General features: G+C 36.7%; 2 protein-coding genes, 2 long non-coding RNA genes and 3 pseudogenes across 4 annotated transcripts; 4 read left to right on the top strand and 3 right to left on the bottom strand.

The window, feature by feature from the left end:
• Positions 1–15,243: 15,243 nt before the first annotated feature.
• On the bottom strand, positions 15,244–16,200 carry LOC147477210 (uncharacterized). The gene has a single exon (XM_086585937.1). It carries the CDS (start codon positions 16,198–16,200, stop codon positions 15,244–15,246), a length of 957 nt encoding a protein of 318 aa, XP_086442063.1.
• Positions 16,201–22,102: 5,902 nt separating this feature from the next.
• LOC147477211 (uncharacterized) lies at positions 22,103–22,811 on the top strand. The gene is made up of 3 exons (XR_015209452.1): positions 22,103–22,295; positions 22,376–22,681; positions 22,752–22,811. It is a non-coding gene; the product is annotated as an uncharacterized LOC147477211 (long non-coding RNA).
• Positions 22,812–26,953: 4,142 nt separating this feature from the next.
• On the top strand, positions 26,954–27,959 carry LOC147477212 (uncharacterized; annotated as a pseudogene).
• A 3,421-nt stretch (positions 27,960–31,380) lies between these two features.
• On the top strand, positions 31,381–32,930 carry LOC147477213 (uncharacterized). The gene is made up of 2 exons (XR_015207726.1): positions 31,381–31,432; positions 31,586–32,930. It is a non-coding gene; the product is annotated as an uncharacterized LOC147477213 (long non-coding RNA).
• A 5,093-nt stretch (positions 32,931–38,023) lies between these two features.
• Positions 38,024–39,706, top strand: LOC147477214 (putative cyclin-D6-1). Its single transcript, XM_086582985.1, is given in 7 exon segments — positions 38,024–38,311; positions 38,389–38,475; positions 38,567–38,618; positions 38,621–38,661; positions 38,734–38,935; positions 39,016–39,146; positions 39,245–39,706. Coding segments are annotated over 7 exon segments (918 nt in total). The 5' UTR covers positions 38,024–38,161; the 3' UTR covers positions 39,500–39,706.
• Positions 39,707–64,679: 24,973 nt separating this feature from the next.
• LOC147477215 (uncharacterized) lies at positions 64,680–64,854 on the bottom strand (annotated as a pseudogene).
• On the bottom strand, positions 64,831–66,713 carry LOC147477216 (tubulin alpha-5 chain pseudogene; annotated as a pseudogene).
• Between the last annotated feature and the right edge of the window lie 5,376 nt (positions 66,714–72,089).

The following is a 72,089-nucleotide window of genomic DNA, read 5'->3' on the forward strand; positions in this document are numbered from 1 at the left end:
ACGTTAGATACTTCAAAACAAGGAAGTCAAGAATATAACTACTTCACGCAATGCAATAAATTTCATATAGACTACTATGGGGAATATTTAACCATACTAATGAAACAAATAGATAAACAAAACGACAATATATCATGCATAACTTTGAGTAGACTTTTATCTCTTGGATCTAAACAAACTAACTTAAACCATTAACTAACTAATAAAATCAGTTGGTAATCCATGAAGATTTACAAAGATTTATTTTAGACTACTCACCGATACAGAACTTATTTGCTCCTCCTATTGTCAGCAAGAAACTTCTCTCTTTCTTCTCTGTGAAACTCTCTTTTTTGTAAAATTCTCTATGTTTTACAAACCCTATCTTTTTCTTCTCTGTTTTAAAAACCCCCGAAATAGAGAAAAGGGTTTATCCTATAAACCTATGTCTCATATTTCCACTAACACTTATCCTATTTTATTTTATCTATTATCTATTATTAATTAGTAGTATTATTATACTAGGAAAAATAAAATAAAAGACGGGGTGTTATATATAGATTTTGATGAAACTTTCTACCTAGTGGCAAAACCAACAAATATCAGACTCCTTATTTCTCTTGCAGTTCATTTCAACTGGGATATTCGACAATTAGATGTGTCTAATGCTTTCATGCATGGTAACTTGAAGGAAGATGTATATATGAATAAACTAAGAGGATTTGTTGATCCTATGAAACCTACTTATGTTTATAAATTGTTCAAGTCTTTATATGGTCTTAAACAAGCTCCCTGTGCCTAGTATGAGGAATTGTTTCAAGCCTTATTAGGCATTGGTTTTCATACTTCTGAGGCAGATCATTCATTATTCATTCACAAGGAAGACTCCGTTATCACATATATCCTTGTATATGTGGATGATATCTTAATTACAGGAAGTTCTATTAAGAAGATTCATCACACAATCAGTCAACTCAATTCATGTTTTGCAATGAAAGACTTGGGTTCAATTCATTACTTTCTGGGATTAGAAGTACAAAGGAACTCAACTGGGATTTTTCTCTCTCAAACAAAGTATATCTATGATCTTCTACAAAAGTCAAATATGGTCAATGCCAAGCCTTCTCCAACTCCAATCTCCACCACTTGCAAATTAGATAATCATACAGGTGAACTTCTAGCTGATCATACTTCTTACAGATCACTGGTAGGAGCTTTACAATACCTTACTTGGACTAGACCGGATATTTCCTTTGCGGTTAATATGGTCTGCCAATTCATGCATTCTCCAAGGGCTACACATTTATCAGAAGTCAAGAGAATATTAAGATACTTAAAAGGTACAATTGATTATGGCATCTGGTTCAAGAAAGGAGATCTACATATTCAAACTTTTGAGATCGACCGGGTTTGGTTGTCAATGGATAGAAGATCCATAATTGGATTTTGTGTATTTTTAGGCAATAATTTGATCTCCTGGACAGCAAAGAAACAACACACAGTTGCCAGATCTTCTACGGAGGCTGAGTATAGGTCTTTGGCACATACTGCTGCTGAAGTTTATTGGATTCGTGTACTCTTCTGGGATATGCATATACCTTTGTTGAAAGTACCTCTCATTCATTGTGATAATATCAGTGCTATTTCCTTGGCCATGAATCCTGTTTTTCATGCTCGTACCAAACATGTTGAAATCGATTATTATTATGTCAGAGAGCTAATCATCAACAAAACAGTTGAACTTCAGTACTTATGCACCAAGGATCAAATTGCAAATTTGTTTACTAAAGGTCTGTTTTCACAACGGTTTCAATACTTGATATCCAAGCTTTCAGTCTACTCTTCTCCCTTCAGCTTGAAAGGGGGAAATAAGATATCAGAAGATTCAAAAGTCAAAGATACGTCAACAATGATGACTCAGCAGAAGAATAACTAACTTCAGTTTTCTGTTATAACCAATCATGTGCAAATCATGTTCTGTAACATACATTAGTATAAATAGATAATGATTGTACAATGATCAATCAATGAATGTAATAATGATTTACTTCTTTTTGTAGTTTTATCTCAATGTTGTATTGTGGGCATATTGCTAAAAAGAAAAAAAATTAAAGTATTGATGTGTTTAGTCTTGCCAAAAACCTGCATTTGTGTATTGGACCACCAATCAACAATAAATAAGATCTCATTGATCTGTTGATTGTGTGGCTGACTATTAACAAGCTGGTTGATAAGAGCCAAAAACTGTAGTTTTAACCCTGTAACAGTCATACTTTTAGACCAATTATGTGAGTAATAATTAAGAGTTAATACTGATTACGTGTTTTTATGCTTTTCAAGCTTCAAAGTCCATTATGTGCAGAAATGTGCCACTTTAGCGAGATAAAGGAGCAAAGGTCGGTTGCTAAGGAGTTCTGTAATTAAAGGCCAATTTTCAAGAAGACAAAGCCTCTGTAAAGCCTGGTTAAAAGATGAAAAGTCAAAATCCACGCGGGCAGAAACAATGCACAAAGTCAACAGAACTTCCGAAGACCATAGCTTTGGACTCAGACCTCGGAATTGGGCCTACCTTACGTCAAACCGACCGGCTCGGAAAGAGCTTTCCAATGGTCTAAGCCTTGACCCAATCAGAGGATTAGAAGTGGACGAAAAGTCTGTTGAAGACAACTGCAGCTGAAGAGGCCTTTTTGGACTGAAAGAATTGGGTTTTGGTCCTGATTCTCTGGCCCAAAACATGGCTCCAAGCCCATGCACGATTTTTGGATCTGAAAGTATAAAAACAAAAGCTTAGCTCTTTGTTAATGGTAGATAGTTAGACCTAGATTAGAATTAGATTAGTTAGCCTCCATTAATGAGTTTTAGAACTTAGTTTTAGAATTTCATTTCTTGTTTAGATTAATTTCTTGAATCATTGAATATCATTCATTAGATAAATAAAATAGTTATTATTCTTGTCATTTCGATTTTTGTTATTTCAATCTATTAGATCTAGTTTTAATTCTTGTTGATTATCATTTCTTAGTTGTTAATTAGATTTTAATTATTGTTTAATTTAGATTAGTAAATTTCGAATCTTGATGTTATGTTTAGTTTAGATTCATATGGAAATGATTTGAATGATTCTCGGCTAAACCTCCATTAGAGGGGTTGAGAAGCCTTGATGAAAGCTTGATTCGATTATCGTAGAGTCGCCGTAATTTCTATTCTATTCTGAAAACGATTAATTCGCCATGAGAATGGGTTTAATCGTTCACATGCTAGTTATGAATTTGTAGAAATGTCATGTGTAATTAGGGATTAGGAAGAACCAATTGTTCTCGCATAGCGGTTCAATTCGGATTACTGACGATTAGATGCCGTTAGTGAGTTAAGTTGAGTTAAGGTGGAATCAATCCCCCCTAATTCCTTATTATAGAATCAACATAGTATTTCCGTAGTTGAATCAATTATAGTTTGTATCTTGTGGGTAGTTGCATCGTAGTATAATTCCCCCTCGTAAAACTCTCATTAGACTTAAGACCGACTAATTAGACTAGAAAACATTCCATGCTAGAGCACTAGGAGTGGAACGAATTTGTTACTCCACTTTATTTCGATAGACCTGAGAGTAGAAACTTTGATAAACATAGACTCATAAGAAAGTTTTAGTTTACTTACGTTTTGAGTTCATTGTTCATTTCGTAGGTAAACTATTCAAATTTATGTTTTATCAAATGGCGCCGCTGCCATCTTAGTTTCACTTTAGCATTGTTTTCATAGTATAATTAGTCATTTTTAAGTCCCATTTCACCCACCTACCCTTGTTTGATTCATCGTCGTGGTTGTTCGTTTTCAGCATTGAAAAGTTCCGCGAAAAATGACGAGCGGCGACCCAAAGCGGCACCTGCACCAAACACTGGAACATAGAAGCGACTTCGCCCCGTACAGCGACCGGCTAAGTTATCGAACACGGAGCGATCAAGACTCAAAAAGCGACCAGCCTCTAAAATTTGAAATTTGCGGATTTCCACCGGGTTTGTTTCGAATTTCGATTTTTCAAGTTTTTGGTGTTTTAACTTGTTATATACACCGAACACGCCGTAAACAAGACGCTATTCATAAGCGAAGCAAGGGCCAATCGGTATTCCTTTCTTCCACACCTCGCGATCTCGGTTAGAGGTTTCTACTAGTATATCGAATTGTTTGGAGTGTTGCATGTTTAGTTAAGTTCGACTTAGTCTTGCATGAGATTAAGGTCCGGTCAAAGAAAAACAACTAACGTAATTACACCGCAACAGCGTCAACAAACAAGCCTATCTAGTTTCCCACCCACTACACCTCTAGCTACTATTTCACACACACCACCGATATTATGGTGAAGAAAGAGAGACTCCTCTCTCGACTTTTTTATAAAGCCTCGAGCGATAGCCCTAAATCTTGCATCGTTCTAGTAGACCCATTGGGGATTTCCGCGATCCCCCAAATATATTTAATTTGTTACCCGTTTTTCATGGTTTAGACCATGAAAAACCTTATCGGATATATCGTGGGATTGAACAAGTCCTTACAACATTCCACCATCCTACGGTTGGTGCGGAACAAATTAAATTGAGGGTATTCCCTTTCACCTTAGCTGATAAGGCGGCGTCTTGGTTAACTGCCCAAGCACCTAATTCTGTGGACTCGTGGGCCAAACTTGTTCAGCTGTTTATGGAACATTTTTACCCACCCCTAAAGACGGATGAAATGCTTTCCAAGATTCACTTCTTTAAATGTAATCCTCATGAATCATTTTTAGAGGCTTGGAATCGTTTCACCGATCTCCTTATAGAGTGTCCACACCATCACCTAGCAAAAGACACGTTAGTTCGTGCCTTTTTCAAAGGACTTCTACACCACCATAAAGAAGTCCTAGACATAATGAATGGGGGTAGTTTCCTAAGTAAAGGAGCCTCAGAGGCATATAAATTTTTGGAAGATCAGACTAAGCGTAATAATAATTGGGGGGGTAGTGACGATTACTCCCGCTCCGCTAGTTCTTCTTCAACAGTTAAGGCTACCAGTATGTTTGAGGTTAAATCAGATCCTGAGCTTAAAACTCTAATTGAATCCCTCACAAAAAAGGTAGAGGTCATTTCTATACAACAAAAGCCTATCCCCGTCATGAATGTAAATTCAAATCCATGTAGTTTCGTTGAGTCCCGAAAGCATCCCGACTTAATCGCCCTATAGCCTATGAACATTCTTGTTCCATTAATAGTGAACCTAACGCCCTTGGAGACAAAATCCCAACTTCGGTTGGAGAAATAACCAACAAGTCACACCTACTGGTACAATAATCAATATGTTAGGCCAACGACAGTTATAACCAAGCTCCACCACAACAAGGACGGGATCGGGGGTAATTATAATAATTATAACAACCAAAGCTTAACCTCGACAAAGTCAAGCACAAAGGTCAATGTAGTTATAATAATTATAATGCTAATAGAGGTATCGTTAGGTAAATAATAACTATCACAATCCGCCCATAAATAATCAACGCGAGATAGTTCAGTCCACACCACCGTGACTACTACACCCACACAACCGGATCGTCTTGACACCTTCATACAAGTGAGCCAACAACTTTTCCAAACCATGGCTCAATCTAACCAACACATTCTACAATCCGTTAATAATTTAAACCAACAGTTAGCCCAAGAGAAAGCCCAACCAAAAGGCGTGTTTCGGGCAAGCGATACCCAACCCTAGAACATCAAAGATGCCTTTGAGGTAAGCGGTAATACTAGTACGGAAACTACATCCGTAGGTCATTTAAATGCCATCACCACTCTCCCGCTCGGAAGAGTGGTTGATAACAAAGTAACTATGCCTATAGTTACCCCATCGAGTCCCTACACCGGATATCGAACTAGATACGAAATAGAAACTAAAGAACCTACCACCGTAGAGGTACCGGTTAAACCACAACCTAAGAAACAGAAAAGCCAAGGTTACACATCAAGTCGAGCCATACGCTAAATATAGAGCGAAACCACCGTTCCCTCGAAATTAGCCATGCTAACCGGGGATACTAACTTTGAGGAGATTAGAACGCGTTTCAAAAATCTAATGATAAACCTTCCTTTTCTCGAAGCTATAAAAAGCTACCTAACCACGCTAAGTTTTTAAGGAGTTGTGCACTACTAGGCGTAAGACCAACATACCTAAAGGCGCCTTTCTAACTGAGCAGTTCCCAACTTTATCCGAAAATAATGGAATTGTTAAGTACAAGGACCACCGGGTCCGCCCCATTGCACAATGCACCTTAGGAGATTCTCACACGACGACCGCACTACTAGACACGGGGGCTAGTGTTAACTTACTCTTGTTTTATTTGTATAAACAAATAGGTCTAGAGGAGATGCAACCTACTAAAATGACATTGCAATTAGTCGATCGGCCTATTAAGTATCCTAAGGGTGTGGTTGAAAAGCGTCTTTGGTTAAAGTCCAAAATTTTTACTACCCGCCGACTTTGTTATCCTCGATAACGGAAGTCACTAACGACTCTGTACCTATCATTTAGGGCGTCCCTTTAGCTCGCCAACGCGGCTCATAAACCGCTGATGGTTCGATGTTCTTGTCCTTTGGCCATCTTTACGTTGAGGTAAATGTTTTCAAAACGAGGACCACGGTATCCCGATTCATCTATAAGTGGCGAGGTTAGCATGATCGAGAGCTTAGCTCAAGATTACTTCAAAAACATGTTTCCGGAGAAACAAATTAACAAATTCCTTTCCTTCGGAAATTCCAACTTTAACAATGACTCCCTGGTAGTAGACGAAATCGAAGAAGAATTCCTGCAACTCTTTTGCACCGCTTCTTTACCACTTCTCGAGTCCCCCCTTGCCAACAACCATTCATCCCTTGATGCTATGACGGAAGATGAATTTTTCAATCTCTATCCCAGTGATCCTTTTGACCCACCTATTGAGGAATGTCTTGCATATATCAAGATTTATGATGATATGGACTTGAGAGCTCTAGCTGAGAATCATTCACCTTCCATCACCAATATTCCCACCCTCCACCTTTTCAAAGGAACCTCGAGTTTGCACTTTCGATCTTTTAGTTTCTCCCGGCTTCATGATTTTTTAAATCCACCTAGTAAACAAATACTTCCCAAGGATAAACCACTTGACACCTTCATTTTCAGACTTGAGGCAAGGTCCCTAACTACACCATGAATGAGTTTTGTGCTAAACCCACATCCTCACTTTTTTTCCATGCTTTTCTCTAAAACTTATCCCAATCCACCATATCTTCCACAACCATTCACTTTTCCACACTTATTCACTAGGACACCCTCTCGTTCAAAGATGAAACATAAGGTGCATGCTCGGTTATGTTATAGGTCTATCCGACTTCGCTTTCATTCCACTAGCTGCGTCAGAGGGAAATCTTGGTGCTTGATTGTGTTTGGATATGTTTTTGTGATATTTATTTATGGAGCGATCCACAACTATTTCGGTTGTTGATATATGATAAACTGCATATTCATACATATATTTAGATAAAGTCTCGAGTATCTGACTATAAACGACTCAATTTTTGTGTTTGGTGCATTTCCTTTCATTTCCATATATTGGTGAATGCACCATTCAGGTAACCGGGCCCTCCCTATGGAGTGTGTGGTTGTAAGTACCGGATCCTAAGTCCACGGTTCACATAATTCATGTTTTCTACTCTTGCATGTTTTCTTGGTTTTTGAGTCATGTTTCTCTATGGTGTGAATTATATCTTTAATGCTTATTGTTTTCCTTTATATTAAACCTAATTCATAAAAAGTAAAAAAGTTTAAAGCTATAAAAATAGTAATCTAGCAAGTCTCGGGAATCGACCTTAAAAGACCCGTTTTAAAACAAATTTTTACAAACTGTTTTCAAAAATTTGTTTGGGAATGGGTGTTGGTTTTTCCATTCTTGATCACTCAAATTCCTATTCTTACCCCACCTCGCTCCCTTGTCAAACAAAAAAAAACCCGACGAGGGCACGTTTACGACTTAAATAGACCCGAAAATTTCCGGTTTTAGCGGGTTGTTTCAGTCATTTTTTTGTTTCGGGCGTAGTTTCAAGATGACATCTCTTACAATAATACCGGAACAGTCTTTCGAAGATTTGTTCCCAAGCACTACTTATGGTGCTTGGACTCGCGAGGTGATCACACACGTAGGCTGGGAACCGCTTATGGTTCTTGCTAGCATTTGTTCTTGGACTTGCCATGCCCATTTGAAATACAAGACCCATGGTGCTATTGGGTAGATAATATGCATGTCTGGGAGATAAGGTAAGTTTTTAATTCCATTTAGTGTCTGCTTATGTCCCAAGCAATTTAAGTCTGTTAACCCCATAATGGGTGGAACTCTTATAGAGTTGCGTCAGTTTTTATATTAGTATGTTTTAACCTTGTTTTGCAGATGTTTTAGAATTTCACGCGGTTCCATGGTACTTTTCTACCCTCTTTATTTAAATGCTTTGAGGACAAAGCATGCTTCTTGTTTGGGGGTGGGCATAGAAACACGTATAATTAAGGCATCTGTTAGGATATAGATATGTATAATATGCACTTGTTTTCTAGTTAAAATTTCATAAATTCAAAAATATAAATAAATAAGTTATGCTATACACTTAGGAATATTGGTATTGTTTTCTTTCTCTATGCTCTTAACAATCTAGAAGTCTCATGTAGCTTTTGCATTAGAATAATTTTTAGAAACTTAGGTTAATATGTAGGTAATAATCTTTGCATCTATCTATAAATATATTACATGAGTATCTATGATTGTTAGCAGTAAGTTTCTGAAATCTAGGCTAGAGTACTTATTCTACAAATCCCGTGAGAATATAGCTTAAAGCCTTACAAGAGTGAAACATTTGAGAAATGACACAAGGGAGAAGTAAAATCGGATAGAGAAATCACACGTCCACTTGCTTGATCACTAAACCATATCCAAAAAGCGAGAATTTAGGCCCCTCTTTGGATCGATATATTTAAATTCAAGCGTATGAATTATTTTCAGCTAATTAAGCCCCTCGAGCCTTTCTTTAGCCTTTCATAAACCACAAATACTTTAAAAAAAAACAAAAAAAAAAAAAAAAAAAAAAAAAAAAAAAATCAACCTACCCAATTTAGAATAAGTCCGAGAATAGAATGAGGAAGAAAGAAGAAGAGAAAACCACAGTGTAAACAAAAATTAGTTAGTTGCTTCAAAAAAAAATAAAGAAAAGAAGTTTCCATCCAAAGAAAAGAAAAATAAAAATAGAAATAAAATAAAAACTCCAAAAAATAGAATAAAAGGAGTCAAAAGCCAAAGAAAAAGTAAAAAAAAAAATATGACTAAGGATGGAAACAAAGTGTAGAAGCAAAAGTAAATAACAAGGTTTTCTCTAGTTACATAATATGAAGACTCTATTATCTCAGAGTTGTCCTTTTTGAATATCCATTTCCTTCCTTCTTAAACCATCTCCTAATCCCCGAAACACCTAATAAAGACCTCTAGCTCAATTAGGAATAGGTTAGTGTGATAGTAAGTGGCAGATGTGTTTGATTGACTCCGGCTTCCTTGTGTGTCATTGAGATTGTAAGGTAAAGTGTGCCCACCGCTGCACTAGAATGTAAACTTGAGTGGAAAAATCGAGTGTTGTATCTTGACTATTATGGTGAGAACCTACTTAAGGACGCTTATTCGAAGTTTGAAACGGACTGCTATTGCATTTCATAGTATTACTCATTGTATATGTGTTTATTGTAGATGATTGATTATTATACATATATTAGCTTAGGTTTTTGACTTGGTTATTCTTGTTCATAGCTAGTGAGATGTATAGATAATTTGGAGCATGAATAAGGAAACAATAGTTTTCTTTCTTAGTCGTTGTAGTATAGATGAAGTTTGTGAGTACCTTCACTGGAAAACTCTCACGAGGCTATAATTCATCTACTAGGGAATTCCTAGTGGTTTAAGGCCTTGTTGCATATGGTCAATGCAATTGCACTCAGCGAAACGAGAGTAGATAAAACTCCATTTTTGGTCACTTATTTTAATTTCTCATCTTTGCTTGAGGACAAGCAAAATGCTGTTTGGGGGTGGTTTGATAAGAGCCCAAAATTGTAGCTTTAACCCTGTAACAGTCATACTTTTAGACCAATTATGTGAGTAATAATTATGAGTTAATACTGATTACGTGTTTTTATGCTTTTCAGGCTTCAAAGTCCATTATGTGCAGAAATGTGCCACTTTAGCGAGATAAAGGAGCAAAGGTCGGTTGCTAAGGAGTTCTGTGATTAAAGGCCAATTTTCAAGAAGACAAAGCCTCTGTAAAGCCCGGTCAAAAGATGAAAAGTCAAAATCCACGTGGGCAGAAACAGTGCACAAAGTCAACAGAACTTCCGAAGACCATAGCTTTGGACTCAGACCTCGGAATTGGGCCTACCTTACGTCAAAACGACCGGCCCGGAAAGAGCTTTCCAATGGTCTAAACCTTGACCCAATCAGAAGAGCAGAAGTGGACGAAAAGTCTGTTGAAGACAACTGCAGCTGAAGAGGCCTTTTTGGACTGAAAGAATTGGGTTTTGGGCCTGATTCTCTGGCCCAAAACATGGCTCCAAGCCCATGCACGATTTTTGGATCTGAAAGTATAAAAACAAAAGCTTAGCTCTTTGTTAATGGTAGATAGTTAGACCTAGATTAGAATTAGATTAGTTAGCCTCCATTAATGAGTTTTAGAACTTAGTTTTAGAATTTCATTTCTTGTTTAGATTAATTTCTTGAATCATTGAATATCATTCATTAGATAAATAAAATAGTTATTATTCTTGTTATTTCGATTTTTGTTATTTCAATCTATTAGATCTAGTTTTAATTCTTGTTGATTATCATTTCTTAGTTGTTAATTAGATTTTAATTATTGTTTAATTTAGATTAGTAAATTTCGAATCTTGATATTATGTTTAGTTTAGATTCATATGGAAATGATTGCGGAATGATTCTCGGCTAAACCTCCATTAGAGGGGGTTGAGAAGCCTTGATGAAAGCTTGATTTCGATTATCGTAGAGTCGTCGTAATTTCTATTCCACTCTAGAAACGATTAATTCGCCATGAGAATGGGTTTAATCATTCACATGCTAGTTATGAATTGGTAGAAATGTCATGTGTAATTAGGGATTAGGAAGAACCAATTGTTCCCCTGGGCGATTCAATTCGGATTCTGACGATTTGTCGTTAGTGAGTTAAGTTGAGTTAAGGTGGAATCAATCCCCCCTAATTCCTTATTATAGAATCAACGTAGTATTTCCGTAGTTGAATCAATTATAGTTTGTATCTTGTGGGTAGTTGCATCGTAAGTATAATCCCCTCAGTAAAACTCTCATTAGACTTAAGACCGACTAATTAGACTAGAAAACATTCCATGCTAGAGCACTAGGAGTGGAACGAATTTGTTACTCCACTTTATTTCGATAGACCTGAGAGTAGAAACTTTGATAAACATAGACTCATAAGAAAGTTTTAGTTTACTTACGTTTTGAGTTCATCGTTCATTTCGTAGGTAAACTATTAATTTTATCTTTTATCACTGGTCATGAAATCAAGTTGTGGTGCATTAAAAAACAAAACCAACAAAAAGAAAAAGTAAGGTCTCAGTCTTAGGCACCTCGCTCCTCTTCTATTGGTGAACCACCTCCCTCATCAACAGTACTCTGTATTTTAGTTAGTGAGGCATTATTGTGTAATTTTCATGAAGTTTGCAATAAGTGGTTGCATAGAACTAGTAATCAGGCCGTTATAGTAATCCGTAACATGACAAATTTTTCTCCACCGATGTACTGGAGAGCGACATTACATTTTTAATTAGGGCACTTCTAAATCTCTAATTGATTACATATAAAAGTTAATCATTATCCAACAAAAAGATAGAAAAAAGAAAAGAACAATACTCCTATGCTCCACTCCCAATCAGGTTAACAATAATTTAGCAAAAATCATCTCTTTAAATCCCGACAACATCTGATCTCAGCCCCAGTCTTAATTAGAGAAAAATAGTGTTTACATCTAATTAAACAGAAAAAATCATTTGCTAATCAAAGAATTAAACTTCTCAAATAAAAAGGAAATTGAAATTCTTTTACGAGTATTTATTTCATCATGTGGTGCTATAATATGAATTGGAAGTTTACATTGAGATTTTTTTTTTTTGATGGTGAAGACCCATGAGGAATTCATGGGCTCCATAATTCATTCATTATTTAGAAATTGGTCTAAAAAGCTATTATAGACTTCCAAGTTCAGTAGGAAACTCCCTATGCCATGCCCACTTTGCAAGTTTATGAGTAGAAACATTACAAGTTTTGGGAGTAAATCTAAACAAAAGAGAATTGAAACTACTTGAAACAGAAGAAATATATAGCAGAGCTTGGTTCCAGGTCCAGGAGGATGCTTCCGCTATGTCTCCACAAGCTTAGACTACAGTTTTGGCATCACCTTCCAAAATGGCTTCTTTCCATTGCTTCTGCATTGCAAACTTTACTGCTAACTCTGATGCAAAAACTTCTGCTTCACTAGGAGAAGTTTCTTTGACTTTTCTGACCATTCTTCCCAAAAGAAAACTTCACTATTCCTGCAAACCATAACTAAATAAGCATGAGAACTCTCTCTATTAAAGCTAGCATCAAAGTTTAGTTTCACCCATCTAGGGGGTGGCTTTATCTAACTCAAATCAGAAGTAGTAGGATTAGTATCATCTTCCATGATATATGGTATATCATCTTCTTAAGAAAATGAAAGCTAGATTCCAATCCTGATAAGTAGAATAAGCTTGATGCAAAACTGAATGTTGACTAGGCATATCTCCTTGAAATCTCTTCTTGTTTTTGGCTTGCCATATAGCATCTAAGATGGCACAGAAAAGCACAGAAAGATTAAAGAAACCTATATCAGTGCGTTTCTTTAAATTCATGCAGAAGGATAACCAGTTTATCACATAAAAATCTTCCACTTTAGTTCTAAGACCAAAGCTAGATAAAAACCATATTCCTTTAAACCATGAACACAAGAAGAAAAGGTGGTATAAATCCCTTAAGTATTGTTACAAAAACAACACATGAGATCAATATTTAAGTGGTGAGCCACAATGACTTCACCTGTAGGAAGGATGTTATGAGAAGCCTTCCATTTAAAATTCTGAATTCTCAAAAGGGACTTTGAGCTTTCAAATCTAAGTATATATCTTGGGATACTGGAAGAGGCATTTGATGCCTTATTCCTGATGGTGAGGGCAGTTTGATAGGCTGACTTCATTATAAAATTGCCCTTTTTAGTGAATTGCCATATAAGGTTATCGGGGAGACTTGGTTTTGCTTTAATGGATATGATGGCACTCTTTATAGGTGGAGGCAGACTCTTGAGAAGAGCTATATTCCAATTTCCATCAGGGAGAAGGGCATCCCGAACAGTCGCAATTAAATAATTAATCCTCTTTATCCAATGCTTCAGAGGCTTATACTCTCCCAAAAAGAGCACCTATGGATCATTCCAAAAACTTATAGCGCTTCCATTGCCATGCCATACCTGTGGTCACTATTTCCTTAGCCTTAGAGATGTTACTGAACATGAAAGAAGAATTAGAAGGTCTAGAAGTATCATCTGACATGGGCTTATTAAATTTCCCATATTTGGCTTGCATCAGTTTTGTCCACAAACAATCCTCTCCTGTTAGAACCTTCCAATACAACTTAGCCAAAAGTGCTAAATTGACTTCCTTGAAAAATCTCAACCCCAGCCCTCCCTCTTCTTTCCTTTGACAAATCTTATCCCATTTACAAGTGTGAATGGCCTTAGAATTTGGGGAGCCCTTCCACCAAAAATCTCTGCAAATCTTATCCAATCTCTCAGAAACTATACTGGGAAAAGCAAAGGTGGACATGGTATAAATGGGAATAACTTAGGCAACAAATTTGATCAAGGTTGTTCTGCCAGCTTGGGAAAAAAGGCTGGCTTGCCAACCATCTATAGCTTTAGAAACTTTGTCTGCTATGAAAGAGAAATCTTGAACTTTGGATTTTGAGAAAGATAATGGAGAACCCAAATATAAATCCTTCAAATCAACAGAGTTAATACAGAGAATGGATTTAATGATTTTTTGTTGGTGAACATGAGTATTTGGGCTAAAAGAAACACTTGACTTGTCATAATTCACTAGTTCCCCAGATGCTTCACAGTACTCATCTATAATATCACTCTCACAACCTCAACATCTTTAATATAAGTCTAACAAAAGACTATCAAGTCATCTGCATAGGCCATATGGGTAATACCCGACCAGGAGCCCCTATAGAGACTTTCAAACTTGTCATGAGGTCATTTTGTTCAGCTTTAAAGAAAAGTCTTGACAAAGATTCTGATACCAAAATGAAGAGGTAGGATGACAGAAGATCCCCTTGTCTGATGCCACGAGAGGGAAAAATGGTCTTTAAGGGAATCCCATTAACAATAATGTTATATTGGACAGTGGAGAGGTAAAAGTTAATGAGTTTTATCCATTTGGTAGAGAAACCTAGGCTGTGAAAGATTTGGGCAATAAAAGTCCACTCAACCCTGTCATAGGCCTTGGCCATATCCAGTTTGATGGCACACCATCCTTTTTTTTTTTTGTTTTCTCATAGACTTGATGTTATAAAAGACCTCATGAACAACCCCAACATTGTCTCCAATATCTCTTTTAGGTGCAAAGGCTCCTTGGTGAGGGGAAATGATCAGTGACAGGAGAGGTTTTAGTCTATTTGCTAATATCTTAGAGAGAATCTTATATATAATATTGCAAAGACTTATGAGTATGAAGTGTTGGATCTTGGTTGGATTTGAAATTTGGGGATTAGAGAAATGAAAGTCTTATTGAGAATAGTTCCAAACTGCTTTGTCCTAAAAAAGGTTTGAACCACCTCTATAATATCTGTTTTGACCACATTCTAAAATTTCTTATAGAAAACAGGCTGAAAGCCATTAGGTCCTAGGGCCTTCAAATTACTCATTTTTTTAGGACTTTAAAAATCTCGGTGGGAGAGGGAATGGAGATAAGATTATCATTTTGTGACTCAGAAATGCATGGATTAAAAAGAAAGATAATATATGTTTTGGTTGGGAGAAGACTCAGAAGAAGTAAACATCACAATATATTACTCATTAATAGACTTCTCAATGATATTAGGATCACTACACCAAGTTCCATTATCCAGAAGAAGCCTATCTATAGAATTCTTACTCTTCCTATATGAAGCATAAGTATGAAAAAACCTTGTGTTTTTATCCCCACACTTAATACTGGTAGTCCTAGAATTCTGTCTCCAATAATGCTCTTCTCGGAGCAATAGTTTTTCCAAGGTTGCCCTATGCTAATGGTGGACAGATGAATAACATCAGAAGGATTAAGATCATTGAAAGAAGCTAGTTTATTTTCACATATCCTTATCTGATGAAAAACATTACCAAAAATTTCTTTATTCCAATGAGAAAGAGCTTTTTGTAGATTAGAAATTTTAGAGTGAAGAATGAAAGAGGGAGAGCCATAAACCGAGAGATTCCAGGCTTCCTTAATAACTTGAGCAAAAGACGGTTCTCTAACCCACATCTCTTGGAACCTGAAAGGTTTTTTCCTGATTTTTTGTTTGAGAAAGAAGTTGAGAAGTAAAATGAGATGATCAGATGGATGATGGATTTTAGCTTGTGGGAAGAGGTTAAACCAATCAGTATTAGCTAAGCCTCTGTCAAGTTTCTCCTTAATATTAGCTATACCTTTTCTATTATTATACCAGGTATATTTAGGACCAGAGAAACTAAGATCAACAAGGTTCAAATAAGAAGTCAAGTCTTGAAACTCTTGTACGGCTTTTAGGTTCACTTTACTACCACCCAGTTTCTCATCCATGTTGAGAATAACATTAAAATCACCCCATAACAACCAAAGACCCACATAACTAGTAGCAACAGTACGTAAATGATCCCAGACTAAACTACGTTTGTGAGAAATGGGATGACCATATACTAAAGTAATAAACCAGTCACCTTCCGCAAGATAGTTTGAAAATTTTACTGTGATAGCATGTTTCCAGCTCAATGATTTCGGATCAATCTTGTCCTTGTATAGCAAAGCCAAACAGCCACTATAACCTTCAGCATCTACCACAAAAGCATTCGGATACCTCATGGATTTTTGTAAACTTTTTATTTTAATACTGTTAGCTTTAGTTTCTACTAGAAATATAACATCCGGGTTGTGTCTTCGAATCATTTCCTTTAGAGTCTGAGCTACCGTGGAGGTTCCCATACCCCGAAAATTCCACATCAACATTATATACGTGGTGGCCGGTATCCTCTAGGATGTTTCCAAAACCCAACTAACACTACACCATTTGGGTGAATTTGCAACAATTGAGTTTTTTCATTAGTAACACTTATACAGCCGTTAGGAAATTAGTCACATATATTATCCGTTGGCAATGCAATCAACCGTTGCTTAAATAGTTGAATTATTTTGTAACATTTCTTTAGATACTTAGCAACGTTTACCCATCCGTTAGAAACTAAGAAAAAAACAAGAAAAAGAATATTACATCTACAAAAAAAAAAAAAAAAAGATAAACCGGGGAGTATTTTTCTTACAAGCTCATCGAAAAAAAAAAAACAATAGAAGAAAAAGGGAAAAACAGATCAACTAAAGCCCGACGAGTGGTGCCGCCCACCGCTGCCGTGAACTTCTTCTTCACTCGGTGAGTTGCTCTATCCTCGTCTTCCTTCGTTCGTCTTCTCTTCTTCCTCCTACAAATTATTTAAGGTTTTGGTTTTGTATGTCTAGGGGTTTGAGATTTTCATTTTTTCGATCTATCAAGAAAAGATTCTCATTAACCGAGGTGAGTAGTTGATGTTTAGGGTTTTTTATATGAACATTTGAACATATTTAATTTTATTAGTTGATTGTTGTTTATTATGCTGATTTTCAATGGATCAAGATTACAAGATTGTTTTTAATATGTAAAAGAGTGGATTTTGATGGTTCTAATTTAGGATATCAAGTTTAGCTAAAGAATGATTTACGAGTTTTCTAATTAACAAGTTTATCTCTATTTCTAATGGTTCTAATTCATATATCAATCAAGCTGAGAGCTTTATGATTTCTCTGCTCATAAAGTATTGATTACCTTTTTTGGCTATTATTTTATGATTTTTTAATAGTTTGGTTTGAACCAATGGTTTACTTTTAATCTCTTCTACAATGAGTAGTCAGTATAAATTAAACTTGACCTAATCTGTGTTTGTAAGCTAACGCTACCAAAGCACCAAGCCCTAGTTCTATGTTCAACATTTCAACTATTATATATATAGCAATGATAAACAATACATACCGCTCCGATATGATGCTTAGTTGGAGATGAGCCACCAGTTTCCTCAAGCCCAAGCCAAGCTATCGGATCAATCTCCAAATACCTAAAAACCAATAAATCCTAAAACTCAGATATTTCGATATCAACAAAATTTGTGTGTGTGTGTGAAAGAGAGAGGACCTAAAAACGGGGCGAAGCAAGCTAGAAGATTCATGAACCCAAAGCTGAGGATCTTCTGAAACTGAAAGAAGAAACAAAATTGAAACCAAACATATAAAAAATTCCACTTTGGCAAATAAAAAATTTGTTTTTTAATTAAAGGATCAAATTTTTTTTGTTTTCGTTAATGTAATGATCAAACTCTCACCTTTAAAGCTCCTCCTTTGTTTTTGTTTCTACGAGAGATTTACTTTATTTCTTTTTTGAGTTATTATTATATATACCTTCGTTGGTTGTTTCATCGTGTTCCAACTTAACGTCCCGGTCTTCCCGTGTAAAAAAGGATTGCGTTTGTAGGATTTATCGGCGGCGCCCTCTTTAAAGAAACATAATTGAACTGGGAACCATTTAGTAAAAATGATAGCCAAAGACTTACAAACGCAATCTTATTTTTTTTGTATAGCGTTTTTTTACATAAGCTATTAAACAAAAGCTATCTATGTGCCTTTTTCTAGTAGTGATGGTAGTTGATAGTACATATGAGTGTTTAAGTGTTACCTGTACGTTTGCATATAATCGGAAGATTGGAACTTATTTGCTTATTTTGTCTTAAATTCCTTAACTATATATAAACATGTTTTATTGTAGAATGAGTGAGCAAATTCAGAAAGTTTGGATGGATGAAAAAAACAAGAGGTCCATACTTTATGAAGACGGGGTTAGGGATTTTGTTTCATTTGCCAAAACAAAGTTGGGCGGGTCTGCTTGTCCTTGCCCATGTAAAAACTGTAGGAATAGGTTCCGACTAGAATATGATGTGGTCGAAGATCATTTGAACCTAAACGGTATAGATCTTTCATACCGTGTATGGGTTTTACATGGTGAAAGACGCTTGCAAACTTCGATGGAGCATCCGGTGGTGGGAAACATGGAAGAAATAAACACCGAGGAAGAAGGGCTTGGAATAGGGAACTTTGTTGATGCTTATATGGGCCATGGTATTAAAATAGGAGATAATGAACCACCGTTTGTTCTGAACGGACTTGGGTAAGAGGTATCTTGACTACAAAAAAAGCGAAAAGAAAAATTGTATCCTTCTTGTGAGGGACTCGAGACAACACTTTCAGCAATTGTTGAACTTCACAATTTGAAGAAACAGTTTGGGTGGTGGGAATAGTGTGTGACATTGTTGTCCATGTTGAGGAGATGGTTACCCAAAGAGAACACATTGCCGGTGAAATATCCTATAATGAAGCAAATGTTGAAAGACCTAGGGATGAAAGCCAAGTGCATTCATGTGTGCGAAAATAATTGTATGCTATCTTTGGAAACTTGGCGAAAATTTGGAGGAATGTCGTCATTGTAAAAAACCTAGATATAAAGTCATAGCGGGCAAAGGAGGGAAGGTTTCAAAAGAGCCTAACAAAGTGTTGAGACACTTTCCTCTCATTCGAGACTCAAGAGGTTGTATACAATACCATGGATAGCACGTGACATGACTTGGCATGCTAGATCAAAATCTTCATGGGATTATATGAGGCATCCAGCTGATTCTGGCCAATGGAAAGTATGTAAAGAGAAGTATGAAGAATTTGCAGAGGAGGAGCGCAATGTTTGGCTTGCTATTGCAGCGGATGGATTTAATCCACGTGGAGTTTGATCTCGGTTTCACAGTTGTTGGCCTGTCATCACGGTGCCTTATAATCTCCCACCATCCTTGTGTATGAAAGCAGAATTCCAAATGTTGTCTCTGTTAATTCCTGGGCCGAAGGCACCGAGTCAAGACATTGATGTTTTTCTCGAGCCCTTTGTATGAAGAGTTGAAGCGGTTGTGGGATCATGGAGTGCCAGCTTATGACATGTATAAAAGGAACATTTCACGTTGAGAGCTATGTTGATGTGGGGGATTCACGACTTCCCGGCTTTTGGGAACTTATCCGGTTGTGTAACCCATGGATATAAAGCTTGTCCAAGGTGTGGTGACAATACTCCATCTCTTCATCTACCTATTAGCAAGAAAATTGTTTACACAAACTATAGGCAGTTTCTTAGTAGTGATCACCCTTTTAGAGATGGGAAGTACTTGGGGCTCAAGATAGTGGAAGATAGTCTACCTCCAGAACCACTAAGAGGGGAAGAACTTCTAAAACATCTAGATCGTATCGACTTTGTAACTTGGAAAGACAGCAAGGGCAAGCGAAAAAGAGCCGAGGTAAATGTTGATGATAATGATGATGGTGGTGAACTTACTGGGGCATGGTATAAGAAGTCAATCTTTTTTGGTATGGAGTACTGGATAGACCATGAAGTCCGCCATGTTGTTGATGTGATGCATACCGAGAAGAATGTTGCAGAACATTTACTAAACACGATCCTTTGCTTGAGTAAAACAAAAGATACTGTAAATGCCGCGAGAGGATATAAGGCTTCTTGGCATACAGAGTGGGCAGTGGATGCAAATTGATTCAAACACGGGGAAAACAGTTAAGCCACATGCTTCTTTTGTTTTGGATAAGAATGAGAAAATGGATTTCTTAAAAACTTTGAAGTACTTAAAGCTCCCTTCAGGTTTTTCTTCTAACTTGAGCAACATTGTTAGTCTCAATCCACCTGGTTTGCTAACAATGAAGTCGCATGACTATCATGTCATCATGGAGTACTTATTGCCTGTTTTACTTCAACATGCCTTTCCGAAACACCGGTACTTACGGAAAGCTATTCACCAGATAAGCTTATTCTTTAATTTATTGTGTTCGAAGGTCTTGATCAGAAAAGACATTCAAGAAGCCAAGTTGATGGTTGTCGAGGCATTGTGTGTGTTAGAGAAACACTTTCCGCCATCCTTTTTTGATATAAGCATCCACCTTGTAGTGCATTTGGAAGATGAGGCTTTGCGTTGTGGACCTACCCAAGATCGGTGGATGTATCCGTTCGAACGGTAATTCACTTTTATTTCAATTGTTTGACTTCATTTGATGTGTTTTTGAACTTAAAATTTACATATGTAAGTTTGGAATATTTGATTCCAATAGGTCGATGAAAGAGTGTAAAGATATTCCTAGCAACAAACGATATGTTGAAGGTTCTATTGCAGAATCATATCTTGTTCTTTGAATCATTAGGTATGCCATGGAGTACATGTCTAATCCACGAGCGGTAATCACAAATATAGTCAAGAAGTCTTTTTAGATGAAAATGGGTGAGTACAATGATGAAGGGCCTATCCTAGATGGTAAGGATGTGTTATTATCCCCTCATCAATTTGTACGGATCGTCGATGGGTCTTTGTTTCGAGCTTGAAGTCGAAGAGCGTGATACATTCACAGTCTAAATTCTTTAATCCTTCACTATGTAGGCCTGGAACATGTTTTGTTATTATGTAGATACTTTTATTAAAGCATGAATGAATAAAATGCAGTGAGTATTGTGAGTCATTGCAATCCGGTTCACGTGCTAAAGGAAAAGGGATTGCAAAAGCAGAGGTAGAGATCTGAGACAAATTTCATTATTTGGTTATATAAGAAGGTATTAATTCTTACAAAAACAATATAATTTAAAAATACTAAGATAGTTCTCTTACTAGTCATGTTTTTAAATTGTTTTCTTGTGTATTGTTATAGTTGTTGGAGGACGATGCCACGAATTCTATGTTGTGGCAGTTAGTCAAAGGGCCAACTAAAGCTAAGACATACAAAAGTACGGCGTCAATGGTTTTGTCTTCTCTCCCAAGTCTCATGATGATCTTTGTTACCACCCAAGAGATAATGGTGTTTTCATGAGGGCTGTTACTTCTTTTTGCAAGTAGGAAAGACAAGAATCCCATTGATCGCGACAACGATGTGGTATGGGGTCATTAAACGGATGTCGAGGTAGACTATACCGACTTTCAAGAGGTGGTCTTTTATTGTGATTGGGTGAGGGTGGAAGACAAGACTAATGGCTGTAAAATCTGTCCAGACTCAAGCTTGGTGATGGTCAACCTCAACAAACTGAAAAGTTCAAGTAACTTTTTGGATGAGTCAGCCATTCTTGCTAGAGAGGCATATCAAGTGTTTTATTCACAAGATTTGAAACATCCTGATTGGTCAGTGGTTATACATTCTCCAAAGCGGTTGACTTGTCGAGTGGATGAGCTAGATGTACCAACTGACTTCCAATCTACTCTTGAAGACCAGCCCAATTTGAGACCCTTGCTAGAAAGACGACGTTAATTAATTGTCTAATATGTTAATATAACTTTTTGCTATGGATGTATCCATTTGTGTTTAGTTTTATATTGGGTGAGTCATGATTTTGTGCTGCAAGTTTGATGATTGTACACTGAAATTTATTTGATGGTTGTGCCTCAAAGTTGAATGTGATTTATTTTACGTTTTGAAGTGTAGTGATTTCACTTAAAGATTAACATATGCAATACCCAATATATGCATCCATTATAATTGTCACTATTTGCAGGATATTTTAATGGAATCAAGTGGTCAATCATCGAGGTCCTAGTGCCTTGCAGCCACCCCCATCGGGTCAAGCAACACCCCGACAAGTCAAGCAACACTGATAACATCCGAATCATCCGGAGCACCTTCATCAGTTAAGGCTAAGATGATTGTCTTGGTGTCTAGTAAGGGCACTGCTGTTGGTCCTTATGGGGCAAAATGGGCAACCCGCTTGGGGCATTTTATTCGAGTAACCATCCCATTGAATTACAAGGATTGGAGGCTTGTGAAACAATCCTTTAAGGATCACGATGTGGGAAGCTTTGGCGGTAACATTCAATTCTTGTTAATAATGTTATCATTTTAACTTCACCAAAAATGAATTTCTAACTATTAAAATTCTTGATAGGGTGAGTTTGAATATGATGTGCCCATGGCTTTGGCTTACAAACAACTTCAGAGGGAGTTTTCCTCTAAATTCAGGACTGCAAAAAGCAACTATCGAAAAGAGATCATAAAGAAAGCCTTAAGCAAGGAAGGTGCTATTGCCGCTTGTCCGGATGGTATGAATCCAACAATTTGGGCCGAGTTTGTGACCCGTGAATTCAGACCTGAAGTCGTACAAAGGAATGCAAAGAATGCATCAAATAGGAAAATGAACGCTATTGGTCATACTCTTGGGCGACAAAAATATGCCCAAATACGTTACAAGAAGGTACCGTCCTATCTCAATGTCTTTATTATTAGAAGTGGTCTGTAGTATCATTTTATATATTTTTGTGTAGAAACAAAAGAACCCTAATGTCAAAAATGCGTCGAGAGGACGATTGGCTAACCGGTCCTGACGTCGTGATGGATCTGTTTTGGAGAGTGCTCGTGTAGCATATGTAAGTATTTATCTTTTCTACATTTAAATGTGTTGAGCTTGTTGTTATGTAAGTATATATACATGGGTGTCCTTATTTGGTTGTGCTTGTTGTTTAGGGAACAAGTGAAGTCTGTTAAAGAAAGGAAAGCTATTGAAGCAAGCTAGGGAGAGGAAGATCTTGACGAGGTCATAGACCTTGAAGGTGATGTACTAGTTGAAGTCTTTGGGAAGGACAAAAAAGTACTTCGTCTTTGTTGGCTCTCAAATCTCACTGCACAAGTTGAACATCTTTGCGGTTGGTGAGTACTTACTTGAAAAAGCATTGTCATCATCTGCTAGTGCTAGTCCCAACGTCGAGAAAGAGTTGGTGAGGTTAAAGCTTCCATTACCAGTTTGACTAACTTATTGTTGGTGAGTTTGTAACTTCTATAATTAGGCATACATATAACTTGTATTTTTTCCTTACATGTGTTTTCTATTATCACAGGCTCACATTGCACCGGGAATTGTCCCCCCACAGTCTGCAATGAATACACCTCATGGTTCAAACTCACCGCATCATCCATCTCCAATGTCTCCTCAAAATTTAGCTTCTCATTTTGATGCGACAAGTGCTCGTGTAGGATTGTCTGACCAGCCTAGAGTTACCCTATTGGATAGAGAAGGTAATGAAGTAGCTAAGGGGTTAGTGGTGACCGATCCTATGCATAAAGATGTTTGTCATGGCAGAAGAGTGCTTAGAGGTGAAAAAAAAATCAATATTGAGGAAGTGTTTATGGGTGATGCGTTACTCTATGATGGTCCCCAAGATGGAAATAAAACCCTTCATGGTTATGTTGCTGGAGGGTGGTTGATTTGGGCTGATGGGCGGTTGAAATATGATTAAGAATGGTTGATTAGTGCTAATCTTTTTGGACATATTGTTTAGCAAATCTTTTTGGACATATGGGCTGACAAAAACATTAAGTATGGTTAATGTTCTAGTTATAATTTAACAATCCTTTTGGACATATGGGCTGACAAAAGAATTTAGTATGGTTAATGTTCTAGTTGTAATTATGTAATCTTTTTGGACATATTGGATAAGGGTTCTAGTTGCAACTTGTTGAGCCTTTTTTGGATATATGTATATAATTTTCATTATTGTTGATTGTATTATATGTATGCTTGTTTGTTTTGCAGGTTTGTGAGTTTTCTAACCCCTTTTTAACTCCGCCAATGCAAACTTATGAAATTAAGTTTTTGCATTGCCGGTTCCCAGCCCGAATAAAGGAGGAGGAAGAAAGGGGTCTCTTGGAAGTCTAGGGTTGGTGATCCATTTCAAAGGTAAACATGTTGTGCGGTTTTATTGGTATTTGTTCAATATATAGACCGATCTTATATGGGAGATGACGATGTGTTCAGTTCGATCTTAGTGATGACCAACCGAGAACAAGACTTGGGCACATGTCAAGCACGCCTTTGTCGGTATGTGAATTTGCACGTTCTCCTCTTCCTTGTGTTTGTGCACTGTGTATTCGTGTTATGAGAATGCAATTTGGCTCTAATTAAGTTTATTTCCTTCATTTTTCTTTGGGTGAATAATTCTAAACTCTACTATTGTGTGCTAACTGCGGGTTATATTTTCCATGGTTGATGAGTATGTGCACGAATACGTTGATAAGAAAGCCTTAGTTGAAAGGTAGGGGCGCTTTTAGGCGATCATGTTTATCCAAACAGAAGAGCTAGAAAATTTAGTTTATGTACTATACTCGATGTCTCCACTAAATGTTATCCGGACCTCAGTAGACACTAGACTGTGAATACACGCATACGACGGAAAACAACAAAAGTATTTTAGTCATAACTGCAAATTCATGATGCTTGTATGTCCTCTCCTCCATGTGTATCTCGACAAGTAATGATTAGTTTGATTGTTGGTCATTTGTAGATTGTGTAGAGCTCGGGAGGAGCTTGAGAGAAAGTTGAGATCAGTGGGGAAATCATTCTCTATCTAATAGAGTTGAAGAAGCGATGAAGGTCATAGTAAACTTCATTAAAGCGAGGGACCAAAAGGTTGGGATGATCCCGGAGCTAACTTCGATGTGCCGTTTTATTCTTTTTTCATGTGTAGGGTTTAAAGGTTCTTGATACTTCTGTGGAAAACATTGCATCAGGAGCATGGAAAGCATTAGGCAATGCCTGGAAAGGGGGCTCAAGCTTTGTTCATAAGTATGTTAGCCTATAACTCGATGTTGTTGGTAGCAGTTTTTGTTAATTGCTTGTTTACTTTGCTCAAGAGAATAATGATATGAGTCCATATTTCACGACATGGATACTCACATACTGTCACAAAGAGAGTCATAAAAATCATATATATCTAAATTTAGTTGTTTTCAACGATGATGCCACTTGTTAGGAATTTTTATTTCATTTTGTGTTCTATATCACAAACTTGAACTACGAGTTTTGTATATTTGAACAATGAATCCAGGCATTTTTTTTCTCGATTGCTTCGTTTCCTTTCGAGTTATGGATTGTTCCAAAGGCTCATTCTTCTCACTTCCATGAACTAAACAATGATGAGGTAAATATTTGTTCTGATGCATAAATTTTGTGGGTCACTTGTTTCTCTAATTCATAGATATTAGGTGCCAAGAAACTACATAACACTATATTGGTAGTTTTTCCCCTCAACACTTCTTTAATTTTCTTTGTTTCATATAGTGATAACCTTGCTTCAAACTGCAGGAGCTTAAAGGTAGCATTCGCGTCTTCTGCAGTGCGACCCATGTTAGCGTGATGATGGTGCTAGTGTAGAAGCCTCGGTTATTTGTTATCCTACATCAACGGAGTCTTTGGGTCGGGGCATAGACTTGTTACAAAATGGTAATTTAGGTATAGACAAATCTGGTCTTCTGCGGTTTCAACTACTTTGTATGTTTATTGAATGGGGTCTTATTGTGATTGAAACTTTGTATGAACATGTCATATTTTATTGTCTGCAGGGCAAAAACACCGGTTTACTTGTGATAAAGTCTTTACACACACGAGTCTTCACAGCAAGATGTTTTTGTAGAAATCTCACGGCTTGTTGAGAGTGCCCCTGGATGGTTATAAGGCAAGTACATGCTTTGTTACTTGGTCTTATCTATGTTAACAATGATTACTTTACGTGACGCTTTACACCTTGTTTGGATTCATTCTTTGATGTCAAAGAGTGTTACGAGCTTATATAAATGCTCATTTTGAGGTGATTAACATTTGTCTAATTTTTTTCAGATATTTCAATGTAGTCAATCTCTTGTATCGGGGTTGGAAGTATAAAATGCGAGGTTACATTTCCACTCTTCAAGTTCAAAGTCTTCTTGTGTATTACTCTTTTAACTAATCTAAATGTCTTGCCTAAATTTTCTTAGGCCTCAATGTTGGAAATATATAATGAAACAATTCGTGATTTGTTATCAACAAATCGAGTGGTAGTGTGGACAATAGCATGTGGGTAGGCAATATACAATCAAAGCGTGGCGTGAATCGAAATACACATGTTTCTTATCGACCGTGGTAGATGTCTGCTTGGTTTGAAAGAGGTTTCCTCTCTTCTCCACCAAAATTTGCACAAAGCAGGTATTTTCTTGCATTTTATGATAGATGAAAATTTCTTTCCTCTCAACCTCCTCCTTCACACAAAAACGCTTTTTTCTTCTTCTTCTTTCTTTTTCGATCCACCACCACAACCATGTCCTCAAATCAATCATCCGGCGTGGATTCCATCGCCGATGATCCCATGGACGCCGGTTCCAACAAAGGGTTTGGTGAAACACGCTCACCAACTTTACTCACAACGGGTAATCCATGTCTCGATTTCTTTTTCCATATACTTCCCGATACACCATCACAAGATTTAATCCAACGTCTAGAATTAGCATGGACTCATAATCCTTTAACAGCATTAAAACTCATTTCCCACTTACGTGGCGTTAGAGGTCTTGGTAAGTCGGATAAACAAGGGTTTTATGCGCTGCATTGTGGTTACATGAACACCACCCTAAGACACTAGCTCTTAATGTTAGATGGTTTGCAGAATCCGGTATTTGAAAGATTTTCTTGAGATTTTGTATAGGATACTTGAAGGGTTAGATGTTGAAGGTGGTGAAAGAGGAGAGGAAAGATCATGTGGTGTATTGGAAGAGAGGGAAAAGGATTGAGAGAACAGAGGAAGTTACTATTTGGAAGAAAGGTGAAAGAGTTAAGGTGAATAAGAAAATTTGTAAGAATAGAAGTTTGAGTGGTACTTTGTAAAGAAAGGTTGAGAACCATTGTTGAAAGATTGGGCTAATGAGAATATGAAGAATCTTACTATTGAAGAGAAGAAGCGAGAAAGGTGATAAGGATCGGAGAAGTTGACTCGAAAGTGCTTAGAAAGAAAAAAGACTAACGCTATGGCGGAAAAAGCTCTTGCAAGGTATACTAATGATCCCAATTATCGGTTCTTGCATGATCAGATTTCTGCTCTGTTTCTTTGAGTTGTTGAGTTAGGATATTAAGTGTTTGAAATCTGAAAAGTATGGTAAGGTTAGTTTGGCTGCGAAATGGTGTCCATCTCTTGATTCTTCCTATGATCGGTCGACTCTTATATGTGAGAGCATTGCGAAAAAAGTTTTTCAAGAGACTCGATCCGAGTATGAAAGGATTGTAGAAAGTCACTATGCTTTTAAAGTCCCAGAATCGTCACGAGAAAACAAGTTCTCGTCCCTCTTCGTCAAGCTCTAGAACTTCACGAGATTTACATGGCGCAAACAAGTGGAACTCTCTTCCTTACAAAAAGGGTGGCCTCTGTTGCTATGAAAATTTACAAGGGACTCTTCATAGAACATGATGAATCGCGATTCATTGAGTACCTTGAAGATGTGAAGAAGGGAAAAAGCGAAAAAAACAAATTTTGGCATACATTGCTTAGAATTCTACTTTTATACAATGCTAAGAATTCTATAAGTTGGTACTTTACTAATTTTGTATATTTTGTGTAGGTGCTGGAATTACTCATAGTTGGAAGGAAGAGTGCACACATATGCTTGTTGATGAGTCCATGCCCGTTAAAGAAGATTTGCTTGATGCTATTGTGGCCCAAAACATTTGTTCTTAAAAGGCTGGCTAAAGGTATCTAACACACACATACCGCGTATTTTCTTGTATCTTTCATGTACATTCCTATACTAGGGCTTACAAGAAGATGCTTCCTTTTCTTCGGTTGGTAATAAGTTAATTCATATTTAATGGTTCATTAGTTTACGTGTTTAACGAAATTCTTTCAATTATTTTAAACATTTTTTTTAAAAAGTTTTTAATAGAAATCTTCCACTACAAAACTCAAATCTCTCAAAGGATTAGGTTCGAAAGAGAAAGAAAATGACATTTAATTGGAGATTGGTCATCTTTCGATAACTTAGTTTTATTCATGAACTTAGTAACCCCTCAAAGTTGGGGGGTACTACCTTTCTATAAACGAGCTATAAAATGAATAGAAGTGTATCTTAAGTCTTTATTTAGCCACCCTTTTATATTTTTCTTTGCTTCTCTAGTGCAACTACACTTTATGTATAATTATTTATGTAACCATAATTTATGACACTCGGTGATTGCGAGAGAAAAAAATTGATTTGAAATTCAATTTGTGACATGTAAGCTTACTTGTATACCCCCTGTTGTTTTTACAACTATTCAGGTTTATGAAAAATTGATAAGCGGGGTATGTTTCCACGGATATGTTCCAACCTTGACCTTTGGAAGGATTACCGGTCAAAATTGTGGACCCCAAATTACTGGGGAAAGGCGTGTTCTTTGGTTACACGTTTGTATTGGGATCTTTGGAGTTGGTAGACCTTCTTCACTCTTGAGTTTCTTGACCTTTTTTATCTATCGTTTTACCTAATCATTTGGGCATCCGAATTAACATTTCGGTTCGGATAATATATGGGATATGAATGTTTGAGTATAGTCATTATTTATTCGTGATGCATTTGCAACTTTGGCAAATTAATTTTTTGTCGACTATGAGCCTATGACCTATCTTATTTTATGGTCCGTCATTGTTTCTCTTGATGTTATGGGATTTAATTTTGAGGTTCTAATATCGGTCTTCATCAAATGAAGTATAAATTTAGGGATAAGTTGCAGCAATTATTGAGTATTGGTGGCATAAAGGTTCTCTCCGTCGTGAATCTTCTTCTAGTGAAGTAAGTTATTCATTCTACATTTCTACTTGCTTTATACAATAGGCTCTAGTGTGACGAAATATTTGGATGACCTTGCTTTGGGTCAACTTACAAGATAACTCTTTAGGAATATTATTTCCCGTTGCATCGATACTATTTGAGGGGTATCCTTTGCGATGCCTTAATTCTTCGTATCTTGTGCGTCGGGGTGATGGTTTTGATGTATTCTTTGCAGAAATATCATCACTTAAACACTGCAGTTTGGAACTCGTTAATTGTTGATCCTAGTTTAGTGATAGAGAATGCACAATTTTGTTGCAAGTGTAGAAAACTTTTCTTAAATAACATGTTGCAGGAGGTCTAGGGTGATCATTTTTTTTGTTGGGACTGTGTACATCCTGGTGTGTGTAACTACTAAAGTTTCAGTCTCAATTTTCACTTTAGATTTCAAAAGACGGAGCAAATAATCGTGTGGTATTAGTCAACCCTCCAGGATCAACGAATCATATAAAAGACTTTCAACAGCTCCATTCATTGCCCCATGTAAATGAAATCAGTTTGGTTATGGCTATCTTATCTGGTCATCTCGATCAATCCCTCCTTGGATCTCCTTCTAGTAAGTTAGATTATATCTTCATAAATGCTATCTTTTTATGTTCTTGCGTGGGGCGTGAAATGTATACATTGGAGCGATAAAAGCACATTATGTTAGATTAAGTCACATTTAAATATGGATTTGAGGATTGAAGGTGAAGCAAAAATGAATTGAAGTTTCTCCCATATCCTACTTTGCACCTTATTATTATTAAACAAATTTAAATCTTTGTCTTATTAGCTACATCCTAGTTTAGGATGTCTTGCTGATGGGTTATAATATTAAAACGAAAAAAGCGCTGGGAAACCGATTATGAAGCCATCATAAGGAAATTCAAGGAGTGAAGGGGGTATGGTTCGGTTGTACCGGACATTGTTTTCGGAATCTCGAGATTCAAGATCCACACCGATGACAACACAAAAAAAGGCTGCACTTGTTAGTGGATATTCAAAAACTTGTTAACGTTGTTCCCGGGGGGGATGATGGACAATTGAATCGGAGCTTATAATGGAATCGGCCATCTCCGGAGAGGAATATAAGAAGTTAGGCTGTGTTCGATTGATTCAAAGATCAAAGTAATGTTTCTTCTTATTTTTTTTAAAAAAAAAAATTCTTCAAATGAAAATGTTATATTTGTATTGGCATCTATCTTGTTCAAAAAGCATAACCTTTTTATTCTAATAAGATTGGTTAAGTCATCTCGTATAAGACCAGAAAATATTTGTAAAACAAATTATGTATTTGTATTTCGGGTTTGTGGAAAACCCAAATGAATGAACAGTCCTCTAGAAGCCATTTTTGTCTTCACATTCTGAATTTATGGTGTTAATGAGGTATATAGTTTTTTTTATTGGGCATTTTAAATTTCAAATAGTTTATGTAGTAACAAAGCGTAGTCTTGTCCGATAGAGCACCGAACAACAAGTACATGGCATCTTAAATTTTATTGGGCATTTTTCGGTGTTTTTAATTTTGTTGTATCGCGGAGAGAAAGACAAGTGTTTGGGGAGCGGTTGTACCATTTTATCGATGATGAGGCGGTTGGTTGGGGTTATGGGGTTACTAGTCGTGACTTCTTGATTCAGGAAGCTATGAGGATCATGATCCCCGACTACCACTACTAGGGGAAAACAAGTGAAAGCAGAGCCGACAAACACGGTCCGACTCTTCTAACTTATTAAAGTAAGCTCTTTTATATATAGTAAACTCTACAAATGTTTGTTGTGCATATTAGAGTAGAATTGCAATTGTTTTTAAATGGGTTTTGTATGTGTAAATGAATACAATCATTAAAACATGTTGTCGGGTTAAGAACTTAATTTTGCTGATTAGTAAAGGCTAACTTGTACAACTTGTGAATGAGAAGGACTTAATTACGATACTTCAAGCATAGATTACGTGTCCGATGAAGAATATTATGATGAGAGCATGTTTTCTACTCCACAATCTCAAGATTCACGTGTATATTACATAGTAATTGCAATATTACAATAGTAAAGGCCTAAGCAGCTAGAGATTGAGCCGATCCGGAGAATGTATATTCTTTACTATATATATCGAGTTAATAGCACGTGGTATTATTTTTGGGTCAACTGGCTTATCTGGTTGCTTTCTACCAATTATGTTAAAACGATAAAACTTGTTTCAATGCACAATGCTAGGCTGTCATTGATCGATTACATTCCATAAAAATACTTTTTTTCGATGTTAAATATTATTTCTTATGAAACTTTTTAATTTTCGTTTTTTTTTGCCGGTGGGTATCGAATGGAGTTGTTGGCTCTCCAGCGTTTGCAGCATTTGATCAAGGTACTATTACTTTGTTATACCGGAGAATTAGTTTTTCGACTTGGCGGTATTAAGATCAATGCACACTCACGGCTTAACCATACCAATGTTATAACTTTCAGAAGATGTTGGTCCCACATATAGGTAACACAAATTCTCTAAATTCCAATTCAGGATGTGGAGAGATACCATTTAAGGGGAGATTCATTGATAGTGAACAATGGCCTTTATATGCATGGATAATGCCAGGGAGGTGTATAGCTAGGACCATCAGCTCTGGGTCGCAATAAATCTTATCTTCATCATGTTTTTCCTGCTTAGAGCCTCACAGTCCTAGATACTTTAGCCAACATCGGTCTTTTCTTGTTTCTCTTCCTAGTCGGCATAGAATTAGACCCAAAGTCCTTACGTCAAACTGGAAAGAAAGCCCTTGCCATTGCTATTGCAGGGATCAGCGTACCATTTGCTTTAGGAATTGCAGATTCTTTTGCTCTCCATAAAATTATTTCCAATGGTGTGGACCATGCTTCATTTCTTGTCTTCATTGGCGTAGCTCTTTATATTACAGCCTTCCCTGTTTTAGCCCGTATACCAGCAAGGCGTGCTCTTTTCATTGGATACCATATTGCAGTTTCATCTCATATACTACACTCTCATCACTTAATGAAAGTTTTGACAAAAGCCATGAACTCATTGAACCCATGCAGCGCGCCATTTCCCAAGGACTTGGATTCAGACTTCCAGACTTGGTGTTGCAAACTGTGATGGAGTTGGGTGTTATGCTGTGTGATGGAGTTGGGTGTTACGCTGTGTGAAATGATGGAGCTTGGTGTTGCAGACTTGCATAAACAAATTGGTATACATTGATAAGGTGTTGGGTGGGGGGCGGCGGATATATATCAAGTCGTTAGAGGTTAGTTTGAGGTTTATTTGCTTGGCTAAAGTGTTTGACTGTTGGTTGTCCTTAATCGATGTTGACAACTTCCTATGCTAATGAATTTTTATAGTAGCTACCATACAATACTTTGTTTTGGTGTTGTTACTTCTGTATATGTTTGGACGCGGTGAAAAAACTCTTTTGTAAAGGTGGCTCACATATAAAAGGGCCAGAGAAACCAATTTTTTTTTATACAATGAAAATTCGTTAGTAACGGATGCAGAACCGTTAGCAATAAATTTTTTTTATACAAAGAAAATTCATTAGTAACGGATAGTAAACCGTTAGCAATAAAAATGTTTTATACAAAGAAAATTAATTAGTAACGGATATAGAACCGTTAGAAACAAAAATAAAGTGTCATTTATATCTGTTACTGACAAAGAATAAACAAATTTGGTAACCGTTACTAATAATTTCTAACGGATAGGTATCCGTTACTGAAATTAATTTTAGTGACACTTTATAACCGTTAGTAAATTTTGTAACGGATAATAAGCGTTACAGATATCCGTTAGTAATATTTGTCACGCTTTTGTGTCAACGCAAGATAACCGTTACTAATATTTTTTGTAACGGATGAGTATCCGTTACAAATAGGCTATTATGGTGTAGTGTAACTCACCAGTCTTTCAAGCAATTACTCACACAATCCAACTCCAATCCATGAAGAAAGAAACATAGACTAAACCAATCGAACACAGAATAAATCAGATGGAATCAAATCAAAACGTAGCTGTTAACCTGTTTAGCAAACCCAAAAGAGAAAAACATTTAATCACTTTCTAACCACCATCCAGAAGGCTCATCAAAACTGAAGAAAAATACAGAATTTGGACCACTATCTCTGAATAGAAACTCAGCAAGATCATCCATAAAATGATATTTCACCAGCTCCGAAAGACCTGTAAAAGGACATACACTCCACCACAAGAAAAAGCCCAACTATCAATGGAAAAATCCTCTCTTCAGCAATTCATCCCTAACTAACAAACAGGAAATCAGTGGATCAAGACCTAGTTTCCTTTCAGGAAAGCAATCTGTCATCGAAATTATGGTCACTTTTAATCCAATTGGCCACTGATACAAATGCACAACAACAGATGCACCTCCACTACAAGCTTTATTCAGAAGAAACCGGACAAGAGACTTGAAAAACAGTAAAAAAAAACAATTCCAGAGAAAGTGTAGGAAAGTGATTGAAATAAATTAGCTAATGGGAACTGAAATCATCATCTTATACAACTAGGAATTGGCTTGAAGATGGTCGAAGTCGACCTGGTGATAAGTGCTTAAAAAGTGCTATTTAACCCTCGATTATGCCTCTTGTTTAGCCATCTTATGGACTAATAGTGTTTAGAAGTTGTGTTTTAAGATTTCTACAGGTGAAAAATAGAGTTTTGTAGAATATTAGAGAAAATGGGGTAAAACGAAGCAATTCGGAGCATTAAGGATCACATGGGAGGCCCGTGGACAATCATGGAGAAGGCCAAGGAATTGAAGCTTTTAAAGATGCGACTTGGACCTATTTTAAAGCCTATTTGGAAGCCCAAGGCCAAAGGATTCGTTGCTTGGACCAAAGCCCGCAAAAGAGGAAAGAAAAATGGACCAAAGGTGGAAAAATAGAGTTTCGTGTTTGGGGATGACGCGACTGTCGTGCGTCCAGACGCATGAATCGACACTGTAGCCAATTCCTTCTCAGTTTTGAAGACGAAGTCGGACTCTGGAAGAAGTCTATTTGTATTAGGAAACAAATGACGGTTTGGAATGTTTCTAGAGCTCATTGTAACCCCTATAAATAGAGGACTTAAGTGCCTCATGTAATTGGCCAATTCACTTATATTCTTGTCTCCAGAACTTGAGGCAGAGAGAGATTAATAATAAAAGATCGATTTTAACTAGTTGAGTCTTAATAAATTAGTCTTTCTAGTCTTATATTTTTCGACTCTTCTTCTTCTCGTTCTTCGTGTTCTTCCTTCTATATGGAAGGCTAATCTTCTCCTTCAAGGGAGGAGATGAAGCCGGTGCTTAAGGTTTAATGATTCTTCCGGTTTTATGGTGTTCTTCATTCAGGTTAGTTCTTTATGTTTTTAGTTATTAGTTCCATTGCCCTTTGAGGGGGATGGAAGTATAGATTAAGGTTTTTATTTATTACAATTGAATATCATGCTAGTTTAGGGTTTTATTTATTGCAATTGAATATTTGCTAGTAATATGCTTTTATTTATTGCAATTGAATATAATGCTAGAATAGAGTTTTATTTATTGTAATTGAATATTATACTATTATTCTCTACTTTTCTTCTAATTGTGTAGTGTTTTAGAGTAAGGGAAGTATTCCTTGTGTTTGCCTTAGATGGTGATTTATTGAATAGCTGCCCAAGCTCACATAAAAGGAAAGAAGATACTAGTAACATGAACATAGGAACAACCTTAAGTAGAGTTAATTGTTTAACGATGTTTCACCCAAAAATACATCAACACTCGCTCGATTGCCCGATTGTAGTCTACTTGGAGAACAACATGAAGCAAAAAGTCATTGAATCAAAAGCATTGGTGGATTTGAATCTCTTGAATTTCTCTCATATTCTCTCCCTATTTCCAATTCTTAGTTTTAGTATAAGTTTAGTTAGTTAGTTTAGTTTAACATTATAATCTATAATATCTATAATAATAGTTTTTAATCCCTCAAACCCCCTTTCCAATCTTGTCATTCATATAAACATACACTTAAAAGTGGAACGATACCCTACTCATCCTTTACTCATTGAGGGACAATTAGGTTTTGATACGCTTCTATTTTGTTCAACGACCATCATCTATCTACATCATCCATACAACATCTCACACACAAAAAGAACCAGGGTCACCTGGATCTCACCGGAATCACTATGGGCTGCCGTAACATTAGGATAAACTACCACCTTTTGGGAGCAAAAAACTAACTAGATTAAACTATAAAGATAACGTGATGAGAAGAAACACACTAAGCAATTTAGTTGCCTCAAATAAGATCATGCTCAGTTGTCTTCTTCCCAAAGCTCATTCCTTTTTCACCTATCAAGTCGGCTATCCCGAGCACGAACCAGTCAACTTGAGTTCTGATCTTCTTCTCCACCTCTCAATTGATGAATTACACTCGAAAAATAGTGCCAATCGGTCTTATCTATAAAACTTCGGTCGTGATTTCCGTCTAATTCGCCCCCGACTTCTGGATTACGTTTATTACGACTTCGATTTAATAAATTGGGTACTATATTAGTATAAAGTATTCAGGGCCGACTCTGAGGGCAGGCCAACTAGGGCCCCCAAGTATAATCGTATACCCACTAGACCACATCTAAAGGATTCAAGGTTGTTCAGTTCAGTCAAATTATGTGCAGTCTAGTCCACTCAAACATTGGCCCACGTCCCCTTGTGTAAAAGACTTGTTTTTTTTCTTAATAATATAGACCCATTTTAAGAAACTCGCCTTGGCCCATCAAAGTTCAGGGACGGCCCTGAAAGTATTCCCCATATTGAGACAGTGATTACCAAAACAATTACTGGTACCAACTAGGCTATCTTGTTTTGGATAAGTTTACATTAAGGTAATCAATTTGCATTAAGATTACCTTGTCAACATGAGCTATCTTTAATTCTTCCATTTATTTCCTTTAATATAGATTTGAAACACATATATGCATAATTAATCTTTTTCGCCTCTTATGTAAGCTTCAAGATTATTATTGTTTTATGTTTAAGTTTAGTGCAAATAATTGTGCATTGTTAGTGAAATTTAGTAGGGATTTGTCTTTTGTAGTGAACCTACATTTTTGCCTCAGCTGCTAAACATATACAGATTCCTAAATATTCTAAATCTGGAATCATCAAAACCATGTAGCACCTAGAGAGATCATGTTATAAACTTATCTATATACCAAATAAGGGAGGAGTGGGACGACAAATTCCACCTCATAAGGTGATATTTGGTCGTGCCACCCCCTCACCATAGCCACTAGATTGTTTTCTTGGGGTGAGTTAACAAGTTTTTTGGGGTGAGTTTAAATTTTTTTCTCACCTCACCCACCCCACCCAAAAAAAGTGTAGACTGTTTTTGGGCTGAACTTTTATTGGCTGTTGGGCTCTGGAAACATGAGTAAAGGGGGAGGGAGGTGGTGTGGATGTCGGGCGCGGGTGTATATGTGCGTCTTGGGGGTTGGATATCGTCGGGGCGGCGAAGGCGCATATCGTGCCATACCGGGGAGGCGGATGTCGTTAGAAGAGCACGGGCGCGCGTATTTGTCTTTATCCGGAAGGCGGATTAATGCGTCGGGGGCCAAAAGTCGCGCGTATTTGTGCAAGACGGGCGGATGGATGCGGCGTCGGGACTTTAAAACGCTGGCGATATCGTACCAAATGCGTAAAGCGGATGCGCATCAGGAGTACCAAAGGCGCGCGTAGCTGTGACGCACGGGCACGGGAAAATACTAGTAATTAACATGTCAACTAACTACATTCCATTAGTAGATACAATAGAGTGGTTGTTGAGCATACGCCATAGTCAACTCACTACTCAATCCCACGTTCCCACCATTTGATTCCATGCAAAAATTACACTATGAAATAATGAAAGTGAAACAAAAGATTTGATATTTCGCGAGACATTGTCTATTATTATAGAAACTAAGAAATAAACAGAAAGTAGACATCATAATTTGTACAGTCACTCTCACTTTTGGAAACAACGCCTATATGATTATAGACTCAAGTAGGTTTATCAGATTAGAAAACATTGATTTTCTCAACTACATCAATACGGCAATTAGTTTCTTCAAGACGACACTTTCCCGAGAAATTACCAGTACTGTTTCTTGTGTTCTGTATAAAAGACGCTGTAGTCGATAGTCGATACAACTTTTTGCCTCTTTCGTCTTTCGGTTTCCCTTATTTCACCATGATGAAAGGAAATAACTTTAAGTCTATAACTACATGCTTAATTGGGATCCCTACTTTATTCGTTGTGGTGTTGCACTCGTTTCCAATACTCTGTTTTATGCATTGTGCCATAAGCAACACCCAAAAGCTCAACCGGCACACATTTATTGAAGAGGAAAAACTGATTGAAAAATCGGTGGCCATATATTAGAAATTTAAGCATTCGATACCAAATTTCTGTACATATCAATCATATTTATCTATTTACCAAGCCTTTGTGACCGTCTGTGGATTATCAAAAATGCATTTTTTTTTTTAAATTTTCTTTTCAAAAATAAACGACTTAAGCCCGGCAGACACCCACTGCAGATCAGGGTTCCTCCTCTACAAACTAACAATCAAATGATCAATTACATTTTCTTCTTTGAGGAATCAACGGACCACACATCTTCGATATTTCAACACAAAAAGTATCAATAATCTTGATGCAATTAACTTTTAGAGTTTGTTGATACACTTGAATACTTGATACAAATATACAATACGGAGTAGACAACTAGACACTAGGCAGAGTTGTACTTTTTGGTAAAACTGATTTGTCCTTGGAACCGAAATATTGATTTTCTGTTTATCGAAAAAAACAGAAATATTGATATTCCATTTTCATTCCCAATAAAAAAAAAGAGAGGACTATGGTGAGAGTGAGAGACAGAGAAAGAGAGAGTGACGAGACAATCACAAAGACCTATAGATAAGAAGAGCGCGAGCTGCTTTGAGTAAAACTTAAGCCTTCTCCTCATTTCCCTTCCTTTAACACCACACCACCAATCCCCATATCTCACTTCAATGTCTTTTCTCTTCCATTAAAAAGAATATAACAACGAGAAGAAGAAACAATGGAGTTCGATCTAGAAAACCCATTAACTGGCATTGTTGAACACCAACCCGATACCATTCCATCTCTCTTCACTTCCGAATTAGATCACATGCCTTGCAAAGACTTCAATATCTCCATTCGTCTTGAATCCATCTCTTTGATTCTTCACGTAAATATCTGCTATACTTAACCATCTACTTAACATTTACTGTTTTATGAGTTTGTTAACATTTTCTTGGTTTCTAGGCACAATATTCCGGCAATCTTGATCGGAGTGTAGCTTATCTTGCTATAAATTACCTTGACCGGTTCATTTCTAAACAGAAATTACCGGTAACTAACTTTAAAGTTTCGGTTTTCTTAACTTTGACTTATTTGCATATACATTTCGATATATTTTCTTATTTGCTTTTGTTTCTTGCAGGAAGGAAAGCAGTGGATCTTGAAGCTAGTTAGCTTATCATGTATTTCACTAGCTTCAAAATGAAACAGATAGACTTCTCACTCAACGATGTTCAAGTAAGATTTGTTTTCTCTATCAAAGATTCTTGTGAAAATGCAGCATTGTTTGATGACTTGGTTTAAAAACAGGGAGAAGAACAGTTCATATTCGATTCACAAACGATTGAACGAGCAGAACTAATGATACTTGGAGCATTGAAATGGCGAATGCGATCAATTACTCCATTCTCGTTTATTCATTTCTTTCTTTCTTTATTCAAACTTCAAGATCCACTATTACAGCATGCTCTTAAAGCCCGAGCTTCAGATATCATCTATAAATCTCAACACGGTACATTAAACTAATTCTTCATTCTCATTTCTTTAAGTACTTTCAATAGCTAATCTTTTTTGTTCATATATTTGTCACAGAAATCAAACTCCTAAAGTTCAGACCATCGATTGTCACGGCATCGGCACTTCTAGAAGCTTCTCATGAACTATTTCCATTGCAATTTTCCAGTTTCAGAAACACCATTTGTTCTTGTTCATATGTAAATAACGTAAGAACCTGTGAACACTTTAGCTTTTGACTAATTTTGACTTTTGACTTTTGACTTGGTTTGACTGATATTGAATTATTGACTACTTTTTGTTGTAGGAGAAACTGATGGAATGTGGCGATGTGATGAATGATATGGTGATGGATGGTTATGATTCAGTGATTGAAAATGTATCAAGTTCACATACACCAGTCAATGTACTGGACCAACATTGGTCAAGTTCAGAAAGTGATATGACAACTAGTACTGTTACCACTGGGTGTATGAGATCAGAAAGAGATCTTAAACGACGTAAGATCAGTGATTTCTGTGGCAACAAGACATTTCAGTTTTCGCAGATTCAACATTGCTGAAAAAGAAAGTTTTAAGGAGAGGAAAAAAACAAAAACAAAGAAAAAAAAATGAGATTTGAGGAGGGACAAAATAGCGCTTTGAAAAGAAATGAGTGGTATGATTACTAGGGGAGTTGAATTAGCAATGTTTCGTGCCGTTTTGGTTGTGTATCTTTGTTACTGGGAAGGAATCACTATGTTAAAATAAGAATTGTTTTTTGGTAAAAATCCAAGGGGGTTGTTGTTTTCTAATATTTGTTGTTATTAAGCAGTCAACTCTGCAAAAGAAAAAGTGGATAAAGTGAGGGAATTGTTGGTGTAGAAAAGAAGTGAGATAAGACGAAAATTAGTTAGGTAGTTTGGAGGCATGAGCATAGCTTTCGCAAAGATTGTTATATCTTTATCATGTTTTTTTTGCGTAGCACAGGCGTGAATACCAGTAGCAAAACTGAGAAGTCTGAGATAGATTGCAACCAAGCAACACTATTGCGAGTTGCATAAATGTGTTTTAGCAAAAACCGTAAAATGCAGCGCGTATACACAACTCACTAAATGCGATTCACAATTTCACATACACAACTATTGGCGCATTCCAGCAGTGTTCCAAGACTTCCAACCATGGGAGGTGGAGCGAACTTCGGTTGCTTAGTGATTTCACGGCGGCGAACTAACCACCAATTTTTTTGCCATATGTTGGGACGCCGAATTCTGGAACCAAGAATAATCAAGCTTTTTAATCTTTATTTTTGTTGTAATTAGGCTGATCTGGTTTCGTCGTAATTGGGTTTCATGTTTCAGAACATTAGTAAAAAATATGGAAGAAATGGTCTTTGATTTCAGGTACAACCAAATTTACCTGTATCCATCTTGACATAGTCAAAACTCAAAACAAACAACTGATCATCCACCAGTTTTGTAGACCAAAATCTTCAGAATTCAGATTGCCTTGTACGAGCATGATTTTACAGTACTTCGTATTCCTAAATTAACCCAAGGACAAAAAGAGCAGCATAAAGACACCCTGTGATCCTAACGCCTATTTCAATCTCAAGAAATGATCCTTGCTAACAAAGTTGCTCCGACTGTGGCCGCATGGTACGTGTACTTTTCTGAAAACGACCAAGGAAGGTCCATGGCTTCTAAGTTCCAACTGCTTGGTAAGACCGCAAGACCATAGGAATTTGAACAAGAATTCTTTCTGATAGTTTAGCGGATTTAAGTTTCCAAATTATTGGAAGCCATATAAGAGTCTAGAAATGAGAGAGGGTCCAGAGACTTGGGGAAAAGAGAGTGCTTAACAGTTATTACTTATTACTTAGTAGTTAGTACACACAGATCATAGAATAAAGTCCCCATCATAGAAATCCGACCCCTAAGTTCTGGTGTATATATGTCGATAGCTAAACTCTTCAATCAATGAGCATGGGAGTATGGGTTAGCCTTGGTGTTGAGGTGGTCCATTTCTATGCGGCTATGTCAGTCAGACACATCAAAGAGCAAAAAATAAGAATTGGATTTTGGTCGAAGACACCAAAGAGTAAAACTTCTACCAATTGAAGCAGAAATTACCAACAAAAAAAAACAATTGGATTTTTATTGTTGCTGAGTATGATAGTATGATCTCGGACGCTATGGAGATCAGTATACGAGAAAAGAAGAGAAGTGAAGTACAATTACTCACATGAGACAAGCCTTTAACACGGTGTATGATCTTGGGATTGTTTGGTGCATTTATCTCCTGGTTATTGAAGCTCGAAGATGGCAACCAATAATGTTCTTTGTAGCGTCTACATCATTATCGAAGTGTTACCCAATACGCTCTTGAAGGAAACAAAGGAACATTCCTTTGAATTCAATAAGGAGCAAGGTTTTAACAAAAAAATTCACCACACTATCTTTTGAGAATTGAAGACATCAATTCTATCTACTTTCATTGCACGCATTAGTTGAAAGCTGAAAAGCACATTCAATGATTCAATTGAAACTGGGCATTTGGCTGACCCCAGAACTGAGCTTCAATTAAACTCCGACCACCTAATACTTGCAGTATATGACTTTCATTAAGAGCATCACCTGAAACAAGAATTTAGTTTGAAACGAAATAATGGCAAAACAATGAATAATCATGGAAAAGAATGTTCATCAATCCAAAAGAGTCTAATGATTAAAATTGTGCATTGAAGCCTTTTTTACTTTAAGATTTTTTGTGTATCAGTAATATTCAAATTTCAGAACATCATCTCAAAATGTAAAATAATTTTAGAACCAAGATCGCACGGTCACACCACCTCGGATGTTGAGACTTGAGAGACCAAATACATGACTTGGGCCACGCGGTTGATTGAGTCAAGTTTGACGGAACAAGACTGCTTATTCCTAAACTTAAATTCATACCATCGGTCCATTCAAACAACACTGAAACTAAACAAGGCATAAAACTGGGTACTCCTCACCTTTTGACGGTTTTTGTTTCCAAACAATTTTATACAATGTTGTCGTGTAGAAGTTGTACCAGAACTGGAAAAGGCTAGAGACTTTCTTAGGTGGTTTACGAAAACCTTAGCAAAAAGAATGAAAATCTAGATATACTGGCAGCAAAGGTTTCATTCGATTTACATTAATTTGCCTATGCTATGTACATGCGTCTCGTTATCCATATTAGAGACATCTTGTGGTTGCAAAGAAACAATCTGATGATTGGATAAGCTTAAACTGCACCCAAATTTGAGACCACCAGGAAGACAAGGGGTTTTGTGGGTGTACACAGGGTAATGTTTAGTGAAACAAAATGTGTCATATGTCATAAATGAAATGTGGCCCTTGGGCCTTTGCTTGAATGCGTAAACGATTCACGAGGAATGCGAGCAGAGATTATTGAAGTGGGGTTGCTGAATTTTGCGCAGTCTTTTTCCTTCAGAAGTGTACATATGATTATGCCATATGGTTGAGCTGTTATTTTGTGTTTGGTCTTAATAGATACCAACATTGTGAACAGGCTCTAGGTACACCCATAGTTTGTGATTCCGAACGAAACTTTGGAATTCCGATCAAAATTTCGATTAAAAACCGAAATTTCAAATATAGAGTTGAAATATCTAAAATTTTGAAATTCTGAATGTAATAGGAGTTGAAATTTAATGAATTTCGGTTTTAGATTTATCGAAATTCCAAAAAATTCGAAATTCCAAACTATGGGTACACCTTCATTCATGGCTTTTGAATTTGAAAATACCCCCTCCACTAGATGGGAAATTAGGGTTTCCAAATGCACAAAAAAAAAAATCTATTCTTTTCGATTGTATCCAATATAAGCCCATTAGTTCGGATCGAGAAGAGAGCGCACCTTCTTTGATTGAACTAGAGTCTAGAGAATTCTTCAAATCTTGTCATCTTGATCCATGTTACCATACAACTTTTTTTTTTTTTGGAAAGTAGAGGGAGGGTTTGGCTTTGAGCCTAATCCGCATTGCGATTAGGGGAACTTGGGTCGAGGTTAGCGAAGCCTAATGGACTAAAACCTAATTTTGTTGGTCTTGGGCTAACATGCGGATTCGTGGTCGGGTTTGGTTTTGTAAAATAAAACCGACTTCGATTTCAGGTTGGGCTTGGGTTAGAATATCAGAAAACCAAAAAATCCGAGCCCGTGTGCATATGTGTACGTATATCTTTTAATATTTCTATTCTTATAAAAAATAAGGTTGAAAATCTCTATTTTAGAGAGAATAATGTAATCAACAAGATTAACTTCCCTTTCAAACAATCAAATCTCTTTGATCTCATTAGAAGATTTCAATTTTGGTGCTTTTTGCCTCCTAATTCCAAAAAAAACTTGAGAATTTTGACCAACCCAACATAACCTGATCCAACCCGAATTGGTAAGGCTAGGGCTTGGGCTGAAAATTTAAGGACCCGACCGGGGTTTGGTATTGGGATCGGATTGAAACATTTGAAACTCCGATTGGGTTTGGGTTATGCCTCAACCCGACCCAACCCACCCGAGTTCCACCCCTAATATGCATTCATAACTGATCAAAGTCTTACGTATATCATTCCAATCTTGTCCTCCTCTATAATATGGCATAACTTTGAAATCTATAGGTGGAATGAAAGTACATTCTTGATTAATTTACATAAGTAGTTAGGCTAGCTGAGTAGTTTGTTGTTCTCTCTGTTTCCCTATAAACATGATAAAAAATTATGATATATCAAATTATAAGGCCAACTTTTATATCTCCAAGATCAAGTTTTGACAATACCATGGCGCATTTTCCTTAATGTATATAGCAACATTAGTGAACATACGTGTTCCATTGAAACATAATTATTCTCTTACGAAAATCTTATGTGGTAAAAAAATGGAGGTTAATTAGCAACCTCTCTTCTTTTTTTACTTTATTTTATTTTTATTTTTTTTTCGATAAAAACATACGATGATTATATTAATTGTTATCAAACAAATATAGTACATGGAAGCACAAGAAATACACATTATCGTAAGCAACCAAATACGTAAAATAACCACACAGATATTCCACCGTGCACACCGAGTTCATGCTCCGTTTTGACTATGCCACCCATACCACTACCACTCTAATCTCTCAAATGTCAGAATCTGGATCTTCCACCTCTACGGACACCGACCCAAAGACTTAAGTAGTACAAAGACAAAATCTCAGCACCAGAACGAGTGTCAGATTAGCATGTCCAAATGAACACATCCCACCACAGTTGCAACGAAGGTAAATGAACACAGCCCACCACAGTTGCAACGAAGGTGCGGTAGACTGACATGTTGGAGAATATATTGTTCTCTCTATTCTCTTAGAGAATAAAATCATTTTACTTGATTTTATTTTCTTACTTAGCAAGATTGTAATATCCTTGAGCATGAATAAATATGGCCTCTGTCAATGATGAAGACAAGCCTTTTACCATTACAATTTGGTATCGGAGCTTCAGCTCTCCATCACCGCCGCTGCTGCCGCCGTCAACCACCTTCTTTCACATCACAGCACCATCACTCATTTACCACCGCCTCTCTCAATACTACACCATCACTGTTAGACCGCCACCATTGTTCTCTTCTTTCTCACCACCAACATATTCCCAATATAACCATCACGTCAAATCCCACCACATTCTCTACTGCTCATCTCTCTTGTTATTTTTTGAGATGAGTAGATAAAAAAAAAATAAAAAAAATAAAAAAATGAAGTTTGATTATGTTTCTAAAGGTTGTGTTTGTTGAAGAGGAATTATTTTAGGTTGACACACTAAATGGTTTGTTTGTTGCGGGCTACGGTGGTTATCGGGTAGCATTCTTGGTGGCTGTTTTGCATCCCATTCGTTTGCTTTTTCGGCTATTGTGGGTTTTGTTATAAAAAAATGAATTTGCATAAATCCATTAAAATATGAATGAGTAGTTTGTCTCCCAAGTTACTCCACTTGAGATGAAATGGGTTTTTTCTTAAAACATTACATAATGTGAGAAAAACCTTGTCAAAATGATGCACTTGTTGAAGCGATTGCATTATGCGAAAAAGGTCGCGACTTTTCAAAATGTCTTTTTGGTTGAAAGCGGTGCATCATGCGAAAAGGTGTGACCTTCGAAAAATAGCACCGGTTTGAAACAATGCTTTATGCGAAATGGTGTGTCTTTTCAAAACATGTGACTTTTCAAAAGAGTTGCTTACTTTTTCCCGAGAGCCTTTGTGTTGTTTGAAGAGGCGGCTCGCTTTATAAATAGTGGATGAATTTGGAGAAAAATACATCGGATCACCCGCGAGTTATCGATCTTTCTCTTCTCCCTCGTTCTTAGTCAAATACTATGTTGTGTTGCTTAATTTTATAGAATTGAAGTGCTGGCTTTCTACCTGACATAATATTTGACTAAGAACGAAGGAGAAGAGAAAGATCGAACTTTGTGTGATCTCCGGTGTATTTTCTCAAATTCATCCACTATTTATAGGTGATGGTGCCTCTTGCTTTTTCTGCTTTTGGGAAAAAGTAAGCAACTCTTTTGAAAAGTCACATGTTTCAAAAAGACACACCATTTCGGCATAAAGCATGCTTTCGAAATGCCTATTTCAAAGGTCACACCTTTTGGCATGATGATTTTGTTGAATTCTGCACATTTTGAAAGGTTGCACCGCACCGCATAATGCAATTGTTTCTAACAAGTGCATCATTTTGAAAAGGTTTTTCTCACATTACGTCATCTTGTTCAAGAAAAACCCATTTTCATCAAAGTGGGGTAACTTGGGAGACAAACTACTCATTCATATTTTAATGGATTTGTGCAAATTCATTTTTTTCTAACAGGTTTTTCATAGCATTTTTGGAGGCTGGCTTTTTAGCCAATTCTTGTTCTTGGGCGTTTCTTTGTGGTGATTTGGAAGTATTATTGGTGTTTGGGTTTCATTGCTAGCAGAGTTCTTTGTATTTTTTGACGACTATCTATCTTTTTTGATATTCATCAACTGAATTCTCAGCTTGATCGGCTTATCTCTCTTGTTCAGAGTTCTTCCTTGTAGAATTCTCAGTGCGCTGTTGCTATGTCGCCTCCGCATTACATATCTTTGCTACACCTACTTGGGTCCTTGATTCGGGGGCCAATGATCATATATTGGTGAGTCAAATTTATTTCGTCAAGCTGTATCCACTCATCGATCATCGATATGTTAAGCCTTTTGGCGATGGATTATCTACTCCTATTCTTAGTAAAGGAGCACTACACCAAAACATGATATTAGTAACGCTTGCATTTTTTGCTTAGTAACGGTTTTAAAGTGTAACTAGGTTCTTAACATTTTATAAGCGTGAAAATTGTATATAAAGTGTTACGTTAATTTTGCCCGATTTGAGAATTAATTTGTTACATTTTTAAAGTGTTTGCTTCGACCATAAAGCGTAAAGAAATCGTAAAAGTTAAATATAATATTAAAATAATAGCTAAATTAGAATTTAAGATTACTAAATAAGAATTTTCGGTGATAGGGAAAGACCAAAAAGATCGCGCTCTTCTCTCCCATTTAAGATTACTAAAAAACAGCTTTATATCATCTGCTCTTTTCATCGCCTCTCTCTTATATCATCTCCTCTCTCTCATGTTTTTCATCATTCTCTCTCTCAAGCAGTACCGTTCCACAACTTTTGGGAGTCAGCACCGGTCGCCGTTGCTGCCGCTATTAGGTAACGTCCTTCCTTCGCCTTCTTCTTCTATGGTTTTATATTTTTCATCATCTCATATCTCTTTTTCGATTTTTCACACTACTACTAGGTGATATCACAACTGAAATTAACTTGGGTGTTAGTTGCTACAGTTATAACCAAAGGTGCGATTTTTATTACTTGTGTTATTCATTAAAAAATTTGATTTTTGTGGTTTGATTTTGCTCTTCTATATGTAATTAGTAATTAATGTTGATTATTAGAATTACTTATTTTAGTTATGTTATGATTTATATTTTTCCTGGTTTGTGGATTGTTCCACACTTTCCCTTTTTTTTGGAGTTAGATAGCGTGGATAGGGTTTTCTAGAGTTCATGCTGGAATGGGTTGAAATATTTAAACAAAGAATAACCCATGCCTTGTTTCTGGTAGCTATGGGTTTTAATAGATAAAATCTGAACTGGCACACAAAGTATCTCTTTTTGAAATTCAGACTCATATTTGAAGCAGGTTCAAAATTTTCAAACTCGTATCGAAGTGATTTGATAGTCTACATCCTATTGGCCGAGCCTTTGGAACAAAATCTACAATGAACTACATGATTTTGTATATATGTGCAAACCAATAACATATATTTATATTTTTTTAAGACTATGAATTTCAGGCAATTATCTTGAGTAGAGTGTGCGCGTGTTGGGGAATGAGAAGACTTTATACAACTGTAACATTTTTACCACTACTTTTCGTATACTTGGATTATTTAGCTTTAGCTTGTTTGTTATTGGTTGTAAATTTTAACCTGTTAGCAACGTTTTGAAAATTTGCATGTTTGGAATGGTTGGTGCTTGTTCTTTCTGTTATAAGTTTATTTAATGCTATGCTTGACTGTGGTGAATGGATTGTGTTGAACTACTGATAAGAATTGTGTTTGTGTGTGTGTGTGTGTGTGTGTGTGTGTGTGTGTGTGTGTGTGTGTGTGTGTGTGTGTGTGTGTGTGTGTGTGTGTGTGTGTGTGTTAACCTGTTCCATTTTTATTTTGTCTTGCATTTTGTGCTTATATGTTATAATGCCTTCAAAGTAAAGCATTTGAAATCAGTCCACACTTAATCCTTCTAGTGCCAAAGTAGTTCGTATCTAATTGTGTTTACCAATTGAAGTACATCTGATCATGTTTAGCAATTTAATGGTTAAAATGTTGGCACCGTTTAGCTTGTTTACCAAGATAGTTCAATAATTATAGAACGTTATGCATCAAATTTTCATAAACAGATAGTGATAAAAGCGGCGCTAGTAGGAAATGAAATAAAATAACTTTTCTACCCCACCCCCCCGGTCGAACATTGACCCTATCACTTGTTCCTTGTGTTTACTTGATGTGCTACTTGCAGAATGTCTCAACCGATTTTAAAAGATTGGATGAATGAAATTGACATACTTGGGAGAGTGTATAGGCAGGGGGTTTCCAATTTTATTCTATTTGCTAGTGGCAAAGACGAAACGTTGACCACGTGTCCTTGCTCATGTAACAAATGTCGAAATAGGAAAAGGTTTGCGTATGATATAGTTAGAAAACATTTGATTCATAATGGTATAGAATCAACATATCGTGTATGGATTTTACATGATGAGAACCCATATAAGGATCGAATGGTAAACCGAGTTAAAGAAGAAAATAATGAGGAAGGACTAGGGATAGGGAATTTTGTTGATGTTGTTTATGGCATGCATGAAGAATTAGTGGGTGATTTGAGTGGAGGCGATGGAAGTCAAACCGAAGATGTTGAACCACCTATTGTTCTAGAACCTGATTTGGGTAATTGGCACAATGAATATAAGAAAATAGCAGAAGAAAAATTATACCCCTCATGTGAGGCTCCTGTCACAACCCTTTCAGCAACTGTGGAACTCCATCACTTGAAGAAGCAGTATAATTGGTCGGGAAATAGTGTGACCGCGCTTTTGTCTATGTTGAAAACATGGTTGCCAGACGGAAACACTTTGCCTTATAAGTATCCTGCAATGAAGGCAATGTTGAAAGATCTTGGAATGAAAGCTGAGTGTATAGATGCTTGTGAAAATAACTGTATGCTATATTATAAGACTGAAGCTGATTTGACGGTGTGTCCTCAATGTGAAACCCCTAGGTACAAAGTAAAGAAAGGGAAATCGGGGAAGAAAGAAACAAAAGAGGCGAGAAAAGTATTGAGACATTTCCCTTTGATTCCTAGACTCAAAAGGTTGTACACTATACCATGGATAGCTTGTGAAATGACATGGCACAATAGAGCGGCACCTTCTTGGAATTATATGAGGCATCCAATCGACTCACTTCAGTGGAAGACATGTAAAGATGAATGGCCAGATTTTGCTAAGGAAGGGTGTAATGTTTGGCTTGGAATTGCAACTGATGGATTCAATCCACTGGCTATAGTTGTTAGCATATTTATGTGGTGCCTTATAATCTGCCACTGTCTTTGTGCATGAAATCTGAGTTCCATATGATGTCGTTGTTATTACCTGGGCCGAAGGCACCAAGTCAAAACATCGATGTATTCTTTAGACCACTAGTTGATGAGTTACAACAGTTATGGAAAGAAGAGGTGGTGACTTATGATATGCACAAACAGGAGCATTTTACTTTGAGGGCTATGTTGATATGGGACATTCATGATTTACCAGCATATGACAATTTATTAGGCTGTGTAACACATGGTTACAAAGCCTGTCCTATTTGTGGTGATGAAACTCCGTCTATGCATCTTCGGAACGCAAGGAAGATCGTCTATACAAATTACCAGATATTTCTTAAATCGGATCACCCATTTAGGCAATGCAAGTACTTAGGCCTTAAGACAAAAGAGTTAAACCCCCTTTCGCCAAGGTTAAAGGGAGAAATAATTAAGAAAATATTAAGTCGTGTCCATTATGTACCTAGGAAAGTACTAAAAGGTACCAAACGGAGTATAGATGATATGGATGCGGTTGCTATAGGAGATGATGAAGATTATGAAGTTACTGAAGCATGGTATACGAGGTCTATTCTCTTTGAACTGGAATATTGGCCGAAGCATAAAATTCGACATGTTATTGATGTGATGCACGATGAGAAGAACGTGGCAGAACAAATAATAAATGTGATTCTTGACAAGAAAGACAAAACAAAGGATACAGTTCAGGCACGAGAGGATTTGAAGAAAATGGGGATTCATAGTGGTTAATGGATGCAAACAGACCCAATCACAGAGAGATCTGTTAAACCAAATGCTCCATTTGTCTTGAATAAAGATGAGAAGCTTGAGTTCTGCACAATTTTGAAAAACTTGAAGCTTCCTTTAGGTTTTTCATCGAACTTAAAAAACGTTGTCACTTTGAGTCCTCCTGGTTTGCTTACAATGAAATCACATGACTATCACGTGATTATGTATTACTTGCTTCCAATTTTGCTTCAACATGCTTTTCCAAAACACCGTGATTTGCGTAGGGCTATTAATCAGATTAGCTTATTTTTTAATATTCTATGTTCGAAAGTCTTAATCCGAAAGGAAATCCAAGTTGCCAAATACATGGTTGTAGAGGCATTGTGTGTATTGGAAAAGTATTTTCCAACCACTTTTTTTATCAGCATCAGATCCACCTCTGGGTGCATTTGGCTGATGAAGGGCTGATTTGTGGACCCCTTTATCCTAGGTGGATGTTTCCATTTGAACGGTATGTAAAATGCCTTTACTTTTATTTCTTATTTAGTGGCAATTATTATCAACGAAACTACAAAGTACAATTTTGGTTTTGTTTATTTTAATAGGGTAATGAAGGAGTGTAAAAATATTCCGAGCAATAAACGCTATGTTGAAGGCTCCATTACGGAGTCCTATATTGTTTCTAAATCTGTTAGGTATGCTATGGAGTACATGCCAAATTCATGTGATGGAAATCACAAAGCTACTTGTGAGGCATTTCTAGATGAAGATGGAGAGTATAGTGATGAGGCCGGGGCCTATACTTGAGGGTAAAACTGTGATCCTAGGCAAGGAACAATGGATACAAATCCGTAGATGGGTTCTTTTTCGACTCGACGACGAAAAACTTGATGAACATTACAGGTTTGATTTTTTTGATAGATTTGACTCAAACATTTACTAGTCTAAAAAGTCGTAATAAATAGTCGTGTCAAACTGTATAAACAAATTGTAGTGAATATCGTGCCTTGCAAGCAACTGCACGTGCCAGAAGAAAAGGGGTAGCAAAGACAGAAGTGGAGATACAGATTGAGTTTATTGTGTAGTTATATGACAAGGTATTGTTTTATATATAATTTAGTTTAGTAGGATATTACAATTAGTTTTTAAACCTAGTTTTTAATTTTATCTTTCTAATTGTCGTCTTTTTTTACTTCACAGTTGTTGGCTGCAAAAGACACAGATTGTGACTTATGGAGATTTGTCCAAGGACCATTGTTCAAAGCTAAAACATATAAAAAGTACCGTGTTAATGGTTTTATGTTCTCTACTAGGTCGCATGACAAAACAGTTGCCACACAAGACAATGGTGTTTGTATGAAAGCAATCACTATGTTTATGTCAAGTAGGAAAGACAAAAATCCCATTGATGCATCGACTAAGTGGTATGGGGTTATGGAACAGATAATAGAGTTGGACTTTACGACCTTCCAAGTAGGAAAGACAAAAATCCCATTGATGCATCGGCAAAGTGGTATGGGGTTATCGAACAGATAATAGAGTTGGACTATACGACCTTCCAGCATGTTGTCTTTTACTGCAATTAGGTGAAGGTGGAGGACAAGACCAATGGTTGTAAACTTTGTCCATATTCTAATTTGGTGGTGGTTAATCTTAATAGGTGAAAAAGTGTTGATCAGTACTTTGATGAGCCGGTGATTCTTGCTTTTGAAGCTAGTTAGGTATTTTACTCAAAGGATTTGAGAAATCCTAACTAGTGGGTAGTCATAAATTCGCCTAGGCGATTGACAAGTCGAGTTGATGAACCAGATGCACCAATTGACTTTCAATCTATTCTTCAGGACCAACCTAATTTGCAGTCGTTGATGGAAAGTCTAACTTGATTGTAATAGTTGCACTATCATATTTGTGAGATTTTTAGTTGCATGTGAACTTCTCATTTTCTACTTTTAGATATATAAACTCTTTCTATTTTGAAGTTTGTTTGTGCAGTTGGGTGAAAGGTATGTTTGAGTTGTTTCTTATTTTCTTCTTTTTTTTTAATCAAGAATGGTCTTTATAATTGTATTGTATCACTATGTCAAAACAGCTGATTTAGGACGGCTTAGATCTGTCGAGATTGGTCAATCTCGACGGCTACTGATTGTATCATAAGCCGTTGTTAAAAATGCCATGGTATTTATTCTCGACGGTTAGTGGCTGTCCATTATTTGAACTACAAAGACAGCTAGTGGCCGTCGAGAAATGAGTTTTAATGGATGACTAATGGCGTGGTTTTGGAGTTTAAAACAAAGCGAAGATTTGTCTAGAGTTGCGTCCTGCTCGATCAAAAAACGAAACTGAATAGTTTCAATCCCTTATTGTAGACGGCTAATGACAGTAGAGTATTTGAAAATCTAATTTATTGGAAGCACCTGCTGCTTCAATATGATTGGCTACCCAAAGAATTTAAATTCAAACTACACTATAATTAAGAAACCATAATCAAACTTAAGTACCAAAACATCTTTATATTTATCATTCCATCCAAAATGTTTACATTGCAATACCATATACTATAAAACTTGAAGTTTGACAAAATACCAAAATATTTGAACTCAATCTTGTTGCTCAAGTATTCAATAACTAGCTAGAAACACTATCCAAAGACCAAAAAACAACTATGTACTTGGATTTACAAAGCACGGCAAAAGAAGATAAGTTTTTGTCGATTTAAAAGCTTCATCGATCAATGAAAAACCACGTAATTTTTTGGCCAAGTAATCCGTCACCAAGCCACGATATCTCCAAGTCTTCCATCTCCTTCATACAGCGGTGCAAAATCATCAAGTATCTCATCGATTAGGACATTATCACGAACTTGGAAGTGTCGTTAAATAGGTGCAGACTTCTCCAAGTGCAACCAGTCTTTGTTATGAAACTCTTCAAGTGACAAGTTGTAGATTGAGGTCGGATATTGCGGGGAATCATCTGGCTGGTGATTGTTGTATTCCTAAAAAAACAAGGAAATTAATGTAGCGTTAGAGACTTTAAATAGCTTCTTGAACACAAGAACTAAAAGCACCCAAGAGTTCAATCATTGATGAAATGATCTTGGTATGCATTTCCAAAAGTTTGTCACTTAGTTCACTATAATTCATGGCAAGAAATGTTATCGGGGAATATAACAGTTAGGATTGAGTTGTTGGCGTTAATAACTATGGAAACATCTACCTTTAAAATATACTAGTACATGCATGTATCGTTAGGATATTTTCCATCCTTCCCTAACCAAAACTAACTTCATCTCATCAATTTAAGCCGGACATATTATTTTTCAGTCTTTGTTTAGGAAAAGGATTTATCGAGAGAACTTCTTTGTATTACCTTACGGCACAAGGAATTGAGGCGAAACTAGTTAAAACTTCCTTTGTCACAACAAAAACATCAAACCATGGGAACTCTCATCCGGTTTGAACTGCTAGATCGATTCCTCCTCTCATCTAGATAGAAGAGATCTTGAATATTGAAATACAAGCTGTAGAAGATAACTAGAATTCCACCGAGTTACTTCTCATGCTAAACCTGACCTAAAACTTCTATTCAACGGAAGACTTGCATTTTCACATAGTTATGCATTATTACATTGAGAAACATTAGGCTTCGCTTGCAGATTGTGGAAATTGGAGAGGTCTTAGGTGGCAAAAAATATTTTTCACAAATCTTTGGTTTGAGACACTTTCGGACCAAGAGTTCCAAGACCTCTGAAATATTTTTGACACCTCACGAAATAATGCAAGACCTATGAAATAATGCAAGACCTTTGTAATATTTTTTTCACAAATGCTTCTCAGAAATTATACTTCTTGAAAATAATCTGAGGGCCGGTATATACACTCGGACCGAAAGATCGCAACAAATTTAAACTCAAACCCGGCTTATGGAAATTGGTGAGGCAACTACAATTTACAACCAACCATTGAAGGCTGGAGAGGGACCGCAGTATTAGGTGCACAATAACTCCACACTAGAGGATCACCTAGCAACACAAGCAAAGAGACAAAAAGAAGAAAGACAAGCCCGAAGAACTGCCTATGTGAAAGCTACCTCGATAAACAGAAAACTCCATTCTAAGTTTCTAACTAGTGCCCCATGAGCCTCTTCCAAACATATGAAAGATCCGGCATCATAAAACTATTTTGGTGAACAAGCAATTGACTGAACTGCTTCTCTTTGTAATTGATATCATTTCATAGAGACCAATCTATGAATAAAAGACTGCAGCAGTTAAGATGTTGCTTGTGATTCAAACAACCATTCATGGTTATCTAAAAAGTTATCTGGAAAGTTTTCAATAGGGGTGATATGTAAATCGAGTAAGGTGTCTTTGAAAGTGTTTATGTATGATATGCCTCCCGAGTTCCATTTTGCGCTCCTAGACTGGAAAGCTCAAGGAGACAGTGTATGGCCTGATATAAAAAAAAAAGGATCCCTGATTACCCCGGTGGTCTAAATTTGCAGCACAGTATTTAATATTGGCTCACATTGGATCTTCTCTCTTCGAGTTTTCGTGACTAGAATAGTGGTTCTAGTGTCGTAAGAGTCCTCAACTCAAGTGAGGCTGATGTCATATTTGTTCCCTACTTTTCCTCCTTGAGCTACAATCGTCATTCAAAGGGTAAATGGCCATCTATACCCTGCTCAGGTAAATGGCCTAGAAATGAATAACCAATAAAGCCATGTTTTCTTACTCCATTCTTTCGTTCTATCATATACCCCCAACCTAATCTCTAAATAGATAGATAGATAAATGAATAACCAATAAAGAGCACCAAAAAGGTTAAAACAAAGAATGTCAGGAAAATCCAAAGACCATGCTGCTGCCACCAAAGCAAGAAAAGCTGCAAGAATAGCTGATCCAGCCCCGTATTCTTTCTTGAGCGAGTCCGGAATAGTAGGTCAGATACGGAATAGATTATATTTGGAATGAAGGGACAAAATATAAAAACGACTACTTAAGATCATTCTCAAGAGGAATGCTATTTTCAAAATTAGTCACTACCAAGGCGCGCACGAACCAAGAACTTGGCAAAAGGAGGAAAAGAAGAAGGGAACAAAAGCACCAGAAGCACATCTAGTTAGGAAAACCTCAAACACTAGCCTATTTTAGAGAAAGAAGCATCTGTTGCTATCTAGCAAGCGTCTAGACTCGCCCTTGTGGGGGCAATGACATGCTGCTCTTTCTCCTCAATGATAAACTATTTTCATCTTATATGAAATTACTTGACCTTGCTTAAATGAGGGAACTGACTCCAAGTATTCCTTCCATATCCCCAAAAAGGCAAAGGAAGGAATACATTGAGAGGCTGTGACCGAGTGAACCAATGTGTTTTAACTTTTGGAAATATACATGAGTTCTTGACCTTCGGCTTTCCTAATTCTGTTGTACTTGACTTAGGTTATTCACTCTTAGGCATAAAATAGTAGGAGTAATGGTATACTTAGAGAGTCAATATCGATGTGTTAAGCAAATGCATTTTTCAAATCAGAGTAGCTTAGCTTGCTTTTTTCTAAATTCAATGTCAGCTTTCGAATTTGGGCTTTCGGATAGACTCAATGCCCGGCACTCAAAATAGGAACATGACTAGGAACTGGTTGCCCAAGGGAAATCCACTTCTAAGCCAATGGGTGGAAGCATTTCTATTCCTAAGAGTGATCTCTTAACAGTACTACAGTAGCTCTTTTAAGATACCCTTTCTATGGCCATTTCTCTTTAGTCAAAATCACTTTAGTCAAATAAGATGTATGTTGCTTCTTTTGTGAGCAAAGAGTTGGGGACAGTATGCTCTCGAGCAAAGAATGAACGGCTAAAGCAAAGAAAGGGAACACGGTACAAACAAAGTAAAGTCTGGTGCATGCAGACAAAGCGGAGTTCTTCATGTCGAGAGAGAAAGAAATCTCTATGCATTAAGAGATGGTATTGATTGAGTTCAAACAGCCAAGTTTCGTTGCGTTAAAGCTAAGTTTATTTTCTTAAGTTAGTCCTAAATCATAATAAACTATGTTCAAGCTCAGGCCATACAGACCTATGCTATAAGTATTCCTTCGACTAAATAGACCAAAACAAGAGAATTAGAATCATGACTAAATAAACTATGTTCAAGCTCATGTCCTGATATTGGGTTTGTTAAGGCCAAAACAGATAAAGTGCCTAAGTAAAAATATCATGGGTCTTGGCATCCAAGAAGGTTGGCATTGACACCAGGCACAATCTTGTTCTCTGCCTTCTATCTAACATAATCAATGTGAGAGAACTTGGTGAAACCCCATCCACTTCCTCCTAACTTAATAAGGGACATATGCTATGTTCATATTCTTAGCCTAGACATAATTAAATTAACACATTATTACCTGAGATGCATTTCCAAGCCCTGAAGATTGTCGCTTAAGGTCTGCAACTTCATCCTCAAGTATCTTGTGAGCCTTGTCTACTTCATCAAGTCTCGCCATGATCGCCTCATAGCCTGACTCACTGTTTTCACGCGCTCTCTTCTCTCTTTGAGCAATCTCCTTATAAGGAGCTGAAGAATGGTAAACAGTCTTAGTGACACCACTACCTAGACCACGAACACGCCCTTTTCCATCACAACCAATAACCTATTAAGCAAACAAAAGTTTAGGTAGAACTTTGGAGAAAACCCACTAGAAAAAAAAAACAAGATGAGAAGCAGCATCACACCAAAGCAACGGGATCATTGTCTAGATCCCTTTCCACTATATCAGGCTCATTGCTAACAAGTCTGTCAATTTCCTCCTACAAAAGAAATCAAAGTCACCGTTTCTTAAGTACGTAATACATGGTCATACAAATATAAGCAATTACTAAATAAATGTCTCATTGTCTCTTACAAGAGATTGCTTTGTTTTAAAATTGATGCAACTTCCATCTCTCCTCGTATGGATGGCCACATATCCTTCTGTCCTTGAAACCTCACCAGTTGGGCTATTTTTTTTTTTCGTAACATATTAAACAAATATGTAGATAAAGACTAATAATAGTTGAGTGCATATGATAATTTTATGGCATTAAATAGATGTTTACCAACTGCTCAATAATTGGAACTGCTCCCATTCTACTAGTTGTATGTGGGTTCTTCATTTGTTCCCTTGCTAACTTTCCATTGAATCGCTTGGTTTTATCCTCTTCTGTTGAGCACATGTCGACGAATGCCTCCCATTCTTCCTTTTTCACCTTGCTAGGAACATTTCTTTTTAAAGCTCTGCATCATGGAAATTTATCATACACGTGAAGTTCATATTTTTACGCTTCCAAAAGGCGTATTAAGCTTACGAAGAGTGCATTCTTTTCGGATGAGTGGAAGATCAATTTCAACCTGTAAATTGGACATGTCAAAATCATTATTAAACAAATTTGGATACAATACAAACTAAAATGTTTACTGAAATAAAATCAGGTGGAGTGACTTGCACTTACCAATACTTTCTTCCACAAAGCATCCTTTGTTAAATTTGGAACTTACGCTTGAGTCCTTGTACATAGGTGGGCGGTGTGTCCTAACCACTGCCGACTATAGTGGCATACTTTGCTCGATCTTGTCCGGTAGCTTGTCCATCATCGATAAACTCCACTTGGAATCTTGGACCTAAGTGGATTAATTAGCAACCGATTAAGTACAAATAGGACGCAGAAAAGTTTCACTACTAGAAAAATGATAATAGACAAAATAAATTTATTGTGATCTATTTTTCAAGTGATCTGTGGATAAAGATCAAATGACCTAATTAACAAGAATATGAAAAAGAATAAGATCTAATTAACATCAGAACTACGAAAAAATATTAGTATAGATTTGATTGAATAAGATCTAATCAACTGCCCTCCCTTAAGACTCCTGCTTAATATATTAACAAGTTTCTAAAATCTGGTGCCATATTTTGTTTCTAAAAATATTAGTATAGATTTGATTGAAGACCGAATGTTTTGTTTTGCTTAGAAAAGAGAGACCAAAACTTGCAAGTCATTGGCAACAAGAACTTTCATAATAGCAATTGGCCGGCTTGAGTCCATCAGCCCCCCTGGAGGCTAATTACAATGTTCTTTATATGCTCATACCTCGAGGTTCACCTACGTGCATACTGTAATTACCCTGTATTGAACATCACTAAGAAAATGCTTAAGTTATGTGAAGCATTTTAAAAAAAAATCGTATATTTAAAACTGCTTAGTCCGATTTGGTGTAAAATTTTCTGTTTTATATCACAATAGACCACAAAAATTTCTGCCTCACTTCATTCTAGTGTGTAATATTTTTAGCAAATCGTTCAGACTTCAGAGTCACATGACCGTGATTGAAAACCATTTTTGTGAGAAGTATGATTTCCCTTTCTAATGTATGATGTTTGGGGATATATATATGTAGGGATGGTGAAAACTAAAGCTTCATATAGAAAACGGTTGTTGACCTCTCTAAATTCCTATATGGAAGTGCTTACTTTCTCGTGCACACAAAGTATAGTTCGATTGTGAAAGACAGAGTGATGAACCTTTCATACATGGCTAGCTCTTCAAAATGGTAATGGAACAGAAAAATAATGGAACAATACAATGACTTTATGATTGATAATTTATCCTATTCTGGGTTGTAAATTAATCAAAGCGTGATGATATTAGTACTTGTTATGGTATCTGAGTTTTTCTTCTTCATTTCTTATTTTTTTGATTTGTGAATAGGCCGGTGTCAAAATCAGTATGGATATAAATCCAATTTTTATCGTTTACCTTACCTAATATAATAAGATGTGATCAATTGAGTATAACTTTAGGAGGCACTCAAACCACTCTGCCAATCAGTTATGTAATGCGAAATTCCTTTTATTCTCTGTAAATGCATGATAAACAAGGATACCACTGTTTTGATAAGGTGACCTGAATTCCTATTCCTTATACAATAAGAGAGTGTGGAATACATACAAACATAGTGATATTTTTGGAAATGCAAAAGCACAACAAGGCGAGCCATACATGTCAACATAGCATAATTAAGGCCTTACAAGTTACAATAAGCACAAAATAATGACCTCACTAATCATATTAGGGGAATAGACGGATTTTCCTCTTCTTTTTTGTTTTGGCTGGGTTATTACTAGGATTCTAAGCATATATCTTTGTCCAGTACCCAGAAGCCCCAACTCGCATACAAATCCATTATCAGGTTCCTATAGCTTAAGCTATAAACCAGATACCAGTACATGCCACTGAAAGTCATGCACTAAAAGACCAAGATCTAATCAACTATCATGGGTCATTTTTATAGGTTTAACACTTTCCCAGCCAACTTACGTTATTAAATAAAATTAATAATCAAATAAAAAAGGTTACTTTACCTTTTGTTTTTGTCATCGTCTCACTTGCTTCAGATTCATTTGCTTCAAATCTACTTGCTTCAGATGCTTTTGACATGACTTCTTTTTACCTAAATAGAAAGTTCAACAAAATGGTTAAAATCCAAGGCGACAAAATTAAACAAAACATGGAATAGATGTAGCATGTATCATATGTTGCACCACTCGAAGAAAACACTAAAAACAGAAAAAACCCACTAAACAGAACACCCAAGATGTTCAAACCATACTGTTTAACTCACCTGTACCATTGGAAAAGATGAATAGAAACAAAAGATACCCAATTCAAAAAAAACTTTCCAATAAATATCAACCATAAAAAAAAAAAGATTATTCATTGATAAGTTTCCTAAGAACGTCCTCAATTAAGATTATTCATCAACATAAAAAAAAAAAAAAAAAATTATTCATTAAGATTAAATCCAGTCTTCTGCAACTTCTAGAACGCCCTCAATTAGAGTTGTTGACGAAGAATAATTAGCACTTGTTCTGGCCTCGAAGACCAATGGGTCTTCATAGGCATCTATCTCTTGACTCAACCTCTTTGGAGCATCCAAGACAACATGCCAATTATCTCTACTCAAATCCCAGCAATAAAAGACTTGTTTAGCTTCAGAAGCGAGAATAAAGGGCTCGTCAACCTCACTTGTATTCCTCATGAACCTCCCAAGATTTACAAATACCAAGTTCGTATCAGGATCAACTGTGCAACCATTTGTTTTATCCTCAATGCGCACCCAATCACAGTAGAACACAGTTTGTTTAAATTCAACATAATCAAGTTCAAGAATTCTTTTGACAACTCCATAGTAAGTGACTTCGTCATTAACAAGGTTCCTATCCTTGGCGCTTGCCCTAAAACTAGTCCGCGACCTTCATGGAAACCCACTATTACGTATTTGTAGTCGTTGATTCGAATCCAACGTATAAAAACATACCCATTATTTTGTGTATCTGTTATATGACACCGATGTAAAAGATGGACCATCAACAATCCTCTTGAAAGGAGATACATTTTCATTTTGTAGTTGTAGTCTTAACCAAGGAATGCAGTCCAACTCTTTTGCTTGACTGCCCCTACTATTTTTACCCATTGATTTCTGACTTTGGAGGTATACTTGGTACTTCCTGTGAAAATAATAAAAATTCAGGACAGTTGACATGCATAACTCAAGTATTGACTACCAAAACAATGGTAAATGCGACTTACTCTTCCCGCTCAGCATTTTCCAGAGAATGCGTCAAAACCCACTTGCGAACTTGTTGATACTCTATATTTGGAAGAACATATTGCTTTTCCTTTTTATCCATAGGGTGTGCACTTTCAATATCCTCATTCATGATCACCCTTCTCCCATTCTTATGGCTTCCCAAGTTGCCATCATGAATGTACTCCATACAGTACATCATCGCCTCTTCCATGAGGTATTGCTCTTGGATGCAACCCTCGACAAAAGTCTGATTGGTCACATACCTTTTATAAGTTTTCATCATCCTGTGCATGTTCCATTAATTAATACAAAATGACTACATACTAATCACAAGAAAGATATATATAAAGAACTTTACTCACCTCTCAAAAGGATACATCCACCTATATCTAACAGGTCCGCAAATTTGTGCCTCTTCCGCTAAGTGCACAACAAGGTGTATCATTGAAACAAAAAATGAAGGCGGGAAGTATTTTTCAAAGACACACAAAGTTTCCACAATGCGTTTTCTCATGTTCGAAAGGTTCGCACGACAAATGACTTTGGAGCATAAGACGTTAAAGAATAAAGACAACTGGCGAATAGCTTCACGCAATGGCTTGTGTTTTTTGAATAGATGCATAAATAACACGGGTAATAAATGTTGTAAAAGGATGTGATAGTCTTGGGATTTTAGGTTCTTGAGCTGAAAATCCTCCAAGTCCACATTATGTTTCCAATTTCCACTATATCCAACAGGAACCTTTAATTGGTGCAAAGTTCTACAAAGCAAAACTCTCTCTGCACGTGAAAGAGAAAAATCACCTATTGGATAAGACCACTTGTCATTCTTCATTACCGGCCACAAGTGTTTCTTTATCTTCCTAGCTTTAAGGTCTAGACGGGCTTCGAGTCCATCCTTACTCTTACCTGTACCCATGATTGTTGCAAACAGATTCTCCGCAACATTTTTTTCCACGTGCATCACATCTAGATTGTGGCAAATAGGCAGATGTTGTAGGAATTAAATATATAAATGAATATATGGATATGTATACATAAAGTTACATGGTATACTACTACACAAATATTAAAAATACCTCCCAATACGGCAATGTAAAGAAGATAGAATCCTTTGAAAATGCTGAATTTTCTAGTTCTTTAGTTCTTTTTCTCTTCTTCTTCCTTCCTTCCGGTGTATCCGGCACCTTGCCAAACTTGTTCTGAATTTGGCTCATTTTAATTTTACTTGAGAACCCTTTAAACGAATAGGACGCTTACCGTGTTATTCTTTTCCATTAAATTGTGCCTTCTGGACTCTAAAGCAATGATTCGGGTCTGCTAGGAACTTTCGATGACCCATATAAGCAAACTTTTTTCCATGCTTCAGCCAAGTAGAATCTGTATCTTCACTACAAATAGGACATGCATACCTTCCCGCCGTTTTACGTCCAGAAAGATGGTGAAATGCAGGAAAATCATGTATCGCCCACAAGCAAATTGCCTTCATAGTGAATGTCTCTTTAGCATGGGAGTCATATGATTCAACTCTAGCACCCCATAACTGTTTTAGCTTTTCGATTAAAGGCTGCAAGAAGACATCGATGTTATCCCCTGGGCTACTTGGACCAGGAATTAGAAGTGTCAACATGATAAACTCTTTCCGCATGCACAATGATGGAGGCAGATTGTATGGAGTAATCATAACAGGCCAGCAACTATAAATGCTATTTTTGTTCCCAAATGGATTAAATCCATCTGTTGCAATCCCTAATCTAACATTACGTGGCTCCGCAGCAAACTTAGGCCATTTAAGATTAATTGAGTTCCACATAGAAGAATCAACATGATGACGCATATGGCGTTGGTCAGAAACTTCATTTGCATGCCATTTCATATTCTCTGCAATCCATGGTATGCTATACATCTTTTGCAATCTCTCAGCCAAAGGAAAATACCTTAGCTTCTTCCATGGTTTAATCTTAGCCTTTGGTTTTAACGGGTTCACTGGTTGCCATCTGTTTTCACCACAAGTGGGACAACTAATCAAATCCTTATATTCATCACCCCAGTATATAATACAATCATTTGGGCATGCATCAATAATTTCGCACTTCATGCGAAGAGGTTTGATCAAGTTCTTAGCAGCATATGTCTTCTCAAGTAGTGTATTCTCTTATGGTAAAGTCTTTTTAAGGAATTGCAACAACTCTGTGAAGCTACTATTAGACCACTTGTGTCTAGCCTTCATGCTCAACAACTCAATCGTCGTCGATAATTTCGAATCTTCACCCCGACATGATGGATATATTGGTTTTAAAAGCATCCTCCATCAACTTGTCGTATTGAACATCCTGCGGTATGGCATTGGGTGAATCTCCATCATCATCTCCATCATCAACTTCGTTAAGACATGCATCTAAGTCAACAGGATGACTTCGTCCAAATGTGTCATTGACCATCTCTTCCATCCTTGGCAATATATTTTCAGGACCCCTAATAGAAGAATTAGTGGGAGCTTCAACATAGTTACTACTTTTGGAAGATGACTCTCCATGATGTATCCATGATGTATATGTCTTGTCTATACCATCACAGATAAGATGCTCAGCAATATCTTTTGCTGTTGACTTCCCCCCTAAATTACGACAATTAGCACAAGGACAACAATACCAGTCAAGTTCCTTTCCTAATTTCTCTTGTGTGAACTGGATGAATGATTTAACACCTCGAAGGTATTCAGTAGACGAAGTCGGTGCTTTCATCTAGTTCTAGCTTGGAAGCATTGAAGACATTTTCTAGATAAATACATCAACATATAAAATAGTATTCAACTTGAAACCTAGTAAAGGTATATATCATAGAAAGTAGTACTCAAATTCTTTTCTGCCTCCTAACACACTTAGCACCCCAACAACCCACCTACCAAGTCTAAATGGTTTGCTAAAGATGGGAACAATTACAGTAACAATGCAAATAATATATATATATATATATGTAGGACACTTGGTGATTTCATGTTAATAGCAACTTCCTTATTCTCTATGGCCAAGACCAATTAATGCCAAAGAAGTAATATCATTTACAAACAAGAAACCAGGTTACTTGAAACTATAAAGTTTGAAATAAACTAATCCAACTCAAACTAAAATCTGTACATATATATTCTAAATCAGGCTAGTTGAGTCGTGCAAAAACCGGTTCTTAGATAGAGAATTCTTGTTTCTATTTTGAGCAAAGCACAAAGAAACTGAAATGCACATGGCTAGTCACAAGGCCCAACATTAGTATCGTTACACTATGCATATAACGCTTATGGTGTCGACACACCAATTTTCCAAATTCCAAATATATGTGAGTTTTATTATAGTAATAAGACAGTCCCAATGCAACCACTAATACCATGGAGCCTTATCGAAAAAATTATAAAAATTCATGATATAAAGAGGGAATCAAAAAACTCTTATATAACATAAACACTCGTGAAGGGAGAAACCATCACCATGCCACCGCGATAAGAAAAACAACAGGACCAAGTAATAAACACAAAAATCATTGTTATACATGATGAAATATCAAAATCCAGCTTGACAATGAACCATTAATTATCATCCCATAAAGCTAGCTCATCTCAATGGAGACAATATAAACAAATGAATAAAGCAACAACCTAGACCAAATAATATATTCCAAGTTACATCTACTTCTATCATCACTTAATAACATTTTCTTCAAGTACCACATAAAAAAATAGCAACCTTTACCAAATCATCATCATCTATTATAAGTAAAGTATAAATAAAGTTAAACCATTTATACCTTGCCTTGGAGAAGCAATGAGAAAGATTCACCCTTTCCTTGAAGAAAAATTCCAGCGGGAGAAGAACCTACCAAATTAAAACATCTCCCAAACTTGTTAAACTGAAAAATAAGTTCTATAACAGTATTTGGACCACCAATTTGGATAGTTTGGGATTGGTCTTGCTATTGATTTGCTTGGATTGCATTTGACTAGTTTGTAAGATCATGGTTATATACCTATCCTTTTTAACCGCATTAGGCAAGTCTGCCCGACTGCTTGTATAGTGGATTTTTTTTTTTTTTTTTTTACTGAAATTTAAGGCATTTAGAATATTGGATTACACACAAAACAACATTCACAAAATCAATCAAAAGATTCAAAGATGATGATACTAAGTGATAGGTAAAAGCCAAAAGCGTAAACTATAATGGCCCGAACATCTTGGAAGTATACTCAATAATCTTCACCCTCCTCTTCGTCTTCAACACCCTCTGCCCCCACTTCCTCGTAGTCTTTCTCAAGAGCTGCCAGATCCTCATGAGCTTCAGAGAACTCTCCTTCTTCCATACCTTCACCAACATACCAGTGAACAAATGCTTGCTTCGACTACATGAGATCAAACTTATGGTCAATGCGTAAGAAGACCTCTGCTACAGCAGTGTTGTTATTGATCATGCACACAGCACGCTGCACCTTCGCCAAATCACCCCCGGGTACTACAGTTAGAGGCTGATAGTTGATGCTGCACTTAAATCCAGTTGGGCACCGGTCAACAAACTGAACCCGTCCGCTTGGTTTTAATGGTTGCAACTTGGCATTGATTGGCGCCCTTAGGAACAACATCTCCACGATACATCAAGCAACAAGCCATATACTTCCCGTGCCTTGGGTCACACTTAGCCATCATACTTGAGGGCTCAAACACTACATTTGTGATCTCTCGAACTCCATTAACTGCTCGTGGTAAGCCTTCTCGGCCGAGAGATAAGCGGGGCATAGGAAGAAAGCATGAAATGGATGCGGGGATATGGAACAAGGTTGGTTTGGAACTCTATAACGTCCACATTTATGGCTCCATCAAACCTCAAGGATGTAGTCAAAGACGATATGACCTGAGATATCAAGCGATTCAAGTTGGTGTAAGTTGGCCTCTCAATATCTAGGGATTTCCTGCATATATCATAAATTGCTTCGTTGTCCAGGAGCATTGCCACATCTGTGTGTTCAAGTAGAGAATGGGTGGAGAGCACACTATTGTAAGGTTCAACAACCACAGTAGAGACCTGAGGAGAAGGATATATACTAAAGCCAAGCTTTGATTTCTTTCCATAATCTATAGACAAACGTTCCAACAACAACGAACCCAATCCAGACCCAATCCCTCCACCAACAACATTGAAAACCAAAAATCCTTGCAAGCCAGTGCAATTATCCGCTAACTTTCTCACACGGTCAAGACAGAGATCTACTATTTCCTTCCCCACGGTATAATGTCCTCTGGCGAAGTTATTAGCAGCATCCTCCTTGCTAGTGATAAGTTGCTCGGGATGAAAAAGTTGATGATAAGTCCCAGTTCTAACTTCATCAATAACTGTGGGCTCCAGATCAACAAATATGGCCCTGGGAACATGTTTGCCACCACCAGTCTCATTGAAGAACGTATCAAAAGCATCACGTCCAACATCTATTGTATTATCACTAGGCATGATACCATCGGGTTGGGTTCGATGTTCGAGACAATAGAGTTCCCAACATGAGTTACCAACTTTAGTTATCTTTATCTTGTTTTAACATACATACTAATTATTAATTAATTAATGAAATAATGAGGATATAATACAGCGTAATCAGGCCATTGAACAACATACGAATACTTTGCACAAAATGGAAACTCAAAAAGTGAAGAACAAACTAGTAAAACCCATAAGAAAATCACCTCGATTTAACTGAGAGTATTAAATTTTGTATACCCCTTCAACCCTAAACCTTAAATTCCTGGATTAAGCGACCCAATCTACAAAATGAATTTTCAGTATCAATTTCAGTGAACAGAAATAAATAAGTGACGTACCTTTGTAGAAACAAATAAGAGAGATAAAGTACGTACCTTTGCAGAAACAAATAAGTGAGAATCAAAATAGTGTGATGAGATAATAGTATTTGGGTAAGCTATGAAATTTGAGGGGGAAACACAAAATTCGTCAATATTTTTGGTGGGAAATGGTTTCTCAATTTTTTTGGTGGGAAATGGTTTCTAGGGCTCAAAGTAGAAGTCTCGGCAATGGGTTAAAAGGAGGAAGTAGACAGACAAAGACCGACGATTATGAACCGACCGGGTAAAGTAGCAGTTTGCCTAATCACGAGAAATTAGCCGTGGTTTATATTTAGACAGTTAGAAGCCGTCCAATTGTGGGGCGTCATGCATGTCATAAATTCTCTCTTTTGACGTAGTGTATACTTTTGAACTTTGTCATTTTTTTGTGGTATCCTAGTTTTACCTATTTGTTATAATATTTTTTTGTCATATAGTAGGATATTTAATAATGGCACCAGGTCAATCTCAACCTATTTCTTCCCAGCCTTCGAGTTCAGTCCCATTTCCATCTCATAATTCAACTCCAGACTCTCATACATCTCAGCATTCGGGAAACTCACCAACGATTACCAAATTACCTATAGAGTTCGATGAGGATGGCGTCGCTATGGGTCCTAACCATACAAAATGGAATACCCAGGTTGGTAGTTATGTTCGATCTCGTATTCCAATTCATTACAAGGATTGGAGGAAAATAGATGGAAGCTTCAAGGATAATGTCTGGAATAAATTAATGGTAAGGTTTACATGTACTTTAATTTCAATGATAACATCCATTATTCTTAATTATTTGTATGTTTTTCAAATCCTATATCTACATATTGTCCAGCCCTATGTATGGAAATTTACTTAATATGAAATGAACAAAAGTCACTTTGTTAATGTAGGAAGAATTTGAGCCTAATGTTCCCCAAGCAACGACACACCAAGAAGTTGAAAAGGACTTTCCCCAAAAGTTCAGATCAACAAAGTATGCCCTTAGGAAAGAGATTTTGCGTAAGTGCGGGAGCGTGGAAGAAGCTATTGCAGCATGCTCAGATGGGAAGGACCCAAATCATTGGGTTGCGTTTGTTAGAAATGAGAGTACTACTGAAGTGAGAGCTAGAAACACAAAGAATGTAGAGAATGCCAAAAAGAACATATATCGACATACTAATGGGTGGGACACATATGCCCATAAACTGGATAAAATGGTAAGTGTCTATTCTTGCACTAACGATTTCTTATCACGTTATGCTAACAACTATTAAGGATTTTTTTGTAGGATAAAGAAGATCCTAGCAGAAAACATGGATGGGTAGATAGTTGGAAAAAAAGACATGAGCGTCGTGATGGAACTATATTAGCGAGCGCTCGGACCCATTATGTAAGTTCTAATAACATTGAAGCTTAAACTTAATTGTATATAGACTATGTTGCATACTTGCATACCATTCTCATAATTTATGTATTACTCATATCGGTGGTTAATATTATAGGAACAAGTGGAGGCTTCTCATAAAATAAGAAAAGAAGCAAGCGCGGGTGGTGAGGGCAGTGTAATGGAAGTAGACTTCGATAATGATGAGTTGTCTGAAGTCTTTGGGCCTGACAAAGGGAGTAGAACTCATGGAATCAGCTCCAACAAGTCTAAGAAGTAATTGCAATGTACAGGTATTGCCAAGGCATTATTGCAGCAAGCAAGCTCTTCATCCAATTTTGAGTTGAAGGGGGAAATGAATGAGATGAAGTCTTCCTTAGCTAATGTCATGGGTGTGTTAAAGGTGAGTTTGCAGTTTGCACTTGTGCTTTCTTGCATACAATATCATTATGTATAACCAATTGTTATTTTAAATTGTGTCAGGATGTACTTAAGGCTGTCAAAAACAATGGAACATCGACTGCTCAACCACCGTGCGGCACAACAACACTAGAAACTGAAGTCGGTTCTAGTTTTGTTCGTCACTCAACTTAACAAAACTTGATGAATATGTTTGCAAATTTGAATCCCCTTCTGGGATGCTTGGTTATTCACCAAATGTATCTTTATTAGATAAGGATGGTGTAGTGGTTGCTAAGGGGTATGCCATGATAGAGACAGCTGGAGATTGCAATGGCAGAAAAGTTCTCGCAGGTGAAAAAAAAGTCTACATAGAGGAAGTCTTGGTTGGTGATGCTCTTGTTTATGATGGGCCCCAAGATGGAGTTAGATTTTTGGATGGTTTTAGTGCAAGAGGTCCTTTAATTTGGCTCGAGTCAAGGATGTAGTTTTCTTAATAAGTTGTTTGGGATATGCAAACTTTCTGAACTTGGGATTTTTCAGTATTGTTTGGTTACTTTATGTTTTGAATGCCGTTTGTTTTTTGTTTAATATGGATGTCATAGTGACTTGATACACTTATGGTCTTTTTTTTTATATGGATGAGTATTGACTTTAATATGTTCGTTCTATATCTATTTATTAAATTTGATTGCAGTATATGTATGCTTGTTTGTTTAGTAGGTTGAAGAAAGTAGTAACCCATTTTTAACTCCGCCTGTGCAAATCAATATAATTGGTTTGCACTGCCGGTCCCAAGCCCGGATAAAGGAGGAGGGAGGATGGTGGAGCCTTGGACTATTTTTCCATTGAACGTTGGGATTCTCGAACTAAAGGTGGAGTCAATAGAGCTGATGGAGATGAAGAGGTTTTGCCTGTTAAGTTTTTGTTATTTTCCCTACCTTCTAGACTTTTTAGAAGCTTGTGTAGCATTTGAGCAGTAGCTAGCGTAATAGCCTTAATGTGGGGTCCTTGTAACATGCAGGTTGTGGTGGCCAAATATCGTACATATCGATATTCACCATTATTTCAATAAAGTTCTAATACAATATTGGCATGAGCTTCATGATAAATTTCAGGTACAAAGGAAAGAGACAAGGATGGACACATGTCAAAAAGCTATTGGATGGACACATGTGGAGCAACTATAAAAAGAGTGGAGACAAAATAAAGAAGGGACCAGATTCATTTCTCCCACTTTACTTTTTCTATTTCTCACATGTGAACAGAGAGAGAAAGAGTGAACAGTGTAAACACCATTAATGAATAAGAAAGAGCTTTGTTAATTTTATCTTTCTCTTCTTGCATCTTATATTGGCGTCATCTGTGACTCAAGGATCAGGAGAGAATTCTAGTGTTGTTTTCTTTTCTTCTCTTTGAAGATCGAATCTGAAAAAGAAGAGATGGATTTGTCAATTGAGTTTTTTCTTGCTTTCTTGAATCTGTTTTTCTTTGATGGCTTGTTGAAGAAGATTACTTAGTATGATGAGTTAATGGAGTTAGAAATTGTGATGATTGAATCTTGGTTAAGAAGCTTTTCAAATAATGGAGTGATGATTGAATCTTGGTTAAGAGGTTTTTCAAATACTGGAAGTGAATATTTAAGATAAAAGCTGATACTGATATTCAATATGGAGAATCCATGCTGAGGTCAAGATTGAGGATGCTTAATGACATCCACAGAATTATCAAGATAAATTTCTTGCTATCATTCTTTATTTCTGGTTATTTTAGATTATTAGGTCTGTTAAGCAACGATTTTTAAGAAGCTTTGAATACTTTTGAGGGGAAGCATTTTTGGGTTCACACCTAGCCTTGAGAATATCGAATGGTTTTAGCCTTGAGAATATTTCTCCAAACCTATGAGCTGTCACTGGGTATCTTCATGGTCCAGAAATTTTTATTCTTGATTTGGTATTCCCAGATCCATTTAGTCCATAGAGTATCTACTTTACTTGCGACTTTGAAAATCAAGCCGTAGTATGCAGCTTTGTTCTATACTCTAGGGTCAATGATTGACAAGCCACCTTCCTCTTTGCTCAGTCTAAGAGTCTCATAGCTTGCCTTGTGCATTTTCCTTTCCATAGTAGCTCCAGTCCATAGGAATCTATTACTGAGCTTCACAACTTTATCTAGGATACCAACTGGGAGGATGAAAGTTCTGGCCCAATAAATATGAAAAGAGGATAGAATAGATTGGATGAGCTGTAACCTTCCTGCATAGGTTAGTGATATATTCTTCCAATTAGTCATTCTATTGGTGATCATTTCAAGAAGAGGCAGGCAGTCCTTGCTACCAATTCTTGAAGAGGAGAGAGGCAGCCCCAAGTATTTTATTAGTGGGGTTACAAGACTAACATCCAGTATATGAGCAAGGGCTTGACTATCATCTTGTGACATGCTACCTGTGAGCATAGATGTCTTCATGGTGTTAACTTGCAGGCCTGTGAGAGAGGTGAAAGATTTTAATACTTCCTTGATTTTGTTACTTTAGTTATTTTGTTAGGGGAATAAGGAACTAAAATGCCTCCGAGTGAGGAACTAGCTTTAGCGTTCTGTGTTGGAATGTAGATGGAGAGCAGCAACAGGAGACCTAGCAGTTAATGAAAGATAAGGTTTTTGTGTGTGTGTTGTTTTTGTTTCATATGTGACAATTGTATGCGGATGTTGGAATATTCATGAGTTTTATTTTGAAAGATGGATTCTTACATGTGAGTAGTGTGAATGTATGGTGTATATATATTCGAAGAGTGGTATCTCTGGTTGGAACTAATAGAGGTGTATAACACCAATATAAGTGGAAGTGATGTATATGTTGTTTTCATTTTAATTGTGGTATATAATTTATAGTGTTCTTTTGATTTGAGGATTGGTTATTTGACTTAACTGGCATTAGTCGAGATGGTTAAGTAGCTGGTTCTACGAATCAATATATATTTCAGTTGTTGAGTTTACGACCGAGGTATGAGATTTTAATATATGTTATGGAAGTATATTATTTGATTTTCAGGTTATGACAGGATTTATGTTTATGAAATGTTGAAAATATAGAGAAGACTATCAAAATATTTATGTCTTTCGTCAAGGTGTCTGACAAGGTTATAGGGTTTTGCGGCGTTACATAAACTTTCATGTCTATACTTTGCTTCTATTGGTACTAGTCTACTACCATACTCTCTTTTCTGAATTTCATAGTTTGAGTATAAGGAGCTACTACTTAAGAATAAGATATAAGTATATAACTATACATATTTGTTTTCTACTGTCTGACTCCATTTTATTTATTTCTATTGGTGTATACGATGAAAGTGACTTTTCTGATGATACCATCCCAAAGTCATCCCCTGATGCTTGCAACTACTGAAGGTGGGAGTTCTGTACAAATGACGTGAGAGTTTGAGTTTAAGGACAAGTCCCACTGATTTGGAAAACAATGTGTATTTCATTCGTGGCAAGTCCTATTTATGAAAGACATTTTGGTGATGTTATTTTAATAAAAGATTATGTGATTGGATGTACTTGTGAGATTTCTTGTTTATGTTATAGACGATTATAGAATACCCAATAAGTAGGGCATATTTATGGCAGGTTCACTAGTCTCCCAAAAAGGGTGGTTTTGGGGGACTTTTTTTTTTAAATATATGGAATAGTTTGGTAATGGTGGAAAACCGTAACTAAGCTTTGCAATGAGTAACATTTACGAAGTAGCAAAACCGTTACCAAAAGAAAATTAACCGTTACAAATTTTATAAATCAGTAACAAAAAAAATTGTTACTAACTTTATAAAACCGTTACAAAAGAGTAACACAATTGAGCAAAGAAAGCCGTTAGCAAATGTTTTCAGTTACGATAAAAAATTGTTACTAACTTTATAAATTAGTAACACAAAAAAGCGTTACTAACTTTATAAAACCGTTACAAAAAAATAACACAATTGAGCAAAGAAAACCGTTAGC

Source organism: Coptis chinensis, chromosome 9 (genome assembly GCF_015680905.1).
Source record: "Coptis chinensis isolate HL-2020 chromosome 9, ASM1568090v1, whole genome shotgun sequence".
NCBI lineage: Eukaryota > Viridiplantae > Streptophyta > Magnoliopsida > Ranunculales > Ranunculaceae > Coptis > Coptis chinensis.

Excerpts from the sequence above, each read along its gene's own strand:
- LOC147477210 (XM_086585937.1), bottom strand. The coding sequence starts at position 16,200 with ATGAGGTATCCGAATGCTTTTGTGGTAGATGCTGAAGGTTATAGTGGC.